The sequence below is a fragment of the Phocoena sinus genome, chromosome 10, assembly GCF_008692025.1.
Source record: "Phocoena sinus isolate mPhoSin1 chromosome 10, mPhoSin1.pri, whole genome shotgun sequence".
Taxonomy (NCBI): domain Eukaryota; kingdom Metazoa; phylum Chordata; class Mammalia; order Artiodactyla; family Phocoenidae; genus Phocoena; species Phocoena sinus.
Window position 1 is genome coordinate 31,233,786 of NC_045772.1, and position 72,089 is coordinate 31,305,874.

A 72,089-nucleotide genomic window follows, 5' to 3' on the forward strand; every position below is an offset into this window, starting at 1 on the left:
GTGTTCATTTTTCCTTTTCAGGAATGGTGTGTAACAGAAGTCAAAGGATGAGGGATGTTGGAGATTCAGTTTAACAAGGTTTTGTCGAGTGGATACTGAATGCAGGTTCCTGCTTGGCGCTGGGCAAAACGCACAGAAAGTCCCTGCCCTCACCCTTTGTCTCTTGTAGGCAACTTGGCCTTCTGTACGGACACATTAACATCTTTCTGAACTTGCTGGAAAGATGTTTCTTAAGCTTCAGTCATTTCCATGCCATTTTTACAATTTTGGCTGTGAGCCACCTTATTATTTACAATTTCTTTCTTTACTTTATTTCTTTTTTTTTTTTTTTTTTTTTTTTTTTTTTTTTTTTTTTTTGCGTTACGTGGGCCTCTCACTGTTGTGGCCTCTCCCGTTGCGGAGCACAGGCTCCGGACGCGCAGGCTCAGGGGCCATGGCTCACGGGCCCAGCTGCTCCGCGGCATGTGAGATCTTCCCGGACCGGGGCACGAACCCGTGTCCCCTGCATCGGCAGGCGGACTCTCAACCACTGCGCCACCAGGGAAGCCCCTACTTTATTTCTTTATTTAAATAATTCAGCTCACAGTTTACTTAAATTCAGCCTCATCTTAAGCAATAAGATATCTGTGAAATCACAGGTATGGGGTGCTGGTTAAACCTTTTCAAATGTACCCTCAAATAAATAAAGCTTAACAATATCTTATCTGGAACCACTGGATCCAGAAGTGTTTAGAAATTTAGAACACTTTGAGGTTTTACAAAGGTAATAAGGTGCATGTACTGTATGTTCTTTAACACCACAATGGGGGTGTGGGTGACATCCTATAATCAAACAGCATGGCCACAGAGGGGCACGTGAATATTTGCAGTAGGTAGAATGTGGAATGAATAAAGATGTAAATAGCTTCACATCAGTTCAAATCAGTTGGAAAACTTTGTTTTTCATAGCTTTTTGCATTTCATCACTGCAGGTAAGGACTTACGGAGTGTAAGTAGTACTAAAAAAAGTTTGTGTACCACAGAAAACAGAATTATCAGTAATGTTCAAGGCATGAATTATATAACCTTTCTTTCATCTATATGGCTGGGCTAAACTTAAAAAAATTTTTTTTAATCGAAGAATAAATATAACATACATTGAGTAAGAACTTAAAGAACACTGATCTTAAGCACATAGCCCAGTGATTTTTCACATGTACATATGTACCCACATAACCACGGCCCAGATTGAACACAGAACACTTCTGGCACCTAGCAGGTATTTTCTGTCCCTTCCCAGTTAATACTCCTCCCACATAACTATGATAACCACTGTTTTGAGTTCCATGCATGCGTTCCTATAAATGGAATCATATAACGTATACTCTTTTGTCTCTGGCTTCTTTCACTTAGCAAAATGGCTGTGTGATTCTTGCATGTTATTGTTTTATCAATAGTTTGTTCCTTTTAATTGTTGTATACTGTTCCTTTGTTAACTTTTATAACCTCTTAGAATGTTACATGCAAATATTTTAAGTTAACGCCTTCTTGGGATTGAATTGTTCTCTTTCTCTTCAAAAGACAATCACATACAGAAAACTTTTATTGGAGAATTTGAAAGCAGCTGCAGTTTACCAAGAAAGACTGCACCCCTTTCAGATGACCTAGAAGACACAACTCATGTTGCGCTGCTACACATCCGTTGCGGTTAGATTCATTTCCTGTCATGTTTTCGCCGCTTTGGTGAGTGGATGCAAGCTGCTGCCTTCATCAAATAGAAAAAGAGGACAGGAGATTCTGAGGAAACATTCTGATTTAATTTTTGGTTAACGTCACACTTTAAAAAGGAAATTAGAGCCCATGTTATGTAGCTAGATTATAAGACCTGGAAATACTCTTTAAGATGAATTTTATACTAAGTTTTGGGATAGTACTTCATGTTCAGGCTAGCTCTTTGTGAGATGGAGTGACAAGGATGAGTTGGGAGCGATCATGGGCAGTTTTTATTGAGTTGGTGTGAATTACTAGAACATGAGAAGCGCTCATTCTCAAAATATACATTCCAGAAGTGAATAGGAAGAATTGTCAGACTTCTGCCACTTTAGACTAATATGGAGAATTAAGAGCCGAATGACCCAGGACAAGTTAGAAACTAGTTTGCTTGGGTTCTTCTAAAGAGCAATCTTGACTAAAACACTGAGCACTGGCTATAGAAATACTAATCTTTTTTTTTTTTTTTTTTTTGCAGTACGCGGGCCTCTCACTGCTGTGGCCTCTCCCGTTGCGGAGCACAGGCTCCGGACGCGCAGGCTCAGTGGCCATGGCTCACGGGGCCCAGCCGCTCCGCCGCATGTGGGATCTTCCCGGACCGGGGCACGAACCTGTGTCCTCTGCATCGGCAGGCGGACTCTCAACCACTGCGCCACCAGGGAAGCCCCAGAAATACTAATCTTTAAAAAAATGTATCAGAGGGGCTAAAAAAATTTAGAAATCGCGTATATGCATTTCATTCACATTACCTCGTGAGAAGTAAAATAGTAAAGTAACCTGTGGGTTTAAAATCCAATCTTTGTCATTGACTAGCTGTGCAATCTTAGTTGAGTACTTTTTACTTATTTATTTATTTATTTGGCTGCCCGGGGTCTCAGTTTTGGCACGCGGGATCTTCGTTGCAGCATGTGGGATTTTCAGTGGTGGCATGTGGGATCTTTTTTAGTTGAGGCATGCGAACTCTTAGTTGTGGCACGTGGGATCTAGTTCCCTGACCAGGCATCGAACCCGCGCCCCCTGCATTCGGAGCGTGGAGTCTTAGCCACTGGACCACCAGGGAAGTCCCCTTAATTAAGTATATTAACATCTCTGATTCTCAACTTTGATCTTGCTTGTTTTTTCTTTACAAGCACCATTGTCAGAAGTGAACCATCTCAGAAAGAGAACCGTGCCAGTGAATTTTACAGTAAGAGCTAACGATGATTAAAGAGTCTCTCATTTCATACGGCAAGAAAGCCCAATCCTCAGTAAACTGGCTGACACAGCATGTTTCTGCAACATCTTTATTTAGGGGCTCAAGGTATGTTGTGAACCGTAAAATTTCTCTGGATCTCTCTTTGGCTGGCAGTTTCCAGGGCAATTTCAATAAAAGTATCTATCATACTTGGTGGGAATGACTTTCCCAGAAACTCAGCAAAAGACCAACAGAGCTGGTCCTGTGATTGTGTTTCCTGGTCATTATTCTATTGGTGGAGTACTAAGCGTAGTTCATAGAGAGTTAATTGTCTGAGAGGTTGAGTATTTTTTTCCCAAAGAGAGAAAGGGGTAGGGGCAAAGAAACCCGAGAGAGTATTCATTACTTGTAATTGAAAGCTAATCATCTTTTCATGGATAACTACTCCCCAGAAAAAAAACCAGCCAAACAGCTTAAAACCATCCACAGAGCTCACTGGCCAGTTAGGATAATGATGCTGAAAAATATTGGTATGCTGAATTTATCTTATTACACTTTGCTTTATAGACTGCCTGATGATTAGTTCAGGTTCAAATTCAGGGCCAGGATTTATTTTTTTCCCAACAAATTCTCTTGCACAAATCTAAGAATATTTATCACAAGAGGAATGTACCAAGGCTTTGAAAGAACATCGTTGAGTCGGAAACAAAATGAGCTTGACCTTGGTCTTTGTCAAGAATTGCTTGATTCTATCAGCTCTGGTCTGGGAGAGGCAGGTAATAAAATACTAATTTGATTTTAAGAACACTGCTTGGAGACGAGGGAGAAAGGCACCCCCATAAAGTATTTTCTATTTGTCCTAGGACAGAAATCTTTTTCTTTCTTTCTGCAAAGGTGATCAAAAATCCAGGTTTTCATGAAAAATTCTGAAAAATTTCAGATCTAGCAAATTGTTTTCTGATTTGGACAATAGTGACTCAAAATGAAAGATTGACCAGGGTTAAGATTATTCCACCCTTATTAATGGAGGAATTATGAGAGAGTGCATATTAAGTAGGACCCTTTGCAAACAAGTAACAGAAATGCAACCTGAACTAACTTAGGCAAAAGGGAAGGGCAAGGATATAACTGGGTCTCCAGAATCATTGGAAACAGGGACTCAGGTTTCTTCAAGTCTCTCTGTCTTCTAGCTTTCATTTCTACTCCTTTCAACATGTTTTCCTACAGCCCTCCTCCAAGAGGTCACCACCTCTCAGGTTCAGCTCCTAGGCCTTGATACCAGAGAGGGATTGTCCCTTTTGGTTAAATCTCAATTTGTAGAGGTTTAGGGAAGGTCCAGTTCAGGTCACACGCAGCCTCTCTGACCAGTGGATGTGATGCTGTAACTGGCATTTCTCACCTGGACCATGTGGTGGAGTGGGGGAGGAGTATTTCCTGAAAGAAGGTGGAAATAGGAGTGAAGGTGGAGCTCACCAAAAAGGAAAAGGTGCTGGGGAGATAAAAGAATATATCCTCATTGCAGAATATAAAGTGGAATATAAAAAATAAAAGGAGAAATTTTAGTTGAGGCTGGGTCTGAAAAATTCATCAACTTACATAATTAAACATTGATTAACTTAGAGTTGATGATATACATTTATAACTAAGTCTCTGGTTAAACTTTTAGCCTTTATTGTGTGAGGGAATACATAGCGCCGAATGTTCATTTCATGACAAGATGAAAAACAAAAGAGGAAGACTTGTATCCCTTACATTCATACCCCACACCGGAGTTTCAAAGTAAAAATAATTTGTCTGATTTCTTTTGAAAGAAAGTGCAGTTCTCTGATGACTCAGTGCGAGCTTTGGGTTAAATCCAGTGGTATTCTAGTGCCCAGAAAAGGAGGATCTCTCAGTTTCATGGTTCTGGATTTTTCTGAAGAATGGCTTTACTCCTGGAGGTGTGAAACACTCAGGACTTTTTATAAAACTTTACCAAATGTAATTACTTTGTGGGCTGCCTAAAACTATACCTACAAATGGTAACATAGTATTTCATTTCACTGTTTGCTCTAAATGTTTACGGTTTGCCATCCATACACTCTTTATATGTTTTAATGGATATATTTTTAAAATTGAGGTATAGTTGATTTATAAGATTATATCAGTTTCAGGTATACAAGCTTAGTGATTCAGTATTTTTGCAGATTATGCTCCATTATAAGTTTTTACAAGATAATGGCTACAATTACCTGTGCTATACGATACATCCTTGTTGATCATCTATTTTATATTGGATAGGTTTTGCCTAAAAATATTCCCTAGCTCCACTAGGGAAAAAAGGTGGTCAATCCAGGTTTTGAAGTGGGAGTAGAAGGCTATGTCAAAGGACAGAGGAAGATTATTTGAAGCGTTAAACTGATTATTGAAAATGTCCAGGTCCAAGAGTGAGAGCAATCTTGAGGCTATTTGGAAAAGATTTCTGGGCTTTGATAAAAAAAGTGGAATGCAGAGCATGTCGATGTTCAAAATGCACCAGTAACGCAGCAACCCCAGGGAGCACTGCAGAGTCCAGGCGATGAGTCTTCGTGCTGCTCATAATAGGGAACCTGTATGTCCCTGAACCTTGCATCAGGTCTCCGTGGTCCTGCCAATGGCTCCACATGAGATGTACAATTGAGAAGCATGTGGTCTTCTGTTGTGTTGTTCGTCTTTGTTTGTTTGTTCTTTAAATCTTCTATCTCTTTGTTAAACATTTCTTGTAAATATCCACCCAGTCTATGCCTCCATTTTTTTCTGAGATTTTGGATCGTCTTTACTATTATTACCCTGAATTCTTTTTCAGGTAGATAGCATTTATATGTGAAATCTTAAAAAAATGGTACAAATGGATTTATTTACAAAACAGAAATAGAGTCACAGATGTAGAAAACAAATTTATGATTACCATGGGGGAAGGTGTGGGAGGGACAAATTGGGAGATTGGGATTGACATATACACACTACTACATATAAAATAGATAACTAATAAGAACCTACTGTATAGCACAGGGAACTCTACTCAGTACTCTGTAATGACCTATATGGGAAAAGAATCTAAAAAAGAGTGGATAGATGTATATGCATAACTGATTCACTTTGCTGTACGGCAGAAACTAACACAACATTGTAAATCAAATATACTCCAATAAAAATTAAAAAAAAAAAAGCATGCGGTCAACAGGGAAGGGCAAGTTAATCCTAATCCCATTCCCATAACCTAAGGAAAAATGGGTCTGGTTGTCTGAGCCGTCTCGTCTTCAGCGCACAGCAAATAGCTGGCAAGCTGGGAGGTATCCCTTATAGTTATAGGACCTGAGGGCTTAAAGGAGAAATATCCATAAAGTTGTGCATATCTTAGATGTGATTTATCTCTTTATTAGGAGCTTGTTTAATTGGTCCATTCAACAGTTTACTTTGAATGCAGCCATCAGTTGCATTTTTATGGTTCAAGCACCTTTAATGATAACCAAAGTGTTTTTAATGCAATACTACTGATTAAAAAAGGATTAGTTGGGAAGAACTAAATGCACACTAAGAAATTAACATTAACAATCTCTTATCAGTTAATTTAAGCATAGACACAGAGTAAATACAAAGAATTATAGGTAGGACTAAAGCACGATCCTGGGGCATCTCCCCATTGCTCTTCCCTTGAACGGGAGTTGAATCATTAGTCAGTTTTGCTTAGAATACTGTCTCTTTCCTGTCTTGGGTATACTTTTTCTTTGATATCACTAGATCTGAACTGCTCAGTGCTATAGTAAATATGCAATACTTTGCTGTAACTCCTTAGTCTGTCTGCAAATACTCAGGCTTTAAAGCACAGAATCATTCTATTTCACCTATTAAAAACTCAACAACTACATTTCCACGGCCATGGCTTTGTCTTTGTTTTTCGTTCTGTTCTCAGTTGCTGTTACACAAATTCATGCAAAATAAGTTGAATTTCTTAGCACCTCATACAAGGTCTTCCAAATCTGACGCAGCCTACTCTCCCAGCTTCATCTGCAGTCATTCTATTTCATCTATGGAAGGTTCTGGTCACACGGGGTTACCTACTATTACACTTCGAAGTTTCATGTTTACATTCCTGCTTTTCTTCTTAGCTTCTGAGCTCATATATATCCATCTAAGCCCAGTTTAAATGTCGTTTTCTCTGTGAAATCTCCCTGACAGCTCCCAACATCCTCCTGGCTAAATTCTGTACAAACCTTAGAATATCACACTATACGTTGCTGATAATAAAGTAGTGGAATAAAATTTCGGTCCAAAGATTTTGACCCAAAAACTTGTTGTGTTAAAAGCACATTTATTGCTCCCTCCCCTTCTTTTCCCCTCCCGCCCTGCCTTCCTTTTCAAAGTTAACTTAAACCATTGCATTACCATGGAAGGAGGTAGGTGTCAACACTCTACTTGGGTGTTAAAAAGAAAACTGATATGTGGTATGTTAAGAAAAAGAGATCTGGATCTCTTCAAATCTGCCTCCCAATCTGCTCTACCCAGATCAGTCTTTCCCAAACCAGCTGATGGCAGTTCCATCTTTGCAGTTGCTCCAAGGGAAAAATCTGGAGTCATTCTTGACTACTCTTTTTGCCTCACACCCCACATCCAGTCTGTCAGGAAGTCATGTTGGCCTTACCTTCAAAATATATCTGGAATCTGACCACTTATCACCTCTGCAGCTACTACCATGTTTTCTTGACTAGATTACAATAGCCTCTAACCCATCTTCTTCATTCTTTATTCCACAGCATTTTTGCAACTTCTAACATACTATATAATTGACTTTCTTATTAATTGTTTATTGCTATCTCCTCAACCTAGAATGTAAGCTCCTGAGTGCTAGATGTGTCTGTTTGTCCCTGCTGTATCTCTAGCACCTGGTACATAATAAATATTTGTAAGTAAATAAATGATTTTGACTCACTGGAATGAATGTGTCTCTTGTGGATCTTGCTTTCCCACTACAGCCCTGGGGGAAGTGTTGCAACAACTCTTCAGGCAATGATGGTGCATTGGAGGACAGTCCTCTTTTGTCCTCAATCTACCTTAGAACTTCCGAGTGTCCCAGCTGTCATGGCTTCTTCACGTGCTGCTTTTGTTTCACTTTTCATGCACAGGAGACCTGGGTTTGGTTAGAGCCCCTTGCTGACGGCCCAGCTCCCTTCATGTTGCCTACAACCCTAATCTGCTGTCTCCCTGGGGAACCACACTGGCGGTCCACTGGTCCCCACTGCCTCTGACTGTTTGACACCTACCTCCTTCCATGGTAATGCAGTCAATGTCCCCCTTCTCCTTCTGTCCTCAAGGACACTTCTCCCTCTCTGAGAAGTCCATCATCTTTGCCTCAGTGAACTTGGGCTTTCCCCAAAACCAAGAAGCAGCTTTGTCTTCAAGGAGCTTCTGTCTTCCCCTCTGAAGAAAACTTTGGAAATGAGTCACTGAGGCCCTAACTGCTTCTTTGAAACAGGGCAGGAAGGGACCTTATGATCCCACTCTTCACACATGGTACTAGAGTTTTAATTTTACTGCTCTTTGCCAATCACTGGGTATTAGCATTACATCAGTCCTTGTGTGCCTGGCGTAAATCCTACTTTTTCATTCTGGATTATGCCTTTAATACATATTTGAATTTTATTGAGGAGTTTTGCATTCACTCTTATTCTGATGATTGTCAGTAACCATCAGTATCAGCAGTAGTGTGTGTGTGTGTGTGTGTGTGTGTGTGTGTATGTGTGTGTGTGTGGTTTTAGTGTCAGGATTATGCCCGCTTTGTAAAGTAAATGAGGAGGATTTGTGTCTTTTTATGTATCCTGGAATTGTTTTATATTATTTCTTAAAAGAATGCAACCATAAAATAGGTTAAGTCTGAAGAATTTTTCTTAGGACTAGTTTTTAAAATAAAGATTTCATTTTATTTCGGGTAAATTAAGTCTATTTAGGCTTGTTTGTAAGTTTTATACTGCCATTTGATTGAAATTGTGGTCTCACTGTTATTTAAAAATTTAGAATATTGACACATAGAATTATTTCTAGAGAATGCTCTTTGGAGTCTTCCAGATGACGTTCCTTTTTCCTATTTCTGCACTAATTTATAGACTTAAGTTTCTTTCTTTATTCATCCTGGAATAGAGACAAATCTCTTTTTCAACTCAGTGTTTGTGATCATTCAGGGTTTGTAGATTGTCTTTGTCTTTCCTCACTGACACCGTCAGTGCTGGATGAATTCTCTCCTAGGATCAAAACTGGAGAATAATTTGATTACATTAGGTAATTGATGGGCAAGTCTTCTTGTCCCCTTTTCCCGATCAGCCAGACATTCATCTAGGGCATCCCTGTGTACAGAAAAGGGATCTGGTTTTACTTCTACTTTCTGCTTCTCCGATGTGAACAAGCTTTCCTCAATGTTTTCTGCAAAATACTTGTTATGTAGAATATTAAGAGTTATGTTAGTAAGTTTGTATCTAGGCAAAAGAAGTTAGCCAATGATGGATACACATTTAAACATCGTTTTTTCCTGCAGGATATCTCAAAGGGGTACTGTGACTACCCACGGAGGGGTTATGCATCCTTGCCTCAAATTCTTTGTTCACAAACCTTCTGGAAAGGCATTTCATGGTGCTACTCTTCTGTGAACCTTATTTTGAGAATTTTTTGTGTTGGAACAGAGTACTTGGAAATCTACAATGCCAAGAACAATGGCTAGAATGCTTTCTGTATGTACCCATTAACTTTAGAGTCTTCACCCTATTATTCTCTTGGAATTAGTTTCCAAATGGCTTTAGGATGCTGCTGAGTGAAGAGCTGATGGATTCTGGCTGCCCCTAAGTGCCATCCAGTAGCAGGACTGCAGTCTCTGTATCTCTAAGTCAGGGTGAAGAGGTTGGAAGAAGAACAAAGAGGACTTCTAAGGACTCCTCCTATATTTTTCTTCATAGTTTTAGGTGGCTGAGATGTTCTCTTTCAACAGATGAAGGATGGATAGGATCTTGAATTTCTTAAAATTCAGCTCCATTGTTAGACTTGATAGGAATCCCCAACAGATTCTTATGATAGGCTACCAGATTTAGTTTTGGAGATACAGTAACTTTTTTTTTTTTTAACATCTTTATTGGAGTATAACTGCTTTACAATGGTGTATTAGTTTCTGCTTTAAAACAGTAACTTTTGTCTTTGGTCATTTTCTATATCATCCTAGGTATTTTAGCAGGGAGTTAGGATAGGCTGAAAAACCCATGTTAAGTCTATTTTCTCCATAGTATTCCTTCAAATGCTGGGAATCCGTAATTATTATCTGTAGCATTTGAATTCAGGAGCCTGAAGGCTCAGAGAGGGAGGAAGATAAACAATGCAGAGAGAGGCAAACTTCCTGCCACCTCTGACATCACCCCTGTCGCCTTCACACATCCTGGTAAAGATGCTTTCTCAGTTGGACTTGTATTTTTTTGTTTTGTCCTCCTTAATAACTCTCTATCTAGATAACATCCTTAAAAAAGGGCCATAGCTGCGGCAAACAAGCAGGTCTGCTTCCCTGCTCATTTGGGAGTTCTAAGCAGTCCATTTTTAAAGTCAATCCCTTGTTGAATATCTTTTGCTCTCAGCATCCATTAGACTAAATTCCATAAGCTGACCATTGCCAGCAAACAATCAACAAGTCACCACCATTCACCTTCAACCACCTTGCTTGGTCCTTGCCAGTGAACCTAAAAGGCAGAGAGGAAAACTCAAGAGTTTCAGACAAATGCTACCAAAAGTGTAGCCTTCAGACTGACTATTAGACTGGCATGGGACTATTCATTATCTGTCTGGAATAAAGCAAGTATGGAAACTGAGAGCAAGCATTCAGAAAAGCAATTTGACATTGTCCTGATTCTAGGTGTGTGATCAGTGGGCTCGTCCATTGAACATAGACCAGTTTAGTTGGATGTTGTTGGCCTCTGGCGGTAAGTGGCATGCGCCATGACCTGTGTCCTAGTCACGTCCTAATCTTTTGGTACATAGACTAAGAAGCCCGGGTTTAAAGAGCCCATCGCCTTTCTCCACCTGCCAATCTCTGCTGGAGGCTTTGTGATCTTTGGACTCTTCCCTCCTTGCTTTCAATTGTGGAGAGGCACGCTCTCAATCTCCTTTACCCCTTTCATGGTAATGGCCCATGATCCAAATCCAAAAAGCTGGGAGTCTTCAGAGGGCGCATTAAGATGGTGAAGCAGAGTTTTCTTCTCCCAGTTGCTCCACTGCAAGTGACAGAATGTTACATGTCTTCTCTAGCTCACTTCTGGTTCAGGTTGTGTAACAGCAACTTGAGCATGCATTAAAGCCTTTCATTCAATGTCACAGAGATGCCAAATATATCCCTGGGTTGAATTTAAATCAGGAGGCCAGGCTGTTTAGCTATGGTCCAACATGATGTGGCATAAGCCAGGCCCCAGAGATGTGATAAGTTATTTAGCACCATCTGCTAAAATTTCACACTTGTGGAACTATAAAAATGGATTTTTTTTCCTGAAATTAAAGGATTTATTTATTAATTCCCGGTAGAATATCTGTCACGTGACACCTTGTGTGTGCTGTGCCCCAACTGGTAAGCTGATGAATTCACCTTAAGGAGACTTGTACTGTGTGTGTGTGTGTGCGTGTGCGTGTGTGTGTGTGTATGTGTGTATGTCTGTTTGTACTTGCCATGTGTGTTAGATTAATCAGTATCAAAGCATACTGACTATAGTCACAGACTTTGGTTAAATTGAAGTGCTGAATTGGTGTAGGGCAGGCTGTAATATCTGTAAGAGATTCTGGTATTAAATAGAATCTGTTCCCAATCTCTTAAGACAATATAAGATGATTAGTCCTTTCTTCCTGTTCACATGTCAAAATCTTTTTGATTTTGACTAAAACTATTGTTTTCAATGTCCAAGATCATTTCCTTTCTTAGCCCATCTGCCACCCCTGCTTCTTAGTAGTTCATTTATTTATTCATTTAAGAAACATTTACAGGGCACCCACTGTGTATCAAGTATCATGTTAGATCTAGGCCCCCATCTTTATAGGGGAGACCCACAATAAATCAGCAAAGATAGCAGATTATGCATTATAATGAATGCTTTGATAAGTATGTGAACAGGATATATGGGAGCACAGGGGGTAGGATATTTAAATCAAGAAAGAAACGGAAATTAGGAACAAACTTCCTGGTGTAGGTGATATTTGAAGTTGGAGGAGTAAGAGAGAGCTACACGAAGAATGTGTGCTTGTGTGGGTGCCCTCACACGTGTGTATATGTGGTTTGTGTGTTGGGAACATCCTCCGTGGAGGAGTGACAGTGTAGCAGAAGGCACGGAGGCATGAATGCAGATGACACACTGAAGCAATTGTATGTAAGGGGTCCTCCCTAGGTCATAAGTGCCACAAAGAGGAATTCTTTCATTCGGCAATATACATCCAGAGCGTGGCACATAATAGGAGCTCAATAAATATTTGTGGAAGAGACAAATGGCCTCAAGTACTAAGCTAATAAGTTTGAACTTTTCCCCCCAAAATATGATAGCAAGATATAAGCAGTTGTATTTGGCCTTTCTTAACACTTTTAAGATTTTTTTTGTGCTGTGCCTAGAGGGAAAGACTCTGCCATAGAACAGCTGTTCCCATCCATTTTCTGTCATTCCCATTAGAGTCACCTGTCCTTTCTTTGCCAGTAATTATTGATTGATTTGACGCTTCTCTGGTCATGCTGGTGACACATAACATTTGTGTCAAACAAGGTCAGGGCTCTAAAACTCTCATATGCTTTTTCAGATAATCCATTGTGACAGTCTCCTAATAAGAGGTGCTTAGAGTTTTTTGAGACTAAAGCAAATGTTGGAATTTAAAGCAAATAATACAGATACCTTTTTATGTCAAAGGGTCTTAACACTTACAAATGTTAGAATTGATGATTAATAGCAAGTTGTTAAGTCATAGCATTAAAACCTGTTGAACACTTAGCCTAAGAAAAGTTCTTCCCTTTCATAATCAAGCCAAGAACTAGGAGATTTCTGTAAGTCTCATAAACAGAACTTGAGACTTAATTCACTGAAAATTGATAGTTAGCAGCTGACCACAAACTAAAGACACACATGATTTTGGACTTAAAAACAGCAAAACTAATAAAATAGTACTTCTATTGAATTGAAGAAAATGTGAGTTTCAAAGCAATCTAATAATTTTAAAATGTTCATTAGAAGATATCAATATATTCAAAATGAAATTAATTTTTTAAAATATTATTTCTTTGAAAGAGCAGCCTATTGTATTAGCTTGCTTTCGAACTCACCTTCAGTGGTTTGCTGTTTATGTCTCTTTGCAGATATTTTCCTAGATAAATGCCTGTCTCACTGCAAGCACAGCATCTCCCTACTTTCCATACTTGGTTAAGTTCATGTCTTTAGGGAGGGTTCTCTGTAACCTCACCCAGCTCTGATTGCACATTCACTCTGGTTTTTCCCAGCCCTCACCTGTGTGGCTCTTTCGTTGTGCTTTAGCATTTTCACATGGATTTGTATTAAATTAATTTGTATCAAATTAATCTGTCTGATGGATGGATTGATTGTATTTATTATGTTTAAGGCTTTTTGGTTGCAAGAGACAGAAAGCCATTCAGACTATTTCTGGTAAAAAGAGAATTTAGTGAAAGGATACCAAGGAATCTCGGAAATACTTGGAGTCTGGAAAAAAGTACGACCAGGCTGTAGGAGGCCCCGTGATTGCGAAATCGGTGCCTGAGTCTATTATCTTCTCTCATTGAATGACTGACCTCCTGATTCTACTTTTCTTTGCCCAGCTGCTCAGATCTGCCTTCCAGATTTGCCACCTTCCTCATGGCTGCTCTGCTCCTTCTTCGCTTCTGTTTGGACATAGTAGCTTTTGCTTAAATGGGTCCAGGCCTGACTTTGGTTCTATACCTGTCAATGTGTCTCTCGACCCTCTCCCCAACCAACTGTTATCTCACTATTTCAACTGTTAAGCCTAATGCTTCATTCCCTGGTTGGAGAATCTGATTTGCTCACCTGAATTATGGGTGGTTTCTCCTCCTGGCAGCTAAGGTGGTGGGTGTCATTTGGTACAAACAGGATGGACTCTCTGAAAATAGGTTGTGGGCAGCCAGTCATGATTGGGATCCCAAGTACAGCATTTTCTCCTAGCATCCTCATCTATGTTCTCGATTGTTTCAGAAAGTCTACCTGACAGATTGTGACTAACGTTAGTGACCCAGGGGCTCTGGGCATCAGTGGTCTCCACTATTTTGTGCTCCTACTTAATTAACAGTACTGCGGGCTTCCCTGGTGGTGCAGTGGTTGAGAGTCCACTGGCCGATGCAGGGGACACGGGTTCGTGCCCCGGTCCGGGAAGATCCCACATGCTGCGGAGCGGCTGGGCCCGTGAGCCATGGCCGCTGAGCCTGCGCGTCCAGAGCCTGTGCTCTGCAACAGGAGAGGCCACAACAGTGAGAGGCCCCCATACCGCAAATAATAATAATAATAAATAAATTAACAGTACTGCTTCTTTCTTTCTAAATGCCTTATTTTTCTAGTCCGCTTTGATACTAGGGTGGGAATCATGTACTATGGACTGAATGATTGTTTTCCCCAAAAGTGTATGTTGAAGTCCTAACCCCCAGTGTGATGGCATTAGAAGGTGGGGCGTTTGGAAGGTAAGTAGGTTTAGATGAAGTCATGAGGGTGAGGTCGCGTGATAAGACTAGTGCCCTTGTAAGAAGGGACACCAGAGAGTTCACTTCCTTCCTGTCTCTGTGCACACATGCCCAGAAAAGGTCATGTGAGCACACAACCAGAAGGTGACCATCTACAAGCCAGGAAGAGGGTCCTCACCAAGAACCAACCTCACTGGCACCTTGATCTTCGACTTCCCAGCCTCCAGAACTGTGAGAAAACAACTGTGTGCTGTTCAGGCCATTAACTCTGGGGTATTCTGTCATAGCATGGCCCTGGCTGACTAAGCCACCAAACAATAATAGTTTTGCTTCCATTTTATAGATAAAGCCCTCAGTAGTTAAATAGACTGGTCAGGTCACTTAGCTGGAGCCAGGATTCAAAGGCCAGCCTCCTTGGTCACCAAAGCATTGCCCTTCTACCATAGTTCTCTGTCTAACGCTGTCTCAAGTTTGTTAGAAAGAAAGAAAGAAAGAGAGAGAGAAAGAAAGAAAGAAGACCCAACTCCAGGTACAAAAGTCAGTTTCAAGTATTTTCACCGTCAAATCAGTGTTTAATTCACTTGAGAGAGAACCTTAGAAAACCTTTTAAAGTTTATAAATTAGTCAGGGAACTTTTCTTTTTTTCAACTGGCAGAACTTCTGATGCAGTAGTTTCAGCCTTTGATATCACTATTATGAAGTTCAAAAATAAAGTTTATTTTAGTTTTGTTTGACCTCAAAATGTACCTTGGATTCTTGCCATTGTCACAGGGAACATACATAAAGCAGTTTGTAAGTCTGCTTTCTTCCAATTCTGGCCTATTTTTTTCAAGCTATTGGGTAACCAGTGGCCTTTTAGAATTTCCCCAGTTAACTATAACTAGATACGATAATCTGGAATTATAGCTTACTACCTTTACAGAGCAAGAGCTGCGAAGTGGGAGTCTGGAGACCAACATTTCAGTTTGGGCTTTGCTTCTTAATAACTATGTGACCTTGAGGAAATCCTGTCTGCTCACCGAGCCTCAATTTCCTAACCCACGAAAGAATAATCATAACTCAATACCTCACAAGAATGTTGTGAAGATAAAATAAAGTATGGGAAAGCACTTTGTAAATTGAAAGGTAATATAGAACTGTAAGTGGATATTATTATTTATTTTATGAGCCAGTAGAAATCAAAGCCCTGGTTTCATTGCCAGGAGGATTTTCCTCACAGATCTAATTCTTAAAGCTTTGCTTTGCTGAGTTAATGAGTCCTTTCCAAATAAAGATCCCTTTTACTGCTTTGATTTCGTGAACTTCCCTTTACTCTGATTCAAAGTCACATGGGAAGGTGCTCTTGTAAAGCCATTGTTTAATTTAGGCTTTTCATACTGCGTGTATGTCCGGCTATTCTCTGGTTTCAGTCTCCAGGGAGCCTCTGAGGGCAGACCGTGCTTCTTTCCCTTACATATAGCTTGGCAGCAAATGAGATGTTTTCAATAGGGTTGAAAAAAACTTGCAGTATGTAACCTGTCACCTCAAGGAAGAAGCACATCCTGTTCTAGAGAAGTTGCCTCAGAGCTGGCCTGAGGACCATACTCTGTTTTTACTTATGACTCAGGCAGTAGCCTGGAATGAAGTTTCAAGGAAAGAGTTGTTAGACGACGTCGTTGTGTTAATAGTGTGAGAAGCCACCATACAAAGCTCTTTATTTTAGTAACTTAGACTTCTAGTCAGGGCTCAGTTCTGTTCAGTATGCCTGAAACTTTTTGTGCTAATACACAGGGAAAGTGTAAAATTGACTTTTAAAAGATCCTTAGGGCTTCCCTGGTGGCGCAGTGGTTGGGCGTCTGCCTGCCGGTGCAGGGGACGCGGGTTCGTGCCCTGGTCCGGGAGGATCCCACGTGCCGCGGAGCGGCTGGGCCCGTGGGCCATGGCCCCTGAGCCTGCGCGTCCGGAGCCTGTGCTCCGCAACGGGAGAGGCCACAGCAGTGAGAGGCCCATGTACGGCAAAAAAAAAAAAAAAAAAGATCCTTAGGTGTAAGCAGATATGCTTTAATTTTAACTTCATATGTGCAGGAATTAAGGCAATGAGTAGTAGACTTGGGTTTTCTAAAGTCACTTGTGCGGCTAGAATGGAGGCAATTGTTCCAAGTTTTTGTGTTAAACTTCGCCAGTTAATTATGCTCTAATCCTGTTCTTCCAAAGTTTTTGGCATTCAGGCATTGGAGCCAGGGAATGGAACAAGATGGAATTTTAAAGAAATGAGGGGGCTTTTATAACCATAAGTCCACTGTCACTATCTGAAGCACTATAAAAAGCGGAAGAGCCGGGGCTTCCCTGGTGGCGCAGTGGTTGAGACTCTGCCTGCCAATGCAGGGGACACGGGTTCGAGCCCTGGTCTGGGAAGGTCCCACATGCCGCGGAGCAACTAGGCCCGTGAGCCACAACTACTGAGCCTGCGCGTCTGGAGCCTGTGCTCCGCAACGAGAGGCCTCGACAGTGAGAGGCCCACGCACTGCGATGAAGAGTGGCCCCCGCTCGCCACAACTAGAGAAAGCCCTTGCACAGAAACGAAGACCCAACACAGCCAAAAATAAATAAATAAAAATAAAAATTAAAAAAAAAAAAAAAAAAAAAAAAAAAAAAAAAAAAAAAGCGGAAGAGCCGAAAACAGTCTCGTCATATCTCCTGACTCTTACCCCGTGTGTTGTGTTTTTACCAAACTCTGAGATAATGGTTTTAATAGCTGAGGGTTTGTTTATCTCCATCCAGGCACCCACAGTGCCAGGTCAACAGGCAGACTTCTCAAAGTGTCCTATCTACTGTGATTTTCTTTTCTCCTCCATCCTAGTCCATTGCCTGGGGTTGAATTTAAAGTGTCAGGCCACAGAATAGACAGATTGTCCACAGCAATAAGATGGTTATTATTATTAATAATAATTATTATATATATTAAATTAATAATAATAATAATTATTATTTAAAGTGTCATGCCATAGAATAGACAGATTGTCCACAGCAATAAGATGGTTATTATTATTAACATATTATTATTGTTATCTGGGTGGTAGTGAATGCAGGACTGAGACTCTAATAGTATAACTCATGGTTCTATTTTCTGTCCCTCAAACAGTGACTTCCTTTATGAGTTACAGACAAAAAGTGAAAATTAACACTTAAATATCAAATTTGGGACCTCAAGCCAACAAATCCTAGCATTCTAATATCAAGAGAAGCAGGATTTTGGTTTCTTTTTTACCCTAAGTCCCAGTTTTCTTTTTTCTTTTCTTCTCTGTTTTTTTAAAAAAGAAATAAATTTATTTATTTATTTATAGCTGCGTTGGGTCTTCATTGCTGGGCGTGGGCTTTCTCTAGTTGCGGTGAGCGGGGGCTACTCTTGGTTGCGGTGCGCAGGCTTCTCACTGTGGTGACTTCTCTCGTCGTGGAGCACGGGCTCTAGGGCACGCGGGCTTCAGTAGTTGTGGCGCATGGGCCTAGTTGCTCCGCGGCATGTGGAATCTGCCCAGACCAGGGCTTGAACCCTTGTCTCCTGCATTGGCAGGTGGATTCTTAACCACTGAGCCACCGGGAAGCCCTAGTTTTCTTTAGCGCCGTGTGGTTTTGCTTTGTTTTGTTTTGTTTTTATAATAAGGGGCCTGGCTGATGAGAAATGTTCTATAATATGAATGCTATAACCAAACTTTTAATGTGGCCAACTCTTTGCAAGATCGATTGCAAGAACCTCTGGGATTCCCCAGGTGCTGTCTGACATGAGTACATGAACAGATACAGCCAGCAATGAACACCTTATCTGTCACCTGGAAATATTCAGAGAACAGACCTAATTATCAGACTTGCTGTAGACAGAGCTTCTATTTTGAGTGTCAGGTTGGCTAAGTTTTCTTCAAATTCTAAATTTTTAAGATTGGGAAAGTTCAAGAAATATGTGGGAGATAAGTCAGTTGGTTTGGCTGGTGTAGGGGGTTCCCAGCACAGAGAAACTGAGGACAGAGCTGGAAGGATGGGTTGGTTTCTTCTTATTAATATCACCTCACCCCTAATGTGGGTATTCTCATAATCTCTGGATATACTAATGCTAATTATTACTAAGCCTTTGATAAATATGTATGAGAACTTAGGGTGGCACTGCAGTGGGGTCATTAACAGACAGACTTATGTTTGGATCCTACATCTGCCACCTGCTCGCTGGGTGATTTTGGGCAAGTCAAACATTGTTAGCCTCAGTTTTCTGATCCAAAAAATGGCAAAATAATAACTCACCTCAGAAGTTTGTGGGGATTAGGTGATAGAAGATGTAAATATTAAACCCATAAAGCAGTTCTCACACCACCTGGCACATGATGAACAACAAATTCAAGCACCCTCACCTCGCCAGATTGCTGACATAGCCTCCTCCCCGTTCGCCCTGCTTCTGCTCCAGCTCTGCCTCATTCTGTTCCCAACACGGCAGCCAGATTGATCCTGTTGTCATGTAAGTTGGATAGTTTCACTTCTCTGCTCAACACTTGCCAATGGCTCCTCATCTCACTCAGAGTAAAAGCTTCCTAAGGGAAGGCATGTTTTACCTCCCCACCCGCCTCTGATTCTATCTGCTGCAGCCTCCCTGGCCTCCCCTTGCTGTGCCTTAAACATTCCAGAAAGTTCTCCCTGCCACTTGATACCCTTTGTCTGCCTTCCCTGTTTAGTTTTCTACTAAATACGTATCACTAACTAACCCGCTATGTATTTTACTTAGTTATAGCATTGATCGGTTGTCTCCTCCTGCTAGAAGGTAAGCACCATGGGACAAGGATTTCTTTTTGTCTGCTTTGTTCATAGCTGTGTCCCTAGTGCCTAGAACAGACACTGGTACATAGAAGCCCTCAACAAATATTTGTTAAGTTGGGCTTCCCTGGTGGCGCAGTGGTTGAGAGTCTGCCTGCTGGTGCAGGGGACGCGGGTTCGTGCCCCGGTCGGGGAGGATCCCGCGTGCCGCGGAGCGTATGGGCCCGTGAGCCATGGCCGCTGAGCCTGCGCGTCCGGAGCCTGTGCTCCGCAACTGGAGAGGCCCACGTACCGCAAAACAACGAAACAAATATTTGTTAAGTTCGTTTTGAATGACTGAACAAATGGGACTGAACAAATTACAAATTTATTAGTAAATTAATAGGATCTGTTTGTAGTAGTACATGTACACAATTACGGTATTCATCCATTCAACAAATACTGGTTAAGTATATTAAATGAGCCAGCATTACACTCTTTGTTGGGGACAGAGCCAGAAACAAAATAGACATGGCTCTGTCCTCTTGGAGCTTATGGTCTTAGGGCTACAAGAATTGCACCGAGTACGTATTTCGAATTGTGGAAAAGTCAAAAAGGTTTTTTTCATAACAGCTTAAGTATGAACTTTAATTGAAGTTTACAGAATCTCTAAATATCATATCCTAAAACTTCAAAAAATTATTTTATGTATTTATCATTGTTATTTTCAGAAAGTATTTAAGGTAGAACTAGAAAATTATATTCAAGCTTTGCCTAAACCTGTGAAAGAAAAGAGTTCTAAACATCCCCCCCAGTTACTGAACTTCGTGTTTTAAATGTTTCTTCTGCTTCTAATGATCAAACAAACATCACATTTAAAATCACATATGATAACTTTTAGATATACTACAATGCATGAGGACTTAGCAAAATGATACTCAAGCTTCTACCTGATTTTAATTTCAGGATAGTTTGATGTAGGTCTCTTCACAAAGCCACATTATCTTAGAGTTCGCAATTTTGTTCACCTCTTGTGATTAGAAAACATATTTCAAACTTCCCATTTCATTACTCTGAGCTCTAGCTCAGATTTAGAAAGTTATTACCAGGTTTAATTTTAATATTTTTCATTCTCTGATTTTAAGGAAGTAAGCTATTAATGTTTATTCAATCAGGTAAGTCAGCATTTTGTAGGTTTTTAAATGATTCTTCATTCATTCTTTGATTTGAATTTGGTCAAAACTGTCTCTCAGTTATTTAGTAGTTTTGATTTTAAAAATTACAATTCTGCCAGTCTGATGCAGAGTATGATTTCAATAAAACTCCTTCATGGTATATTTTCTGTGAAGACTTTGCATCAGGTTGCTTTGGTCACACTGAATTTGCCGTGTTAAATGTAAGACAAGCTTAACCCATGCAAAGGAAACCGTCACAGCTCAGAGTAATCAAGTGGGAGTTTTGAAATACTCCCTTTTCTAATCACAAGAGGTTAACGAAATTGTAAGCTCGAAGATAATGTTACTTTGTGAAGAGACCTGGGCCAAATTATCATGGGTAAATCCTCAAATGGAATTAAAATTAGGTAGAAGGAAGTTCCAGTTGATTGTGATCTGGCCAATCTCAAAGCTATGATGATCAGATGTTTCACATTTACTAGGGTTTTATTTTTGTCCTTGCGTGGGTACAACTGAAATTAAGGCCTATGTTTGGGAAACATATGATAGTTCAATAGCATCTTCTGCCCATTTTCTTAACAAGTGGGAAGCCAGATGCACCAAAGGGTAGTAAATAGGAAAAGGATAAAAGGTCTATTCTGTTAAAAATAAATAATAATGATGAAAATTGATAACATAAACTTTTGAGTATAAGAACATTTTTTTCCCTATGAGTGAATTGCAAAGGTAAAAGACTGAATCCGAAAATTTTTGTTTAATTCCAAGATCTAGCCTGCATTTTTTTAAAAAAATTATTTATTTAATTTATTTTTGGTGGTGTTGGGTCTTCGTTGCTGCGCACGGGCTTTCTCTAGTTGCAGCGAGCGAGGGCTACACTTCGTTGCAGTACACGGGCTTCTCATTGCAGTGGAGCACTGGCTCTAGAGTGCAGGCTCAGTAGTTGTGGTCCATGGGCTTAGTTGCTCTGCGACATGTGGGATCTTACCGGACCAGGGGTTGAACCCGTGTTCCCTGCATTGGCAGATGGATTCTTAACCACTGTGCCACCAGGGAAGTCCCTTAGTCTGCATTTAAATTTGATTTTATTCTATTCCTATGGAATGCAAAACAGATCATTCTCTCTCAAAGGATACAGAAATTGCCACTTCTAAATAAAACTTCCATAAAGAGCAGTAACTTTTACTTAGAAAACTGTCAGATAGAAAATAAATTTGAAAAGCCCAAGAAAAGGAAAAACTTTTCTCTGTAATATCTTCTTGAAAAATTACAGACAGCCTTAAAATAAGTTTCCTTTAGATGTGATGGGAAGGAAATCAGAAAGCTCTTCAAAATCCTTTAGTGACTAGTATTTTAGTTCTTAATAGCCCTCATACCTATTTCACCTGTACTCAACAAATACTTACTGAGGGCTTAGTATGTGGCAGGTACTAAAAACACAAAAATAAATGTGTCCTAATCCTGGATTCAAGGAATTCACAGTTTAGTGAGAGAGTCATAAGTATATACAGGAGGAAGCTAAAATTTATTGACCACCAAACTATCTGCTAGCCCTTTTGCTAGGGCATTTGTATGCTTTACTACTTTAATCCTTATGGAAAAATTACTAGGTAGACGTAATATTGCAGAGCCATTTTATGACTTAAGAACGGGGTGGGGGGGGTCAGCCAGTGTGTGAGGAAGCTGGAACTCAGTGCTGGATCTGTCTGCCTCCATAGCTCTGATTCTTTTCACCTCAGGATGGTGAAAAGAGATGTATGTATACATATACACAAAAAACCACACATATATTTATGTACACATACATAAGTGCATATATATTTATATATACATGTATATAAGCACAAATATGTATATGAGTCATACATACACATATATGGAATCCTTTGTTATCTAAATTGTATGCTTTTTTATATTTAAAAAGCTTTTTTATTCAGATTTCTAGCAGTTTTAGATTCACTGCAAAATTGAGGAGAAGGTACAGAGATTTCTCATATATCCCCTGCCTACCCCCATGCATAACCTCCCCCATTATCAACATCCCCCATCAGAGTGGTACAATTTATTACAATTGATGAGCCTACACTGACACATCATAATCACTCAAAGACCATAGTTTACATTAAGGTTCACTCTTTGTGTTGTACATTCTATGGGTTTGGACAAATGTATCAATCATTATGGAATCATATAGAGTATTTTCACTGTCATAAAAATCTTCTGTGCTCTGCCCATTTATCACCCACCTCCTCAACCCCTGGCAACCACTGATTTTTTTTACTGTCTCCATAGTTTTGCCTTTTCCAGAATGTTATATCGTTGGAATCATACGGTATGTAGCTTTTCCAGATTGGTTTCTTTCACTTAAGTTTCCTTCATGTGTTTTCATGGCTCTCTTTTTAGAGTTGGCTAATATTCCATAGTCTGGATGTACCACAGTTTAGTCATTCACCTACTGAAGGTCATCATGGTTTCCTCCAAGTTTTGACAATTATGAATAAGCCGCCATAAACATCCATGTGCAGGTTTTCATTTGGACATAGGTTTTCAACCCCCTCTGGATAAATATGAAGGAGTGCAATTGCTGGATCATATGGTAATCAAATACATTTTTGGTGTGTTGCATAAGGTTTTGGTAAATAGAGCTTATATTTTATTTCATTGTTTTAAATGTTAAAAGTAATACATTACCAGTGCATCCTATTTCTTCAAATACCCTATCACAGTTTTAAATACAAACTCTAAGAGATTTCTTGCATGATATAAAGCATTTAAAAAACCACCAATCTAATTATCTAAAAATTACTCAGTCATTAGTGTATAGGTTTGAATCCACAATTCAATAATAATGTGCAGTATCAGATATGGCTTATAATTTCCTTCTGAAATGACATGCAGTACAATGTAGAGAAACAACTTTGTTAAAGTTACACAATGAATTCAAATAACAATTAGCAAAATCAAACGAGTCCATTTTAAAGTAATTACTTACTGATTGAAGAATTGTGAGGTTGGTGGTGTGAGGAGCAGAGAGAAATGGAGGTGTGGTCACCATTGCTATTTGGTGGTGAGTGAAGGTGAAGGAATGTGCTGGGGGAGGAGTGGTGGAACAGATTATGACAGGTTTATCTATGTCCAGGGCCAGGGAATTGTGGACAGACTATGTCCTTCTTGACATTGGGGACACTGGAAGCATGCAACTATGAACCACTGTCTGAAGTCTTAGATGAAACAGTGGCACAAAACAACCAACTCAAAATTGACAGCTATTGATATGGATGGCTCCTGAAACCCTGTGACTGTGCCGATGACTGCGTTTTTGTTTTTTGGGTTTTTTTTTTTTTTGCGGTACGCGGGCCTCTCACTGTTGTGGCCTCTCCCGTTGCGGAGCACAGGCTCCGGACGCGCAGGCTCAACGGCCATTGGCTCACGGGCCCAGCGGCCCCGCGGCATGTGGGATCTTCCCGGACTGGGGCGCGAACCCATGTGCCCTGCATCGGCAGGCGGACTCTCAACCGCTGCGCCACCAGGGAAGTCCCAATGACTGCGTTTTCGCGTAGGATGCTTCTACACACGTGCTGGCCACATTCACTTGCAATGGCAATTGTTCTGTTCTTTTAAAGTTTGGGCTTTGAATATTCATGGCTCCTCCTCTTCCTCTTTCCCCAGTAGACAACCAATGATGAGCACTGACTTGAATGAGTTCTTTAGGTAGAAGTTCTGTCCCTGTGATGCTAACAATATCTTTATCGTTTTCAGTATCTTCACGGTCCACTAAACCCAACTTCTTTAGCATGGTCTAAGATTTTTGCTTTGCACCATTTCTTCAAAACCTTGCAAGTCAGCAAGAAATGGCCAAACCAGCTTCCTGTAATGTTCACTCCTTATTCTGATTCTTATCTTCCACCCTGCCTGATGAACCTGAGTCTTTTTGATGTTGTGTAGGACACATCTCACGTGCCTCCTCATTTTCACTCAGCACTTCCTGCCACTCATGGGCTACATCATTCTTCTCCTTGATGTCAACCAATCACATGTCTTAATAAAAAGTTAACGCTTGATAAAGATATAAGACATATGATTAGGACAGGTGATGAAACTCAGAGCCCACTGGGAGACAAGGGATGGGAAGGACGTAGAAAAATAAATTTTAGCTCCCTTCCTCTTTCCAGGGGATGACTCCCAGACAAGTTTTCTCTGTAGAGCCTAAAGTCCTGTCTTATCATGTTACATAATGTGTCCTAAAGGATCCTACCTAGCAACTGCATGTGTCTTCTTGTAACACAGTTTACATCAGTGGCTAGCACGGTAATACTTTACCTGTATTCCTTTAGATTGTTCACTGTCTCACTTCCCTTTTCCCTGACTCATGCTGCCCTGGTATTGCATAACCATTAAAAATATTAGCACTTAATCTGTGCCTCAACTTTGTTTTCTAAGAATCCAGGCCAATGAAGATACCAAATATCTCTCATAAATTCTCCATCAAAGCTGTGTTACCTGCATCAGACCTCTGCACAAGATATTGCATGTTGAGATGGTACATTGATCCATAGGTTATAAAAGTGACATGTTATGGAAGGCAAAAAAAACACTAAGATATTAGTACTGTAATCACAGCACTAAAAGAATGTCTAAGAACTTGGTCTACTATCAATATAATCTTGTTTGCAAGATTTTTCTTCTTTGTATACTTCTTTTGTATACTTTGATCGACTTTAATAGCTCCACCTCAAGTAGTTAAATATTTTCTTTATCACTTTATGATTTGTATGTAATGTAATTCACTCTTCACCGTTTCTCTAAGGGCCTTGTGGTTTTCAAAGGTATTAGTTTAATGTCTTCACAATATCCATCTGAAATCCTATCTTTGAACATATTTGAATGTCCTTGAAATTTTTCCTCTTCTTTTGAAATGAATGTGACACTTTTATTACCGTTGAAAAAAATTTTTTTTGCATTTTTTAACATAGTTATTGGAGTATAATTGCTTTACAATGGTGTGTTAGTTTCTGCTTTATAACAAAGTGAATCAGCTATACGTGTACATATATCCCCATATCTCCTCCCTCTTGCGTCTCCCTCCAACCCTCCCTATCCCAACCCTCTAGGGGGTCACAAAGCACCGAGCTGATCTCCCTGTGCTATGCGGCTGCTTCCCACTAGCTATCTATTTTACATTTGGTAGTGTATATATGTCCATGCCACTCTCTCACTTCGTCCCAGTTTACCCTTCCCCCTCCCCGTGTCCTCAAGTCCATTCTCTACGTTTGCATCATTATTCCTGTTTACCATTGAAATTTATCTGTAGAATAAACCGTTTAATTGCAACCTCACTATAAGTGGAAATTGTTTCACCTATGATTGTCAAATTATGCGGTGTTACATACACTTAAATCTTTTGGCCTATAGTGGACTTGTGAATTCCATTCCTTCACTGAATCAATTCCCTTCTTCCTTAATTCTTTTCTAGTCCTTGAGGATATTCAGTGCCTTCTATTTTAACATGCTGTTCAAAGGTAACACACCAAAACTATTAATCTATTACACCAAGAAATCTCTAGTTGTCAAAAGATAATGTGTAGTGCTTGGGTAACATGATGAAACTTTCTAAAGCCAACAATACTTAGAAAAATTCTTATGTGGTAATGGTGACACATGCATGGCCAAGATTTTGTTTTGATATACACGTTCACATTTCTATCTTCCTTCAGATATATGGCTGTTCTTGAGCTCTTAGATTCATCTCATTTCTCTACAGCCTTTTCCACTTTCTAAGAAAACATTTTCCCTTAAAATGTGGGGAAGATGATTATAAGAGGTTTAAACAAAGGGAAGGTGGAGAGCCAGGTAAGACACGTCCTCTTGCTTACAATACTGTGTACTTTTAACATTTTCACTAGTGTGTCAGGCATATTTAATAAAGTAGATTTGTAATATATACAGTAAACTTTGTGTAAAAAAATGTTTGTCCTTCATCTGGGCAAACATACGGGTGGTGAGAATTCAGATAGCAAGAGATACCTATATGTGTGAAATGTTCCATCAGTTCTATGAACAAAAAATATAAGAATATAAAGAAGTGATAAATATGGTTTGGATGGGACATGGGAAGTAATGTCAAGAGGGGGCTTAGGAGGTGGGCTGATGAGCTTGGGGAATCAGAATACAGTGATTTCCCAGAGGGGCTGACATTTGAGTCATCATGAAGAAGGAGTAAGGGGTAATCTTTGAAGCAATCCCTGATTTCTAGCCACAGAGATTACCTACCTTCCTCTGTCCTTTAAGAATCCACCTCTAGTTTGCCTCTGCTATGACATGCGTCACACTACACAGTAATTTTTACATACTTGTCTTAACCACAATCTTATTTATCTTTTTCCTATCCTTGGAGAATGCTTGGGACAATACAAAGCGCAATATATTTGCTGAGTTACTTATTTAGCTTTTATTAAATGCTTACTATACGCCAGGAGTCATTCTAGGCATTAAGAAAGAGCAGTGAACCAAATCAAAAAGTCTGTGTCCTCATGACACTTACATTTCATTGGATTTGTTTTCATAGTAAGAGATTATAACATTAAAATAGTTAATATATATGAATATATACGAACTATAATAATATATATGAACTATAAGAACGAAGGCAGAAGATAGACAAAATTTCTAGTAATGGCAAGTGCCATGCAGAAAAATAAATCAGAATAAGAGGCTAGAGAGGGACCGGGGGTGCTATCTTGGATGGGTTGATCAGGGAAGGTCCCTTTGAGGGGCAAACATTTGAGAAGAGGTGTGAATGATGTGAGAGAGTGAGTTACGTCATACTCTAGGGAAGAAAGTTCTAAGCAGAAAACTTGGCAAGTCCGAAGGTCACGAGATGGAAGCATGCATGACGTGCCATAGAATAGAGAGGAAGAACAATGAGTTTGGAAAGGTAGCTAGACACAGATCATGGAGAGCTCAGCAGCCATGAATGAATGAACGAATGAATGAATGAATGAATCATAGGAAAATGAAGTAGCACAAACAAAGCCCTGAGAAAAGAAAGTATGATGCTTTCTTGGAATGGTTTGGCTATAGGAAAAGTACATTTTCTCCCCTAGGGAATAGACTTCCAAGCATAAGATTCATGACCCTCTTCAATTTCACCTCAACTAAGTGGAAGGAGATAACATTTTTCAAAAATTAGGCTGGGGTGAAACTGGAGAGGGCCATGAACCTTATCCTAAAGATTTTGAACTCTATTTTGTAGAAATTGGGTAACCTTTGAATATTTTTTGAGCCACATTATCAGATTTGTGTTTCAAAAAGGTATCAGTAGGAGACTTTCATATATTTCTGGTGGAATTGTTATTATACACGGCTCTCATACATTATTGGTGGGACTGTAAATTGGCACAATAATTATGAAGGGCAATTTTGCAATAATCTATCAAAATTTAAAATGCATTTAAAGGCAGTGAACTCACTTGTAGAAATTTACCTTAAAATATACATATGTAAAAATGCACAGATATTTATATAGCACTGCCATTGCTTTGCTATTGTAACAGAGAGAATTAGAAATAAATGAAATGTCCCTGAATAAAGGACTAGTTAAATAATCATGGCACTTCAAACAAGGGAATATCATACTGCCATCAAAAGGAGTGAGGCAGCTCTAAGTCTACTAATATGGAATGATGATCAGGAAGTATTATTAAAGGGAAAAATAAAATTATACAAGCATATATACACTAAGACTCCATTCAAGTAGAAAAAAATAATAGACATATCTGTGTTTATATTTGTATAGGTAATAAATCTAAGAATATAATATAGCCTCGGCTACTTTTATGGAGTTGTTTTTAAGCTGCAATCATGGGATGGGGCTGGAGAGAGGGATGCATTTTACTCTATACTCTATGCTTTTTGGCCATATCTACAGTTTTTATACTGAGCATTTATTAACTTTTAAAATGATCTTTCTTCAAAATAATTAAAAGATGTTTTTATCCAAAGGAAAACTATTGATAAAAGTCTACTTGGAATATTAAAGTTTTTTTTTCTGAAAAAGTTACTTTAATAAAGAATAATAAATTTAAAACTTATTTATATAATGCCATTTGAAATACTCATTGAAATTAGTCTGTCTAATTATATGTTCCTGGATCTCAGACAATGAAAAACATTGCTACAGGAGACTCTCTAAAAGTTCAAGTAACCTGAAATATAATTAACTTAGCTTTTTGAATATTATCATCCTCTGTGAACTTCAATACTGATAGCCTGTGTTACAGTCTTTGCTGATTTGACTTTGTTTTTCCTCTTAGAGCCATTTTGATGCCAGGGGTGCTAACCAATAGTGAAAAATGCTTCTGATGAATTTTTCTCAGATATAATCTGGAAGAGAATGTGTCATAGTATTACCAAATAAATATTTGGGGGGTTTTCGGGGCAATAAAATTTTCATGACACCATTAAAAAACTTAGAATTTTAATAATTAAGGAATAGCAAATTCACTTAGTGTCTTTGCATATTTTCATTTAGCATTCTGGTATCTGCTGTCTTCTTGGTCCATATTTGTGTATCTTTTTTTCACCAACTATATCTGAAGTATCTTGATGGTAAGGAGTACAGTATTCTTCATCACAGCTGCTAGTGTGAGATGTACCCAGTAAGTTGATGTGGCCCTCACAGAGACAGAAACGAAGCTCTCAGAAGTTCCTTTGTTCACTAGTATGTTAAAACTGAGGTATATTTAAAAATTGCAGTCCCCTCGGTGTGTCCCTATGTCTCACAATAAACCCCACATAGATATTTGTTGAGTGACCATAAGCCAATGCAGATTTTTAGATTTTTCTCTGTGTAATAAAGGGAAGACTGATTGGCTTCACCTTCACCATGTGATTGGTCCTTTTGAGGGACAATCGGTTTCTCTCTGTTTCTTGCATCCTCAGTTCGTCTTCCCTTCCTGTCCTCAACCAATGGGTCACTAAGTTCTGTCTTTTGTACCTCTTAAACATCTCATAGGGCATGACCCCTCTCTCATGACCTACACCCTCTGTTCATGGTGAAGCCCACTGTGAGTACAGAGCCCTGGGCAAATGGTTCTCTCACTGCCTTGGATGGGGAGTACTTCCATCTGCCCACCTCCATGATAGGTCCTGGTGCATTATAGACATTTAATAAGCACCTGAGTAATGTTTGCACTCTTATGAAAAGTAAGATACTAGCTTCAAACCATAGCAACACATATTTATTGAACATTCATGCTGGGTGGAGCTCTGGGCAAGATGCTATGGAGACTATGAGGAAGTCTAAGATGCTAGAGATTCTTAAAATGTAAATGATGAAGCAAGTAACAATAAAATAGAGTTACCTAATAACCAGATATACAAAAATCCAAGCAATGCCACAAAGTGGTCTATTATTAATTACTAAATTTGTTATATGGGACACGAGTGCTAACAGTTCAGAGGACAATCTGACTTTCAGTGATCTACAAAAACTACATAGAGGAAGAGAGATTGGAGCCTGGTATTGGGAGAAAGTTAACTTTGTATAAGTGGAAATATCCAAGGCAAAAAAGAAGAAGCATAGAAGGAGCAGAGTGGGGAGAAAGTAGTCCGATCTCCTAGAGCTGGGTCTTCCTGCAAAGTAGTATTCTTCCTTTTTTCAAAGGTATGGATACTTTTAAAAATTTGATAAATACTTTGAATTCCCCTCCAAAAAAATGACCATATAAAAATGAAAAGTTTTATATACATTTTTAGGGGTTTATATACATGTAGCCTACCCATGGATACCAGGAGGGGTTCCAGCGCAGTTCATAAATCCCTCCACTTAAGAACCACATTTCCAGCGAGATTAATGGAAGACAGATTTGGAGTGTGCAGTTTTTAAAGGCCCTTTGATAACAACCTGAATAGAAGTAGGGGGGAAAAGTGGAAAGCTATTCAATTTTGATTGAGAAATTGCTTTTTCCCCTTTGCTCTTTTTATCTACATAACAGGGACAATAATTCAACTTTCTAAATTGTTGAGATAATTAGTGGGGATAAGATGTGGAAAGTACACTACACAGCATGCATGTATTTATTTCACAGGGAGGGAAAAAGCCTGAAGAGTTTTGATTAGTGAATAATACAAGTTAATGGGGATTGTAGAAGAGAAACGTGGCAGCATGAACGACGGAATGAAAGGAGAAGAAGCTGTAACTGCTGAGAGCAGAAGAGGAGGAGATACTGACGTACAGACACAGATGATTAGGCCATAAACAGCACTCTCAGTATGGGTTAGAGCAAGAGTTTTTTATAGAGAAGAAATGGCGCATGAGGAGGAGTTAGCATTTAAAACTACTCCTTCCTTTGAGGTCACTTTTCACAGGAACTTACTCCCACTTAGTAATTTAGAAATGTGTGATTGCATTCATCATAAATGTTCACTTAAAATATTCAAGAAGTAACTGTGACTGCAGTGGGTAGACTGCACGATAGATTTGTTGCGGTAATAGAAACCTCTCTTGGAGAGTTTCACGGTAGATTATGTAGAAAGGGGAGTTAGGATGACATTCCCAAGAGTAATGCCATATGTTTGATTTCTATGTGGAGCAACTGGCTTCATTCTGTTCCTCTCCCTTATGGCTCATAGGGGAGGTGGGTCCCAATTGGTCTACAGATCCTGCACAACGGATGGAAATATCTTCTCCCCGTTTCCACTATACTTAATTCAGACCTTTATCTTTCTACGTGACTATTCCATCAGCTTTTTTTTTTTTTTTTCCCATCAGCTTCTCAAAGGGACTCTCTGCCTCTAGGACTTTCTTCATTTAATGTATCCCTTGCAGTACAGCCATTGTGCTCTTTCTAAAATGCAAGTTTCATATTTCTTTCCTGCTAACTCTTCACTAACTCCTCAAGTCCTGCAGGATCTATTTCAGAGTCTTGAGCATGGCTTATAATTACCTTCGACCTACATCCCCAGACTCATCTCCAATCATTTCCAGCCACACCCTCAATCTCTACAAATTCGGCTCTTCTGGAGGCTCTGCTGAGAGGCCATTGCTCTTTTTCTTTGCATATAAGATTTTCACTCAGTCTACATTAAACTTAATTAGTTTATAATACGTGAACATAGGTTAATCATGCAAACCATACTACAAGTTTGTTCCTGCTTTGCCCCTCATGGAAAACTCCAGGGACCACGAGATTCAACTATTAGTATTTCTGGTGCTCCTCTTTCCTTATTTATCTATTTAGCTAGCTAGCGAGGTATCTCTTTTCTGATTTAAAAATGTAGATATTGTCTCGAAGTACTACCATCGAAAGTTAGAAATTAGCTCCCTTGACCGTCCTTTCTCCAATGTTGGTTTACCCTCTGTATTGGGTACTGGTCTTATTTGATTCCTCAGTTTCCCCTGGTGCTTTTCACCCCCCAGATTTTGGTGCTGCTCCCAGGAGATAACCAGTCATTTGCCCTGGGAAACTTGGGCCCTTTCTCTCAGCTACCAGCAGCACAGCTGGGCCAACTAACTAATGCCCAACATTTCTAGCTCTTGTTACCACGTATGGACTTAGATGAAGCTCCAATTCTCAGAATGTGAGATTCAGTACCCCTAGCGGCTGCCGGAGGGGCCAGATTACCCAACTCAGAAATGAAGGAGAATAATATCTGGGGGTGAATTTTGACCAATGAGAAGACAGCACATAACATATGGCCTTTACAGTTTCCCATTCTTATTGCTTTGCTTTATTTATTTCTGTCTCTCACTGACCTGGATTTGTACCTCCCCAATAAAGCCTCATCATCTTTATCCCTTTATCAGACCCTATTTTTCTAGAGTGCTTAAGGCTAAGATACTTTCCCTCTCCAGTGTATGTGTGACAATTTTTGGTTAATTCAATAAAGAGAATTTAAATGATCGTGACTACAAATGCTACATATCCCAGCAAAACTGGTAAGAATGATTTTATCTTTTTTTCCCCCTAAAGATTTTTGATTTTCCTGGAGTTTAAAATTGCATGGATTTGTTTTTGTTTCTGTTCACTTAATTTCCTATGCCAAAATAGAAATCGTCTCAAAGTATGAAAAGTTCCCTTAATATGAGAAAAAAATGTTAGGTAATCTAACAATTCTCTTTTTGCCTTTTAGATGCTTACTGTAACCTTGTGTTCTCTTGTTCCAATATGAACCGGTTGTCACTTAGACCTGATATTCAACACTATTCCCTAAATTCTCTTTGTGTGCTTCCTATTTATATTCTCCATTTCCTGGAACCAATTCCTTCCTTTTCCTTGGTGTACAACCTCATGTTGGTAAAGCACATTCTCCAGTAGCTTCCTGAGAAAAGATACAGGGAATGTAATTTATTTTAAAACCTTAAATGCCTGAGAAGGCTTTTATTTAACCTTCATGTTTAAATGATAATTTATTTAGACATGAAATTTTTGATTGGAAATAAAATTTTATCAGAATTTTAAAAGCATTCCACCTTTTTTCTAGTATATTGCATTGCTACTGAGAAGATTAATGGCAATATTATTCCCAGTTCTTTGTACAGATCTTCTTGAATTACAGTGGAGTCACATCATCATGTACATTGAAAATATCCTCAGAAATGCATTTAATACACCTAACCTACCAAACATCACAGCTTAGCCTAGCCTACCTTAAACATACGCAGAATACTTACATTACCTTATGGTTAGGAAACATCATCTGACACAAAGCCTATTTTATAACAAAGTGAATATCATGTAACTTATTGAAAACTATACTGAAAGTGACAAACAGAATATTTGTATGGGTAGAGTATGGTTATAAGTGTATTGGTTGTTTACCTTGATGATCAAGTGGCTGACTGGGAGCTGTGGCTCACTGCCATTGCCCAGCATCAGGAGAGAGGATTGTACCACACATCACTAGTCCAGGAAAATATCAAAATTCAAAATTTGAAGTATGATTTTTACTGAATGTGTATTGCTTTTGCACCATTGTAATGTCAAAAATTTACATCATCATAAGACAGGGACAGTCTGTATAAAACCAGTTATTTTCTCACAGGAAGTTTTAATATCTTTTTCTGAATCCCTAACATTTTGGAATTCATAATGTATCTTGGTGTGGGTCTTATTTTATTTATCAGCAAGATATCAATTGTATCAAGGTGTCAATTATAAATTGGGGATCTTAAGTTCTAAGAAATTTTCTTGAATTATTTCTTTGATCATTTCATGCTCCCTATTTTCTTCATTATTTTTTTTTTTTTTTTTTTTTTTTTTTTTTTTTTATGCGTTACGCGGGCCTCTCACTGTTGTGGCCTCTCCCGTTGCGGAGGACAGGCTCCGGACGCGCAGGCCCAGCGGCCATGGCTCACGGGCCCAGCCGCTCCGCGGCATGTGGGATCTTCCCAGACCGGGGCACGAACCCGTGTCCCCTGCATCGGCAGGCGGACTCTCAACCACTGCGCCACCAGGGAAGCCCTTTCTTCATTATTTTATCCATCAATAAATATCTTCATTATGCTTGTGAGTTCTTCTAAGTTTGGGGGATATAGCAGTGTACACAATGACCAAAAATCCTGCCCTCAGGGAGTAGACCTACTAAGTGTGTGTATGTGTGTGTGTGTGTGTGTGTGTGTGTGTGTGTGTGTGTGTGTGTGTGTGTGTAAGAGAGACAGAGAGATTTTTAATCTTAGATGTAGTGGCCAGAAAAGGCTTTACTGAGAGTGAGCTTTGAGGTCTGAGTAAAGACTATAGGAAGTAAGAAAATTAACCAGGTAGATCTCTGCCGGGAAAGCCTTTCAGGTAGAAGAAATATCGAGTTCAAGGTTCAGATGCATTGAAGGAACAGCGAGAAAGCCAGGGTGACTATAGCGAAGGAAACAAACAGGAAAGTGGGAGGGGATGATGTTAAAGGCAATTGGGACTCGGATTATGTCAAAACCTTGTGGGTAGGAAGAGGGCCATTGGAGGGGTTTGAGCAGAGGAGTAATATGATCTGAGGTATGTCTTCACACGATCACTTTGATTGGCATATTGAGATAATCAGAAGGAGAGCAAGGGTAGAAGCGAGAGTACCATTCAGGAAGCTGATGCAACAAATCAGGAGAGAAGTAATAGCAGCTTCTACTGGAATAGTGGCAGTGAAGATGTGAGATGTGGTTGCCTTCTTTATATGTTTTGCAGGTAGAGGTGTTATGATTTGCTGACAGACCATATCTGAGGTGTGAGATAAAAAGGAAGGAAGAGGACTCAGAGTTTTGGCATGAGCCTAACAAAAGAAGTTGCCAAGAACTGAAAAGGGGAAAAGTACAGGAGGAGAAGTTTGATTTTATCTTTGTTTTTTGGGAGAAAGAGGAGAGTGTAAGTTAGAAGTTTGGACTGAGCATTGGAAGTATGAGATGCCTGTTACACATCCGAGTCGAGATGTAAACTGGCAGTTTGACATTTAGGTCTGTATGTTGAGGTGAGGTCCGTGGGCTAGAGATACAGATGTGGAAGCCAGCAGCATCTAGATGGTCCGTGTGACCATGAGACTGGACAAGGTAGCCTAGGGGGTGAGTGTAGATTATAAAGAAAAGAGATATAAGGACTGAGTCTGGAGACACTGCCCACATTTAGAGATCAGGGAGATAAGTGAAAAATAGCAGGAGAGACTAAGAAGAAGTGACAAGAAATGTTGGAAGAAAAGCAGGTGTATGTGGAGTTCCACAAGCCAAGCAGACAGTTTTCTAAGGAGGGAATGCTCTCTTGTCATCGGCTGCTGAGAAGGAAGTACTATGAGGGCTGGTGATCTTGTTAAGAACTGTCTTTAGTCAGTGGTTGGAGTGAAATGAGATCGGAGTGGGTTAAGATAGAGGAGAAGGAAATGATAGTACAGGATTCCCACACTTTTTGAAAGTTTCACTTTATGCCACCTTGCTTTTATGAAAGACATACATTAGTACCTGTTTTCACTAGTGGAAAGAAATCAGAAGGGAGTTTTTGCTTTTACCAGAAAAAAGGTGAAAAGTAAAAATAGCGCTCAGCGTCTGTTTTGCAGTGAGCCGTTATAGAGGCAGCTCGCCCCAAGCAGCCAGTGGCACCGCCAAGCTCCTTCCCAGAAGCTAACTCAGTATCTCAGCACCAAGCCACCATAGCCTTGACCTGGGTCTGTGAGCATCTGTGCTATATATCGATTTATTTTGTGCATCAGTTAGCAAGACATAGCCTAAGGTAATTGCTTCTTCATTTTACACAATTTTGACTCACAAAAGCCTTGGTAGGAACGCTCTACTTTAAGGAGTTTTGCTTAAAAGGAAAGAGGAAACATAAGTTGGTAGCTGGAGCTCTATCCTGTATTTTGGAAACTCATTCAGATGTTGAATATTCTTGATTCTCTTATTTTCTTTCTTTTCTTTTCCATTTTCCAGTTCTTCATCTTCCTGTTCTACCTGTTGGGAGAGTCTTTGATTTTGTCTTAAAACCCTTCTGTTGATTTCTTTCTGCTATCGTTTCAAGAGCTCTTTATTTTCTGATTGTTCATTTTTCATATGAATTGTGAGCTCTGTTTATCCTTGTTCTTAATTTATCATAATTCTGTTGAAGTCTATAAAATTAATATATATATATTTACTAATAATGAAGTTCAATTTAGTCTAGTTAGCTTTCCTTTCTCTTTTTTTTTAAATTAAAGGGTATTTATTTATTTCTTTAATAAATTTATTTATTTTATTTATTTATTTTTGGCTGCGTTGGGTCTTTGTTGCTGGGCATGAGTTTTCTCTAGTTGCGCTGAGTGGGGGCTACACTACATTGCGGAGCACAGGCTCTAGGTGCACAGGCTTCAGTAGTTGTAGCTCGCAGGTTCTAGAGCACAGGCTCAGTAGTTGTGGCGCATGGGCTTAGTTGCTCTGCGGCGTGTGGCATCTTCCCGGACCAGGGCTCGAACCTATGTCCACCGCATTGGCAGGCGGATTCTTAACCACTGCGCCACCAGGGAAGTCCTTAAAGGGTATTTAGAATACAAAAAGATAAAAAGGATAATACAACAAAATCCTTGTGCTTAAAGTATGCATTTTTTTAGTTTCCCAGTTTTGTTTCATAAATATATTCTCATTCCATTTTCCTAAATTTATTAAAGTTTTTTTTTTCCCTGAAGTTTTTTTTTCCTGCTCACTGCATTGATCTCTATTTCTTCTAAGTCCAACCTAGTCTCCCACATTTTTTCTGTTTGCTTTGTTCTGTTTTTCACGTTAGAAGTCTTCCTCAAATACTTGGAGATCCCTGACTGGGCGTGTGTAGTTAAGAGTGGGGTCCTAGAAGCTCATTAGAAGCTTGGTGTGCCAGGGCAGCACTGGCCTTCCTTAGGCTGGAACCCAGCTCTTCCCTGTAGACCTCCAGTGTCAATAACCATAGATCTCGTCTCTTGGACCATTCTGTTTTCCGCCAGAAGAATCTTCCAGTTTCCTGCCTCGGATGGGTAACTCCAGACTTGGGAAAAGGGCTCAAAAGCCTCACTAACTATCCAGTATGTAGGTTTTCACTTAATCTCCCATTTCCCATATGGTACCTTGTCCTTGCTGTGCTTGGGGTTTGAGTTAAGAGCCAATCAGGTTCAACTTTTTCTGGGAGTAAACTTCCTGTCTTCTGCTCAGAGTTGAGAAGGGATAGTTCACTGGCTGTACAGCCTGGTAAAAGGGGTAGGAGGGGTCTAAAAGCTCCATATAGATTTCTTTTTTCATTTTTAAAGATTTGGTTTTCCTCCATATATATTTTAATACAATTTTTAAAGATTGCACTCCATTTACAGTTATTATAAAATATTAGCTATATTCTCCATGTGACCTATCTGACACCCAATAGTTTGTACCTCCCTCTTATAAGTATTTAACCAGTCCTGTTCTCAGCTGCAGTCTGTACATTGGCTCCTAGAGGTGCCCAGTAGTCCCAGTGTCTGAGTCTTTCCAGTGTTTTATGGAGCAAATCCCCTCACCTCACACTGGTGTGCCCCTGCTGTAGACAGTAGATTTCAGCCTTCTCTCTGCTCAGTCACTGGTCACCTCGGAAGCTTCCTTCTACCTCTCACCCATTCTCTTTGTTCTTTCGGTTTTAAATTTGGGGCTTAAATATTTACTTTATGTAATGTTAAAGGGGTTCTCAGTGGTGAGTATGTATGTTCAATAAATGTTCCATATTTACCTGTGATATCACTTACTAATCACTACATTACTCACCATTCAGATGTGACTTTCCCTGAAAAGATGTCCCCAGACTGAAAGCCAGCTCCTACTTGGAGCTCTGATACCATTCAGAGTAAGTCTGCTGTGCTATTTATTGCTTTATTTTCTTTTTTTCTTTCTTTTTTTTTTTTTTTTTTTTTTTGTGGTACGCGGGCCTCTCCCGTTGCGGAGCACAGGCTCCGGACGCGCAGCCTCAGTGACCATGGCTCACAGGCCCAGCCGCTCCGCAGCATGTGGGATCCTCCCGGACTGGGGCACGAACCCGTGTCCACTGCATTGGCAGGCAGACTCTCAACCACTGCGCCACCAGGGAAGCCCTATTGCTTTGTTTTCTTATTGGACTATATATGCTCTAGGAAGGCAAGGGCAATGATTTACTCATCCTTGAACTTCCAAAGTCCAGCACAGTGTTGAATAAATGAAAATTTGCAAAATTTACCCAGTTAGTCTTCTTGCAAATATCTGGTGTGGGTAACAAGGGCAACATGGTACAAGATTTTTATCACAGAAAAATGGCTTTATTGCTAGATACTTTTGTGAGGGTAAGCAAGTTATTATTATTATTTTTACATCTTCATTGGAGTAAAATTGCTTTACAATGGTGTGTTAGTTTCTGGTTTATAACAACGTGAATCAGTTATACATACACATATGTTCCCATATCTCCTACCTCTTGTGTCCCTCCCTCCCACCCTCCCTATCCCACCCCTCTAGGTGGTCACAAAGCACAGAGCTGATCTCCCTGTGCTATGTGGCTGCTTCCCACTAGCTATCTGTTTTACGTTTGGTAGTGTATATATGTCCATGCCATTCTCTCACTTTGTCACAGCTTACCCTTCCCCCTCCCCATATCCTCAAGTCCATTCTCTAGTAGGTCTGTGTCTTTATTCCCATCTTTCCCCTAGGTTCTTCATGACATTTCTTTTTTCTTAGATTCCATATATATGTGTTAGGATACGGTATTTGTCTTTCTCTTTCTGACTTACTTCGCTCTGTATGACAGACTCTAGGTCCATCCACCTTACTACAAATAACTCAATTTCATTTCTTTTTATGGCTGAGTAATATTCCATTGTATATATGTGCCACATCTTCTTTATCCATTCATCTGATGACGGACACTTAGGTTGTTTCCATCTCCTGCCTGTTGTAAATAGAGCTGCAAGTTATTTACCCTCTTTGGGCTTCATTTCCTCAGACTCATGAGAGTAATGACTAGTACTTAGGGTTTATGGGGAAGAACTGAATGCTTTAATATATGTTAAGCACTTAGCAAAGTGACTAGTTCATTTTAAGCACTCAATTCACTATTATTATCTTAATTAAAAAATAAACCTGGGGTACATTTTTAGAGAGGGTGCAAGGTTTTTCTTGCTTTTTTCCCCATGGAATTGTTGTAACCTATGAATGTTTTTGATAAAATATTGAATTAGGCCAGGGGAGGGAAGAGCCTATGTTTGAAGCCCTGTGAATAGGAATCCTGCCTGGGGTTCAGTCTGGCCTCCAGAGTGAGCTATGCTTCCTCCATTCTCCCCCTAATTCTAGAGAGAAAAGGTTCTTTTCTTTCTCTTCCCATCTGAGGATTCTAAAGGGTTTCATTCTTCTTTCTTCTGGAGATCCATCTTAAAAGAACAGATATTTCCTCGTTGTGATTTGGCTTTGCCTGTTTGGAAAAAAATTTAGAAGCAAAACCAGAAAGAATAATTTTTTTCTAGAAAGACATTGAATAAGTAAAGGTGTGGAATAAAGTGCTTTTTAAGCTACATGAAGCATGGGATTTTAATTTTCCTTTAACTCCTCAGATTTGAGAGGGAAGGAAGGGCAGAACTTGTGGCACTGACTAATATGGAAATATACATAATCCCTGGATACTGAAAACTTGTAGAACTTTTTTAAGCACGATATTTGCTTTGTCACTTACAGCAAACTGGATCAGTGTTGGTGGCAAAGAATGGAAACTAACACGAGTATTGAAATTGAGTAACATATTTATTCATTTAATTTTTGGTGGGGAGCAAGAACCCAGGAACACAGTGGTGAAAAAAATACACATGGTTCCTGCTATCATTTAACCTAGCGGCTAATGGGGAAACAGTCTTTAATAAAACTAAATACAGTTGGCCCTCTGTAGCCGCAGGTTCTGCATCTGCAGATTCAACCAACTGCAGATCAAAAATATGAAAAAAATTCCAGAAAGTTTTAAAAAGCAAAATGTGAATTTGTCACCTACCAGCAACTACTTACATAGTATTTACATTTTATTTACAACTGTCTACATAGCATTTACATTGTAATAGGTATTATAAGTAATCGTGAGATGATTTAAGGTATACTGGAGGATGTATGCAGATACTATGCCATTTATTAGGAGACTTCTGCATCCTTGGATTTTGGTATCTCAGGAGATCCTGGAACCAATCCCCCATGGATACCAAGGGACAATTCTATGTAATTGTAGAGTATAGGACATTTGAGAGATATTCAGGAACCGAGGGGGAGAGGGTAATTTAAATTGACGTCCAAGAAGACTTTTCTTATGAAAGGGTATTTAAACTGAGATATAATGGTTGGATAGAAGTCATCCATTCTGTTCCATTGTACGAGGGGAAGAATATTCCAGAACACTTTGGTCAGGAAATACTTCTTGCGTTTTGCAGCAATCGAGTTCTGTTGGGTTGGTGTTTGTTCCCAGGAGAGTACAGTAGATTATGAGGCTGTAGAAGCCAAAGAGGACCAGAAACATGCACAGCCTTAAGGAGCATATTAAGGACATTTTATGTTATTCTAAGGGCTATGAGGAGCCACTGAATGATCTTATTCAAGAAATAACCTATTTAAGTTTAATAAAAGATTACGTGGCTACCACGAGAAGTGTTTGGAGAGAGGTAAGAGTAGTCTTGAGGACAGGTAGGGGACTAATACAGTGGTCTTGCAGGCTAGGGTGTTAGCAGTGGAGATAGAGAAAAGCGGTTGCATTTGAGATTCATTTGTGGCGGAAATCAACAAGACTCCTTGACGGAGTAGATGTGGGGAGGTCAGGAGAAGGAAGTGTTATAGATGACTTCTAGGTTTCAGGGGGCAACTGAGAGGAACAGAGATTTGAGAAAAGCATCAGGAGAAGGGAAGAAACACAGCATAGTATGTGTTAAGAGAAGTTAATACATAATTACCATTTTTTTCCTGTTAACCAGTCCTTCAAGTTCTAGATCATATCTTGTTTTCATGAAAACATCTCTGATCACCTGAGGCAAAAATCAGCTGGCTCTCCCCTCTCATTTCTGTAGCATGTTACTTATCTGAAGTTTGCACATGCAGCCCGTTTTCTTGCTTACCTCGATAGATGATGCTTCTTTTTCCTACATCTAGATTTTCAACTCAGTGGCAGCTGCCTTTTTCTTATACTCCTTTGAATTCCCAGTATCATTAAGCAGAGTTTGGTACACAGCAAGTTCTCAATAAAGAATCTTTCACTACTTAATTGGAAATACTATCATTTTGAGAGAAAGTTTGAAAAGAACATGTTATAGGTAGTGATTTCCTCTCCCAAATTCTGTTCATAGAGAAAAAACCCCAGCTCATATGCGTAATTTAATTTCTGTAATTTAATTGTCTTCACGGGGACAGCTTATAAAGAACTATAGAATGACTTATGGTGGCTATAATTTATTGTAGTAGACAGTTTTAATAAAGAGAGATGGAGAACATTCAATGCATTTGTTTCTAAGTCTCTGAATTCACTGCCCCTCAAACGAATTAGTGATGCTGGTTGCCTTTGGAAGAACACGGTGATGGTGAAGATGGGAGGGAGGGGCTGAGATAGAACTTATGAAAATACATACACAATGTGTTTCCAGGGAAGATATGAAAAGTGCTGCAACCTCAGGGGCCAAAAACACCTCTCTAAAATGATGCCCATAATAGTACAACCCATACTCTCCACCTTCTATGCCACATGGTTAATGGTGAAAGTAGGACAGGGCATGCTAAACCTGTTGCTCTTTGACGGATTCTTTCTCTGACTGTTCCTTCATTTTGGACCACTCTCACAGTAGCCTCTTACAGCTTCATTCGCCCACCACTCTTTGGAAATGCTTAAGTGAGGGAGGGGGCAGGGGATCTTACTGCTGTCACTTATCTATCAGCTCCTGCTGCTATTATTAATCACAGTTAGCTCCTTGCTGATGTGAGCATCTATATAGAAATAAAAGACATTTGTTGAGCACCTAATGTATGGCAGGATTGGGGCTAGGCTGCTTTGAAGACATAGATATGAAAACAAACAAACAAAATCTATGTTTCCGAGGAGCATGCAGTGTCAAAGTCAGGTGTATATACAGGCATACGACTTTTCACTGTGAAAACAGAGATTTTTTTTTCCTAAGGGAGTCTTAAATACCTTTGTTTAAGCTTTTAGAATCAGGAAGATCTGGATTAGCAGCTTGACTTCTCCATGTTATAACTATGCGATCTTGGGCAAGATAATTTCTCCAAGCCTTATTTGCATTAGTCTTAAAGAGAATGATACCTTCATTCTAGGGTTGTTGTAAGAACTAAATGAGATAATATATTCAAAGCTCCTAGTATACGTATTACACACGATAAGTGCTCAATAAATCATATGCCTATACATAAATACGAAGATCTATTCCACTTGTCCAACAAGTACTTGCATGTTCATTTATGGCTCCAATCTTTCCTTTGAAAGACAAAGTTGATGATAATGATCTGTTTCCTGGGGCTGAGTCAGACCAGTTGGCCCAAGGACCCACTGTTTCTTCATAGCCCATGAAGCATCCTTCCAGGGTTTAGCCTCCCACCCACTCCACCCTTCCCTCTCCCACCCACCCTCACAGGACTTTCCCTTTCTCCTACTCCAGATGATTATGCAAGAGTCAGGTTGCTCTTGAGAATATATACTTATAAGAGCAAACTTGAGAATAAATACTTGGTTATTTCAACGCGTGAAATGAGGCAACTTGTTTCTCACTTTATCCATGAGTCAAGAAAGGTATGAGCAATGACTTTCGATATCATCTTCTTTACTGATTTGAAATAAACCTGAGGAGTTGTTCACTGTTTCTTGGCTTCAGCTTTCTTGTTTGTAAAACAGATGATTGTGCAATGAGAATGCTGGGTTGCCTTAGGTGACTGGAGCTGTGTTATGGTGAAGAGCCACCGGGAAAGTGTTTGGTGGAAACATCACCGTCAGAGAAATCAAGACATCTGGACTCTTGACCTCTCCAACAGAGTGATTTTAGATTGAAGATTAAAGTGTGAGAAGAGGAAGAAAGAACAGATTCTTCCAAAATATCCTGACCCAATTCCATCTTATACTGGTGATGTTTTCTTTTCTCTCTCATTTGGTCTGAAGATGAGAAAGAAAGAGTAAAAGGATGACCTGAGAGAGGGAAGGGAAGAACGAATATCAGAATATCAGGGTGTCCACGCTGGGGGTGGAGTGGTCAGAGCAATCAGCGATGCCACCTAAGGACTGTTCTCATAGGGGCACCAAGGCACATTGTCCTCCTGGTTTGTCTCCAAGGAGGACAATTTTCCAAAGGGATAAACATTATGTTTAATGATTCACTACATCTATTGTGCAAGAGCTTAACTAACACATTCTCAAACAGACTTATGTTTTCCACTAGTATAATTTTTGGTGATGATTTTCATAAAGTAGTAATTTCATAAATTTCAAGGCAGGATAGAGAAGAATAATGGTCTCTGAGAGGAGACTGGACTGTCACTCCCAAGACTCCCTTCTTCTCCATACATCCTTCCCACACAAATTTAGTATACATTGCTCAATGTAAGTATCTTAGATTTGAAAATAATAATTACGACTCTTCCTAGTACCTTCTTAGTCACTACCTCCAGGGGACAGTGCCGCCTTGACATGCCCAAAGGAGAAGAGCACGTTATAGATGATTTCCTTACACTGGCCTCTTTTCCCATAAACAACAAACCACAGGGCTCTAATACCACTTACACTGTCTTTCCACTTATTTTAAAATAAGTGCTGACTTTTCGCTCCTATCACTGTGACAGGTTTAATATATTTTCTACCTGTAGAAACTAGAGAAAGCTTTTCTGTCTATTAAAAACAAAGCCATCCATTCCGAGTTTAGCTTTTCTGTAAAATGCTACTCATTAGGCAACCCTCACGTGCATGGAGGAAAATAAAAGGGTGATGTGACAGAGATGATCATTTGGAGAAGGGAGGAAGGAGAAACTGTACATTCAACGTTCAGAGGAAACCTGTCTGTGTGGGGGAAGTAATCCTTGAGCTGAGAACAGAAGGGTAGCAACGACAGCCCAAACAATAAGGATCTCTAGTGATTGAGCACTTAATTAAATTCTAGTCATTTACATACATTAATTCCCTGTGTCCTGGGATTCCCGCTCCCAACTCCCCACTTTAAAAAGTCCCTGCTGTTGTGGTTAAGTCTTATGAAGAACTGGGGAAAACCATTTCCAAAGAAGGACTGGTAGGTAGAGAGTCTCTAAGCAGGCACAAAGCCAGGTATGTTGAAGAAAAGGAAGTCCAGAGTGGCTTGTGTGGAATGAGAGAGGGAGAAAAGGTCACAAGTGTGCGGAAGTGTGTTGGAGGCCACAGGAAAGAGTTTTGATTTTATTCTTGCCTTAGGACTTGTTATCCCATTCACTATTATATTTTACACATTTAAAGGTAAACTTGCTTCTAATTTGCGCTCATCTATGCAATGAACCTGAGCGTACCAGGTGAACAGACACAGGATAATTTTTTCTAAAAATATGCACAGTGTTTTATCCTCAATACTATACAGATAATTATTGAATGTGACAGAACTTAGCTATCAAATATTTCCATTCCTTGAAACATCCAAGTCTAAATAACTCACCAGATTTAATAATATCATCCGCCATAGTCCAAACCAGGCCTATTGACCACTCTAGCAGATTGCTCCTATTAGCTGCATTTTCCTCTTAGGACTTCTGAGAAAGTATAAATATTTAACATCTTTGAGCAATTTGAGCAATTGTAGTTTGCTCTGATATTAAAAATGCAGTAGCAATGGAAAAAACATCTGTCTAACAGAATACAGACATAGATCTAGATAAATAAAGTTTTCTTGTCCGTAAACTTCTTTCAGGAAACCATGTCTATCTTCCACAACGTTGTTTTAGCTTAGGTTTGTCTTTTTAATACATTGAGTCATTGTTTGGTCATCAGAATTATCTCCCCTAGCATTTCATCTCCCTAGGAAATGGGCTCCAGGGTTTGATCTCTGTTAAGAAGTAATGGACACTTTGTAAGCAAGGACAAAGCTCTTTGTTGGTACAAAGGAAGTTAGCCTCCTAAAATACCACAATGGGTAGAAATGACAGAATGACTTTTCTACTCCTGTGTAGAATTAGAGACTGAGTTCTCTCAGGATGATGGAGCAGATATTTTGGAAGTTCCAAATGTTATGAAAATCTTTCCTACAGAAAAAAACAAAAGTAAAAATTAAAAATAGGGAGTAACTTGCAACTAGAGATTATTGTACTAAGTGAAGTAAGTCGGAAAGAGAAAGACAAATATCATATGATATCGCTTATACGTGGACTCTAAGATACGACACAAATGAACCTATCTATGAAAACAGAAAGAGACTCACAGATATAAAGAACAGACTGGTGGCTGCCAAGGGGGAAGGGGTTGGGGGAGGGATGGAATGGGAGGTTGGGGTTAGCAGATGTAAGCTTTTATATATAGAATGGATAAACAAGGTCCTACTGTGTAGCACAAAGAACTATATTCAATATCCTATGATAAACCATAATGGAAAAGAATATTAGAAAAGAATGTATAATGTAAAACTGAATCACTTTGCTGTACAGCAGACATTAACACAATATTGTAAATCAACTACACTTCAAAAAATATTGATTATAAAAAAATAGAGAGTAACTTAATACTTAAGGTATTAAGAACACATGAAAAAAAAAGACCTATGAAGTTGGTGAGGATTGTTTTAGGGGAGTTACTAAGGAAAAGGACAGAAAAAGTTAAATTCAGATGTAAGTATCAATACTAAATGTTTATCATTTGAGTCCAGAAATGGATGGGAGTGAGTAAAAGGGGATGTTCCTTCAGTAGGTTGATGTTTTTGGCACAAGTACAACCAGTGTTGCAAGAAGGGAAACAGTCTCAAGATGAAAATCTCTTACAGGTTGGCATTTGCTCAAAACTGTAATGTTGACAGGGAAATGCGGGCACACCCCAAAACACCCTGGTTAAATTACAGGTGTTGTGCAAAAGCAAGTGGGAAGAGCAAATATTTTATAACTAGTAAGCAGATTCTGGCAGTTGCCTTACATATGATGTATATAGTGTGTGATATTATAAACTCTTAGGACACAAGGTAATTGCTTTATATTTCTGTTGTAAAATAGAGCTTTGCTCTAAGAACCATACACTATTTGATATGGAAAAGACTTCTCAGATCATCTCTTCTAATGGATATTTTTTTTAGCAGAAAGAATTCCTTTTAAATAAAATCTTAAATGGAACTCTACTATATAAAAACAGATGGTGTTTTATTAGTAAAAATAACTTTATAAGTTCAAACCGAACATGTTTACTCTTTATATAGTGAATAAATGAAACTCATGGAGTTGTTTTGATTAATACAAACACTTGGAATCACAGCTACTGTGTGACACTTGTGATTTCATGTAATCCTTACCATCTCATTTAACTTAGTATTTTTATATGTTTGCACGCTATCAAAAAACCCTGATTTACACCAAAAAGTAGTTGCAAACGGGAGGTTTTTAGCAGCTCACCTTGTAATGTCAGGATATTCTTGTAGAAGAAGCCTTTATTCTGAGGCCCATTTGAAAATGAGTCAAACCGGAAGGAGGAGTTCATGTATTGGTGGTTTCCAATGTGTTAACATCTGGCATGTAACTCTTTGGAGTGTTTTAAACATTAAGCTATTTTAAATGTTTCAAAAACCTTGAAAGTGCAAACTGAGTCTATTATCTGTTGAACATTTTTCACAGAAGCTCTTCCACAGAAATCTAGTTTTTTAGTGGTGGTGTAATAACTGTTTCAGGCTTCTCTAGAACTGAAGTGTGCAATCCAGCGAAATAAACAAGCTTAACACTGTTAAATAAAATAATTTACATTCTAGCTGGAAACGTCACAGTTGGGACTGAATTCTGGGTCACTTGACTTCTTTCCTGTTTGATTTTCATGAGGAATGAATTCAACACAATATGGTAATAGTTCACTTAACTGTCAGTTTTTTTTCTTTTAGCACTTTATTAAAACGCGCCGTGTGGGCTCTCATTCTATCTTTTAAACATGTGCTTCTCCAGCTAGATTTAAAGTTTCTTGCCTAAAGGGACTGAGCCATACATTCTTCTATAGCCACCAGCACGGCATGCACATCGTAGGATATTAATAATGTATTGATTATACATTAAAAAAATGTATGAACTTATTCTCATGTAAACATCTTTTACTGATAATTTACTTGGTGTGAAGTACTCTGTTGATGCCTTCAACTGCATCATTTCAGTGTGTAGATGAGTTTACATCTTTGTTTAAATTTCATGAAAAAATTTTAATTAAAGGGATGTGTATTGACTATATACTATGTCCCCAGCACTGGTATAATTCCATGGATACAATGGTAAGTCTTTTGTGTGACTATTTCACGTATTATAAATACAGGCAGCTATTCAGTAGAAACCATCATGTCAAAATGGGTAGCCATCATTGCTGAGTTTGTCATTAAATTGGGCTTTTAATTGGGATGGTTGGCATTTTCTCCTTCTTTCACTTGGAATGGTAGTATTCTAAAACTAAAATATTGTTAGGTCTGCTTTTATGTTGTGGGGAGATTAAAATTCCTTCTTCAGAAATAGCCTGGCTTTGCTTAACAATATTTCATATCCTACTCCTCCATGCAAGAGTTATTACCCGTCCAAGTAAAAGACTTGTTTAGCTCTTTCATTTTTGTAACAAGATTTTTTTTTTTTTTTTTTTTTTTTTTGCGGTACGCGGGCCTCTCACTGTTGTGGCCTCTCCCGTTGCAGAGCACAGGCTCCGGACACGCAGGCTCAGCGGCCATGGCTCACGGGCCCAGCCGCTCCGTGGCATGTGGGATCCTCCCGGACCGGGGCACGAACCCGCGTCCCCTGCATCGGCAGGCGGACTCTCAACCACTGCGCCACCAGGGAAGCCCTGTAACAAGATTTTAATCTTTTTTCCTAAAGTGTTAGATTGAACACCTATAAAAAATTTATGTTTTATAGATCAAAAAGATCGAAAATTAGTGGTTTCATATGGTTCTGCCTAGTGTATGAATCCAACTCAAATCAACAATTTGTTTACTAACTCTTGTCAAAAGCTCCATGGATAAAAGTGGTAATAATGGAGATTTCGTTTAAAGCAGAGGTCAATAAACTTTTTATGATAGTAAATATTTTAGGCCCTGTGGGCCGTACCATCTGTAGCAACTACTCAACTCTATTGTAGCATTAAAGCAGCCATAGACACTAAGAAAATGAATGGCCATGTCTGTGTTCCATTAAAACTTTATTTACAAGAATAGTCAATGGGCTGAATTTAGTCTTGGACCCACAGTTTGCTCACCTCTGGCCTGAAGGATAGAGAAATATTTTCTTGAACCACATTGTCTTTGTATGAATTTTTAATGAATTGCCTTTGCCATTACCTTGTGAATACCTTGTTGTGTTTAGCTCTGGGCTTTCACGGGGGCAGAAGTTGAGAAATAACCTCATGAAATTTTTTTATTACATTTGCTCTGGGGATGCTACACAGGAATATTATTCATATGATTAATCAGTATTCTATTTAAAGTATTTCTTCCAGAGCTAATATCTAGGTAATGATTTGTTTCTTTTCCTGCCTAATTGATTTTTATGATAATTAAAACTATAACTTGACTGTGCCTTTTTTTTTGCTTTTGCTACTGAGACTATCAACACCAAATCTGAGCTTCAACTACAGCAACTATGTTGCTGTGACTTATGTTCTCTAGAGCAGGGGTCCCCAACCCCCAGGCCACAGACCAGTACCTGTTAGGTTCCGGGCCACACAGCCCGGCTCCTAGGTACCATTGGTGGCCACTGTCTGGACACCTCCTCTCTACTATCACTCCTACTCATTAACTGAGTCCTTGATTACTTCCTTACTATAGAAGGAAATCTTGAGAGTATCAATTATCTGTTGCTATGAGTTACCTAATCAGTGGCTTGAAACAATAAACATTTATTTAACTCTTGAGTTCATGGGCCAGTCATTTAATATGGATAATTATTCTGGTCTCTGTTAAATGTGCTCACCTCTGTCAGTTGGTTGGCTATTAGCTGGGGCTGATTGGGCATCTGGACCACTTTCATTTTCTAGCAGGCTATCCTAGGTCTGTTTTCATTGTATGGAAAAAGTATAGAAAGTAAGTGGAACTTCACAAGAATTTTGGTGGCTGGGATAGTTCTAACCTGGCAGTGAGGCCTTTGTATGGTTGATAAACAATTGTCTACTTTTTAAGGGAACCCTTTAGTGTGATCATTAAAAGGCAAGAATGTGGCACCAGTCCCTGGATTCAAATCACAGCTATACTAGCTGCTAACTGTATGTCCTTGGCCAAGTTATTTAATCCCTCTGTCCTTTAGTTTTCCAATCTGTAATGTGGGGATAATAATAGACTCTCCCACTGGGTTGTTGTGAAGATTAAATTAATGCATATATGTAATATGTTCAGAACAGTGCTTGGCACATAAAAAAAGCTAAGAGAAATATTATATGAAAAGTATTTTAGAAATAATATTTCTCTTGTGAGTCTCTTTGATTGGTTTCTTCAGTGACCTACTGCTGGGAAACTCAACTCCATTTCTGCTGATTTAGGCAAGGCTCTTCAACTGGCTGTTTTTAACTTAGCCTCAGGCCTCTTGCTTCCATTTCAGACATTTGATCCTGTTCAAAATGTCCATAAGACATTTGGTCCATGCCAAAAAGTCCTTGATATTTGGTTTTGTCCAAAACTATTTGGCATGGACCAAATATGCTCATGGATGCTATGGACAAGACCAAATTCCAGGGACATTTTGGTGTGGACCAGATGTATTGTGGACCAAATATACTATGGACCAAGTATCTTATGGATGTTTTGGACAGTATTAAATGTCTGCTGACCCCTCAGCTTCTTGCAGGTCAGCACTTCCTGTATATAGGTTGTGTCTAAATAAATAAATGCTACTTACATTTTTATAGTTTTAAAAACTATTCATAGCATATTGAACGGTATGCTAATATCCATTCTTAAATAGAGCTTTTTTTTTTCTCTTCTTAGTTTTTAATTTACATTGTCTCTCTTTATTAAATCCTTAAGGTCTTTCATCTTACTAAGGAAAATGCCAACTTTAAGACGCTCTTATTTTTCCTGGGTGTCTTCTCTATGTTTAACCTGATTGCTCCTTTGAACCTCTGGAGTTTTCGTCCAGGGACTGTTTTTTTTTTGGCGGGGGCATGGATCCCCCATTTCTTGGCTTGAAGTTCTCCTTTCTTTCCTCCCTTGTTTTCCTGGAAAACATCCTTAAGTAAGTTCCTAAGAGAGGATGTGTAGGAAATAAACATTCTGAGTCTTTGTATATCTGAAATGCATTTATTCTCCATTATATCCGACTACTAATTTGGCTAGATATAGAACTATATAGGCTTAAAATTGTTTTCCCTAACATTAAAGCCATTTTTATCTATTGTGACTGCTGTTTTTTAAAGTCTCTTATTAACTGTTGGCTTTTTAATAGATTTTTATGTATAACTTTGCAATGTTTTTATTATTTAAATAGGAAAATAAAAGTTAATATTTATATCAATGTTAGGAGGAAAATAAAAGCCGATCTAAGGAGAACAGAATGAGGGAAATAATAAGATTATGTGAAATCTGATACCAGTCCTAGTCCCATTTGTATTTTTCTCTGTCTAGAAACTTTTAGGATTTTTCTTTATGTTCTAAAATTTTATAATGCTGAGTCTAAGTTGGAGTGTTTTTTCTTCATGTCCAAGGCACTTAGTAGTACCTTTTAATCAAAATATCAATGTTCTTTAGTCCCAGAACGTTACTTTTGAGTCTTTTTTTTAAAAATCATTTTATCCTCTCTTTTTTTTCTGGTTTCATCTTCTAGTATTAATGGAAGCTGCAATTTGAATGTCAGCTAGAGTATTCAACTTTTAAAAACTGAGTCTAGGAAAACACTCAGATTTACTTTTTCACAATTGTTTTCTTCTTTTAACTTTATTTTTTCATTCTGTGCAAGTTATACATGTAAATAGATTTAAAAGCAAACAGTTAATAAAACTTACTTTTAAAAAGAGCAGTCACTTTCCCAACTCTTCCCAACTCTTCTCTGTCCTCAATTTTTATTTCTATTTTTAATTCTTCTACTTGCTTCTTCTAGTGTTTGCTTCCCACATTTCTAAATAACATGCTTACACTGACATTTTTGTTTTCTATATTAGATACTATCTATTAATTTCTTACTCTGAAGCCAAGGATTTAATTTTGTAATATGTGCCTCTCCCTCCTCTTCACTGAAACACTTTTGCTTCCCTATTTTCCAGATATAATCTTATTATTCTGTTTAATTAATCAAAATTCAGTATATATAACTATACAGACTTTATTCATAGATGAACTATATAGTATACTCTAATTTCATTTCCTTTCCTATATAAATTTTATTTTTCTTGGAGTATCCTTATCTAGCTCTTTTTCTTTTGTTTAATTTTCTAAGTACCTATCACAGCTCAACTCCAAACTTTTTGCCAGAATCTCCTCTGATGCACTCAAACATATCAAATAATTTCTTAAATTGTCACTTTGCTGTACACCTGAAACTAACACAATATAGTAAATAAACTATACTTCAATTTTTAAAAAAAAGTATTGGAGTTATCCCTCCTGGATGTGTAGACTTGATGTTCTCTAGTCTAACTACACTGTTGTTTCTTTGGGATCTCCCTTCATCGTCATGATGGAAATTCCCTTCAACTCTCTCCTGTGTCAGAGACTCTGTTTTCTGGTTCCCATCTCCTGGTTCCTCTTTCTTGGTTTACCCTCTCTACTAGTTCCAGAGAAAAGGAGCATGGGAGCACATTTTTTGAGGCTTTTCCTGTCCGAAATATTTTTAGTCTATTCCCATTCTTGAGGGATAATTTGTCCAGATACAGACTTTAATACTGGATGTCATTTTCCTTAGAATTTTCAAAGCATTATTTCACCACCGGGACTGCCATTGGAAAATCAAGTATGATGTAATTTTGATTCTTGGCTTCTGATCTACTTTTCTTTCTGATCTGGGAAGATCTAAGATATTTCCATTCTTGGTATTTTGAAAGTTCATGATCTTACACCTTGATGTGTAATTTTCTTCATTCATTATATCAGGAATCTGGTGGGCGCTTTCAAGTTCAGTTCGTGGAAACTTGTCTTGAATTATTTCTTTGACAAAATCTTGCTCTTCGTTTTTTCTATTCTTTTTATCTAGAACTTCTGTTGGTTAAACGTTGGACATTCTGGCTTGTTTTCCTTTGTCTTTTGTTTTACTTTGTAGATTGTGATCTCCACTTTACTCTCCATCTTCCTATTGCATTTAAAATTTCTGATGTCACATTTTAATTTCAAGAACTTTCTTGTATTCTTAATGTTCCGTTAAAAATAACATCTTGGCTTTTGTTCCATAGCTGGATTATCTTCTCTTATCTCTCTCTGGGAATATTAATTTATTTGGAGAAGAACGTTTTTGTTTCTACCCTGTCTTTTCCTTCCCAGTTTCTTTCACTGTTTAATTGTTGTCCCTCTTGAGGTTTTCCTCAAATGTCTTCTGTCCTCTGGGTGTCCACTCGTACTTAAATCTGATGCACTAAAAGGCTGTCTGGGCACACCAATGGGCTTTATTCCAGCATGATTGGATTGGGATGTTTCACTTGGAGATCCACAACCATCAGTATCTGTAGATCTTTTCTCACAGGCTGGTGTGAGAAATTTCCTTCCCAGGGATCTAGCCTGGCTGCTGGTGCGTTCTGGGAGCTGAGTGAGGATAAAGGGAGGGATCTCACTATTCAGCATGTCTATTGTGACTCCAATGTTTTATTTCCAGTACATCACTTTTGACTTCAGCTGTTCACAATATAAGATCCTCCTGTTTCAATCCCTCCAAAGAGCATTTTTTTGTTGGGTGAGGAAGAGAAAGTTCTCTGGCTGAGTAGGCTGGGAGAGTTGAATCTAGGCAAGGAGTGGGTCTAATTGTTTTTGATCCCAGCGTTGCTTTCAAATATGAATCTGTTAGCCACATCTTTTCCTCTCTTTTAGAGGTAAAAGATGTCTTCAATTTTGAAACATTCCAGGGTTCTTTTATGTACATAACCTTATTCCTAATCTTACTACATTGTTGGTGTATGTTTAACTTTTCCCCTTTTTAATAAGTTAGACATCCTCATATGTTGGCTTTATAGATTTCAAAATTTTGATGCTGTCAGTTCCATCTCTGTTCTCATTTTCCTTGTAGATTTATATGTTTTTTTCATATCTTCAGTGTCATTTTCGTCAAGTGTGGGAAATGAATGAAGATCAAGATATATGTTCAAATTGCCATGTTTAAACAGAAGTCTCTGTTTTATTTTCAATTCAATGTTTACTTAATAGGATATTAATATTTGGGAGGATTTTAAAATAGCAAAATCACACAAAATTCCATTACTTTAGTACAACTAATTTGAAAACTGTCATAATTTTATTTATATTATACATACTTGTATTTTCTTTGTGATTTCATTTAATATTTTATCATAAATATTTTATATTTTCCTATAGGATATTTGTAGTTATGGCTTTGTAATGTTTCATTTTGTTGATGTCACATTATCTATTCAATCAGTCTATGTTGGATTCTAATTTTTTCCTGCCATTCATAATATCAAAATAAACATTTCTTTATCTTTTTTGCCTTTCTTGATATTTTTCCTAAAAAAATACATTCCTTGCAGTGCAATAACTGAATCGAAGATGAAGAACACCTTTATGGGTCCTGGTACACATTTCCATATTGGTTTTCCAAAAATTTTACATCAAATTTTAAAACCTCTCAACGACTGAAGATTATTTTGCCAAAATTACTTTTATTAACAACTTGTCCCTTCAGAGCTCTTCCCTAAAACAGAGATCTTGTCCAAGAGGAGTGTTCTTTAAACATCTTTGCTGTACATATGTTTCTGAGAACCTGATTAAAAGGCTACGGACCTTTTCCTCATTAAAGTGAATTCCTTCAGCCACGTGAAGTGATATGTGCATGTGCCCAGTCCCCGTAATTTCAGGCACTTGATGAGCACCTCTGAAGCCCATTCTGTGGACTCTGGTGTAAGACCCCAATATCCAGAGAAAGTACCTTTCAGAGCTGTGAGCATTAAATTCCTTTGCAGTTGAGAAATTCGAACAGATAAAATGGAATCACAGAATCACTGAGGACACCGTAGTTTGGGATTTATGTTGCTCTTTCCCTTACCATCATAATTATGGCACTAAAATCTAGGGCTAAAATCTAGAGTGATGAGAAGCAGATTTTTCTAATCTTCTCCCAATTCCTGTCCCTTAAATTCACTCCATTGTTTTGAATTTATTGGCTAGAAAGATGATCGCCATATAGGTTGGATACATAAACTTTAGTCAAAAAATGAGCAAAACAGGAAGCTTAAATGGGGATTGGGTGTGAGAAACTTGGAGAAAATAATAGAGCATGTGGAACTAAGTATGGCCTATTCTGAAGGATTGTACAATCTTACATGATAAAATGCATATTGAGGAACTGAAATTGGAACTCCTGGTAACCATGGGAACAGCAGTGTTATGACTCAATTGTTAGAAAAAACAGTCCTGGGATTTCTGTGAAATGGAAATGAGTGTTTAGATAATGATACATCTCCAGTGTATCCAGGATGGATAGTGAAGTTCCAGCATAATTGGAAATAGTAGGCTAAAATATGAGGAACTTCTAAAATCCAGCTTTCCAAGGTATTTCTCCTTGAAACAAATACAATTAAGCTTTATAGGAAATTCCAGCATCTGGCATTTTGCAATGTGACATTGAAATTTTATGGCTGTAATTTCCTATATGTCCATAATTTTCCATATTCCTCCTCTTTGTATATTCTATATTTAGCAGTTTTTCAGTAGCTTGCTCCTGGAAAAATGTCATGTGAGATTTCTATTATTCTAGTCTCCAGATCCCAGAGTTAATTTTAGAAAGAGAATTTAGAAGTTAAATGCAGAGTAATCTTAGAAGAAGAAATTTATCTACATATAAGGAAGTACTTAGGTCTGTGGTATCTTTGCTATGGCGAAACTTTATAATTAACATTTAATTCAAATGTAACATTCTCTCAGGAGATATGCTTCTTGCTTACAAATACAAACAACGCTGCCAACTTGTTTTTCTTGCTCTGGATGTTTATAGAATGTTAAAGTGAAGCTCAGGAAGGTTAAGTGATATCTCTAAGGTAATAAAATTGTAAGTGACCATGTGGTGACTGGACCTCAGTACTCAGTCCCCTTGTCTTTTTATGCCCAAAGCTTGTGCTCTTCCCATTACTCGATGTGGTCGTTAAGATCTGTAACTGCTAACTTTGCTACAAATAGAGGCAGGTGTGTTGCTTCTGATTCTCTGCAAAACTGAGAAATCATATTGCTGATCTTGATGACTGGTATACCCTTTCCCTCAATCATCACAGCCTCCTGACTGTTCATGGCTAAGGTCAAGTGCCACATCCTTGCATTAAACTTTCCTATATCTACCCAGTTGGACCATCTCTCCATCCCTGACATTTCCACAACGTTTAATTTTACGTTTCGTATATTCCTTTATAATCTTCCTCTTTTATTGTGTCCATGCTTAGTTTAGCTACTTAAAGGTATTTTATATATGATAAAAGTCCACACACTCATTCATTGTAGGTGGCTAGTTTTGTCAAATGACCAGATTGTATTGTTTTCTGTATGCCTTCAGGTGACCAGACAAAGAGAAGATGAAAAGTTGCTGAAATGTGGGTTAGAATTAAGAAGTGTAATGTGTTAGCCCTTTCCCTCCATCTGAGGGAAGTTTCTATAGAATGAGTAGTTTCTGTAGAATGGATGAAACCTTGCCTGGAAAGAAAGCTTTGGAAGAAGACTGAAGAGAATTCCTTTTAGTGCTCAGAAAGGCATGAAACCGAGGCCTTCATGCAACTGCATTATGCTAAATATTTTCTAATTTAAAAGATGGGCTTGTTTTCAGTGGCTGTAAGATCTCAAAAAGTGCAACTCTATCGATGTACATGACATCCATGATAACCACAACTATCGTAAACCCCAAACATTTAATTTCTCCAAAAGAATTCCTAGACATGTTCAACTGCCAGATGTGGTCATTTCTGTTTGTATATCTGGAACATTGTTTTGTGGAACTGGTCTAACTTCTGGTAAACCCTATATTTAAAAACTTATTTGAGGGCTTCCCTGGTGGTGCAGTGGTTGAGAATCTGCCTGCCAATGCAGGGGACACGGATTTAAGCCCTGGTCTGGGAAGATCCCACATGCCGCGGAGCAACTAGGCCCGTGAGCCACAATTACTGAGCCTGCGCATCTGGAGCCTGTGCTCTGCAACAAGAGAGGCCACGACAGTGAGAGGCCCGCGCACTGTGATGAAGACTGGCCCCCACTAGCCGCAACTAGAGAAAGCCCTCGCACAGAAACGAAGACCCAACACACCCAAAAATAAATAAATAAATTTTAAAAAAACAAAAACTTACTTGAGATAAGGCAATCATATACAACATGGATGTGTTTTCTTTGAATTGTAATTGATTATTGAGCATCTCTTCTAAAAATTCTAGTAATAGTAGATAGCTAAAAAGAATAACAATGATTCTTTTTTTTTTTTTTTTTTTGGCGGTACGCGGGCCTCTCACTGTTGTGCCTCTCCCTTTGCAGAGCACAGGCTCCGGACACCCAGGCTCAGTGGCCATGGCCCACAGGCCCAGCCACTCTGTGGCATGTGGGATCCTCCCGGACCGGGGCATGAACCCGTGTCCCCTGCATCGGCAGGCGGACTCCCAACCACTGTGCCACCAGGGAAGCCCACCACATGGGCTTTTTCGTGGGGCTGATCCACCTGAAGCTGGCTTACCCTAGATCACCCCAGGTGATCCAACAGTGAGAGAGAAACAGAGAGACCGAGAGACAGAGAGAGGGAGGAATCACAGGATGGAATCAGCAGTCTTCTTTAACTAAATCTTGAAAGCGATATATCACTTCTACAGTGTTCAATTTGTTAGAAGCAAGCTCTAAAGGCAAAGGACACTGGAAAACATCTTGGAGGCTGGCTATTACATTTAGTAACCCTCCACATTTTCACTCTTTTAAATCATTGCGCTATGTATGGATTTCTATCAATGTAGCTCTGGAATTTAGGACTGTGAAAGCCAAGATAAGCCAGGTAGTGAAGTGTTGAAGCCGTGGTAATGAATGGTCTAATCCCAAGACAACCATAAAAATTGCTGGTCTGGTTGATGCCTGTGGGCCAAATCCAGGCTATAAAACTCCAAAGGCTGGAAATACACGGGAGCCTAAAATGAAACAAATGGCAAAGATTCAAAGTATAGAGACTGGTGGTAACAGCAAGACTGATTTGCAGCAAGGTAGTCAGTTAAGAGGACACTTTACCAACAATGAGACCTTTTGATTTGTTAATTCATTCAATATTCAGCAAATATTTAGTGAATTCCTACTAAGCTCCAGGTGCTATTGAAAGCTTTGTGCATATAGCAGCAAACCTGGAAGCAAAGACTGCCACGGGCGGGCAGGAAACATCTTATAGCAGGTGCTTCCTTTGTGTGTTGACAGAGACAACAAGTGACTTCTCAGGATTTGACCCTTTCAGGATTTGTGGGCAGGAGAAGATATTTATATAAAAAGATAATAGGTAGAGTAGAGCTTGCATTCAGGGACATGAGGCAGGTCCTAGAAACCTTTTCATGCATTTACAGTCCTTCCTAGTTTAACTGGATGCTTTAAAAATGCTTGTTGCCCCCAAGTTTATGAGTCCAGGCACAGGTGCGGAGTGGCAGGGGCTATAAAAGCTACAGACTGTTGAAAGCATCAACACACTACCTGCTTTTCCTTATCTGCCTTAGTTAGGCATCGTAGCACAGTCATCTCTTTATTTACGCTCAAACCGTATATATTTATTTAACAGTTAGATCTGGAATTCTGCTCCAGAAACCTCGGTCAAAACCCAAACTATTTTTCTTCCTGTTGGGATGGAGGCAGAGGAGAGAAATTGGGAAAGGAGGAAACAAAGTTTTCTTGGCTGATCCAAGGAAAGTTAGGTCGACTTGGGGATAAACTGTAAAGACTCCATATCTGTGTTAGCTGGGTGGAGCCAGTAACCATGGTGACCCTACCTCTAGGACACTTGTAAAGCTTTTGACCTACAAATGAATTTAATTTCCTCTGTCTCTGTGATTGAAAGCCCCTTTTCAATTCCATTAGACCCAAATATTCCATTGCCTGTACTCACATCAACAGTTTATTGGTGTGAAAATTTTTTATGGGTCTCTGGGGAGACTGACACTAGTTCTGTGGAGCACATACGGTTTACTTCCGTCATGCACATTTCAAAAGGGAGGGACTTGGAGGAAAAGACAGCCACGAAAATTTATTATTTTGAAAGTGAATCTGTGAGAAAAATAGAATTGAACTTTTAAAATGAAATAACGGCAAAGCAAAACATTAAGGCATGATAGGTAGCCACGGCCATCTCTGTGACTGTGAGTCATTTTTCTTGGAGATTGTCATATCTGATGCCAGATACACAAACGTTTTGTACTTACTCAGCAATTAAAGGTAAGAGGTTGTGAAACTCTAAATGAGATAGGAAAAAAAAAAAAAAAAAGAAGAGGCAAAGGGCTGAGTTTGAGTGAGTAAAGGAAGATAAATCGGATGAGATTGCATGTTGATGACACTCACCAGGGTTGCCCAACAGTAATATCTGACAAACAGCAAGAGAAAAAGGAAACATTTTCGCAGAGTCAGCCACCCTCAGCATCTCTCTTCAAAACCCTACTAAGAAATCCCCACCGCTGGATGAGTTATTTCCTCTTTCTGCTGTATGAATACAATGGGGAAAAAATAGACCCTAGAGCTGAAATATTGAAGTTAGGAAATAGTGCCATGAGTAATAACACAATAATGAACTGGACAGAAAGGCCTGGAGGTATGGATCTTCCATCTAGAGGCTTGGATTTAGTCGAGTCCCTTCTGGTACAGTGGATATTTCTCCTGTCTCTTTAGGCTGTTATGTATGGTCTTTTGTTTATGACTGTCCTTGGTTTTGTTCATTCCTTCTTCCTGCCTGGATTCCAGTGGAACTCTACACCCTCCTCCCCCTCCTTTGTCCTTGTCATATCTGCCTTCAAATTCCTATGCTTTCTTTAAAATCCAACTTAAATTCATTTTTCTACCAAAGAAACTCAGCTCTCCCAGTCCAACTTTCACCTTTTTCTCTTTTTTCCTCCTAATATCTTTAGCCCTTTATTAAATTGGTCACAGTGTCCTTTTTACACAAGTTACTTATACCTTTTCTGTTGTCTCTATTGAGTTGAAGTCTCCAGAGGGCAAAAGGCTTGTTATGAGCATCTTTATATTTCCTATAACATTTACTCAGTGATATGAGAGATATAAAAAGCCAGTATAATACATCAATGTTTATTGACTTAAAGTATACACTAACTCTTAATCATTTTAACAGAGATTAGCAAGATTCTAGGCAAAAGTTCTTTAAACTTTCTTGCAGTTAAAACTAATTAACCTCTATCTTTTTTTTTTTTTTTGGCCACGCAGCTTGTGGGATCTTAGTTCCCCGATTAGGGCTTGAACCAGGGCCCTCGGCAGTGAAAGTGTGGAGTCCTAACCACTGGACCACCAGGGAATTCCCAACCTTTACCTTCTTTTGCTTTGCTTTGCAGAATGCTGATGAAACGAACAAGATTATTTAATTTTTGGAAAAAATTTGGAAAAGTTGTTTTATGTTTATTTTAGAATGTTTTGATTAAAAAGAAAGAAAAAGAAATTGAGTCTACCTACTTTGAGTTCTTTGGAGGCACAAGATCACGTGGTTGTCTTGTTGGCTTTCTATTAGAGCTGGGGAAGATTCTAGAATCTTTTAGTTTTTTCCCTTTTTGTAGAGGAAACTTTTAAACAGAGCTTTGTGTTGTAAAAAAGAAACAGAATGCCCATCACTAGATCTTATGGTTTTTCTCTCTTCCTTTTCCCACTCAAGCCTCTCAAAGGTGTAGTTTATGCCTGTTGGCTACACTTTTGAGATATGCCTTCATTTCTTAATGGTTTGCAATTAACTGACTTTGATCTTCATCACACTCTAAAAACAGTCCTCTAAAGGGTCAGTTGTGACTTCCTTTTTGTCAAGATCTCTCAGCAGCATTTGCTGTTGATAACCTCCTCCTTGTGACCCCCTGCTGCCTTGGCTTTAACATTATTCTCTCCTAGATTTTCTTCTAGGGGTAGAGAAAAATTAAAGTGTTAAACACACATGTTCCTGCTAGGAGCTTTTGTGCATCACTGTATTTGAGCTTCAGGACAACTCTCTGGGGCAGCAGACACTCTCGTATACTGTCACTTGAGGATAGATATTTTTGTTTTGTCCCATTGGCCAGTTACTTCACGGGGGTTTGGGTGGGGGTAGGTCTCGTGTGCCTTAGCTGGTTGCAAGTTCCTTGAGAGTGAAATCCACACCTTTCACCCCTTCTCTATCACTCACAATGCCTGACACAGCAAATATTCTCAGGGCTTAGTAAATATTTGTTGACTCATTATAGATGAAAGTGCTCAGATCTTGAAGACGAAGACTAACATGCACCAGTTTTTGTTGAATATCTCTATTTTTCCAAGGGCTAGAAGAGATCTCCTTTCATAAGCTATCTTAAAAAACAAAACCAAACCAAGAAAACCACATTCATGAAAAGATCATGTTTGACACTGAGATTAGAAAACGATTAGCAACTGTCACATGTTGGCCAGAGTGGGTTTCCTTCCAATGACAGGAAAACCTCTCAGCTGGGAGTGACTGAACCCTGAGGCCTCTGACTTAGATCAGGGTGATTATATTTATTACCTGCTCTGGGCAGCTTGGCCCAGTTTCTGAGTCAGATGCACTGAATTTGTACTTTCTGTCTGACACACAGGTGTCTTATCCCTCATTTCCATGTGAGATTAGGACCAGGCTGGGGTGAGGTGGGAAGAGTTGGGGTGGTGCTGGTGAAGTTGGTCTGTGTCACCCTCTCCATTTCCTCTTACACTCCCTCTATCGCCTTTCAGTTCCTCATTTCCCACCAGGTGCCAGCGGGGTTATACTTCCCCGTGATCTTCCTTGTCATGGGGGAAGTGGTGGGAACCAACATGTTTTTGAAAGTGTGCCTACTATAAAGCATAACTGGGCATTCAGCACCATTGTGTCATTTGCAGTCTCTTGGCAACTCCATGAGGTAGATTTTATTACTTTTATAGCAGAGAGGTTGAAACTGAGGCTTTGAAAAGATAGGAAACTTGTCCATATTATACAGCTCGTATATACAAATGTGGAATTTAAAGTTCAGCTTGTCTGACTCCAAAACATCTGGGCTTCTTATATTGTACAAGGTTACCTCCTCAGAAGGAGAGGGATGTTATAAAATTGTTTCCCATTGAGGGCTTTGTAGCTTATGGTAGAGAGAGAGCAGTGCTTTTCCAATAGAGCTCCAGCAAATTTCCGATGGTCAGAGGATCAGGGCTTTTGGGGTGGAGGAGGCTATATTTTCTCTCAGGACAGTATCTTCTAATCTTTATATGTGCTTCATAGCATTGCTCCTGACCTCTTCAACTAAGCATCGTTGGGCACCTAAGGTAAATAACCTAGAATTGAACACTTGGAGACCTTTTTCTTTGATGAATGTTCTTTTATTAGTCCTGGGAAAATGAATTTAGGGTGCTAGGTCCTTCCTTTTAATCAAAGAAAATGCTTAGGTTAAAATAAGGAGCAAAGCCCTCCCATCGGCACTAAGTTAACTGACCATGGGAATGTGTGTGCAACATTCAGGTGAATCCCTCTGCACAGGTTGATGCTATAAGTGCTTACTTGTGACTTGACAGCTGATGCAGCCTCATGGGATTTTAGAAGCTTCTTTAGGGTAAAGATCATGGCTGGAACAGTGACTGGGTCTTCATTATCCAAGGAGTGGACATCCAAGGAATGAATATATATATATATATATATATATATATATATATATATAATGCTCCTAAAAATGAATCTACTTACACTTTTTTTTTTTTTTCATAATTAAAAGAACCATGAATTGGGTCTGTATCTTCAAAAGGAAATTAAATGTCATGGTGATAATTTGTTTATTCTTACTTACATTTAAATAAATGTAAGTTAAATTATATTTAGCACATTAAGAAAACAAAGATGAATGAAATACTGATAATTCTTTTCGGCCTAACTTTTCTAATAAAATTGTATGGTAGCAATATTGAAATCTTCACTTAATGTATATATGCCTTTTGCAATGTCATCTCAATGGAGTTTTTGCCTTAAGTGATGGCTTTATCAATTTTCCTAAAGTGCTCTTAATCCTTTTTATCAAATCATTCTTTTTTTCTTTTTTACCATGCCTATCATATCAGTATCCTTGTTGATTTCCTCTTCATTAATTTTTAATAGATCCACCATTGCCAATTCCTTTGTGTGGGTGTGTGTGATCCAAGAATTTTCCGACGTAACTTTCACCAATCTTATGAAATCCTACAACTTTTGCAATGTTTGTCATTTTGCTTGGCAATCTATTGCATTGCATTTGCGTTGTTTGATTAAATGTCTATAACATCTACACCATCAGAGTTGGTATTGATATGATGGTTGGAGATACAAGCTAGGGGTTAAGTAGAGTGGGATAAGTGGTGACTAGCATTTCAAGAGGTCAATCAGCCCCTTTACGAATATTTTCGTGTTCTGGTGCTTCTTTGCTTCCCTAAGCAACCATGTAATTGTGGGAGGGGTATAATGCATGTTCAAATAATAAGGACTCCCTGGGCTCAAATAATTGTTGAATGGAGTGGAACTGTCCTTGCCTGGATCTGCTCTCAACCTATAAATACAGCAGATGTTAGGAGCCTTCAGGCTCAGGTTGCACAGAGATGAACTAAATCCTCTTCTAACTCTTTTGGTGTGCTTGAATAGAGATGAATGCATTCCAGAACTACTGGAATGTTAAATCTCAAATCTAGAGACCTGCTTGAAGGCCCATAATTATTTCTATTGTGATGCCTTTCAACAGATCTAAGAATTTGAGTAGTTTTGATTCAAGGTGGGCCAAGGGGATGGTAAAACTGAATGAGACTGAGGTTCCAGTCCTGTCCTATCATTGCTATAGTGTGCTTTTCGAGGTGCAGGGAAATGGGGGAGGCTCGTTAGCTTCAATAGACTTCCATACTGCGCTCTTTGTTTCTTTTAACCTCATTTATCTGTTATATTCCGTGTTGGTATAACTTAATAAATAAGAATCGATTTTCCCTTTCTAAAGTACTTAGATATAATAGGTCAGTGGGAGAGGATGAACACACTTGCTATCCACCCTCCTTTAACGACATATGTATGACCACATATTTGAATAGTATTATTTGCAAAATATAAAAGCACTTAAAAGTGATAAATTTTTTTTCATAGGTAGGGAGAGTAATGATGACTTGTTTGCCTCTTCCTTTTTGCTTCTTTAACATGCTGTTTAGATGACTTTTTTCTTTTTGCTCCTATTATAGTTGGATGTGGAAGTTTTTATCAATTCTGTATTTTTCTTCCTGCTAAATTGCAAACTTCTTGAGGGCAAAACTCCCATCTTACTCTGTTTCATGTGCCCAGGATCTGACATAGGACTCCATAAATGTCTGCCACATTGCTCTTTAATTAAGTTAGAAATTGAGAACCTGGCTTAGAAAGGACAGACATGGTAAATGGTTACAGTGGAAGTGCAGTGGGTTGTACTAACTTTGCAAGGACAGGGAATGAAACAAGGTTAACTGGTGGCAGGTAGGACAGAGGATAGGTCATCTGTGGTGTATTATGAAAGGGGCAGAGGCCAAAGTACAATGACTATTTTACTGAAAAAAACAAATAAACAAGCTGGAACATCCTTGCCTGAGCACTTATAAACTTGGCGCCAGTGAGCAGTTAGATGCTCTATGCTAGTGACGAGGTATAAAACCATCTGTGTAGTCTCTTAGGCTTTCTAATTTGCACTCTTTCAAAAGTGCTTCCCTATAGGAAATGACACTTGTTAATAAAGTGTCCATGACGTTTAGCCAGTGCTTAATACAAGGTGATGGAATCACCATAAAATGGAGATTTTAATCTCCAAACATCTCCATTTTAAGGAGATTCCATTACATCAGAAATTTCCAATGAGCAACAGAAAAAGGGCACAAAGGTTTTCTGGAAGCTATATGTCTGCTGACTGTATCCATAGACCTATGAAGAAAGAAGAGCTTAATTAGACAGATGAGCAATTTCCTGAAAAGGCCTCTGCAGGCGTTGGATTACATCTCATTTCCTCTAAAGGAGGCATGAAAACCATGATGATTAACAACTCACTGTTCTGGAGCTTAGCCACTCTCCAGTTTGTCTTCACCAGGTGGGAATAAAGGAAAGTGATGCTACTGCTTTTGAGTTGGGTTCTCTTAGTCATGAATGTTGGATTTCTTTGCAGAATGTGTGTTAAATTGAGTTCCAGATTATCAGAGTGTGGGATTCCACTTTGCGGCTTGCCCTTGGTAAAGCTGCAATCATTTTAGCCAGAAGAATGTTCTAATCCATCTGTCCCCACTTTCAGTGGCTCAGGAAACAGAAACTAATTTTGATTTCAACTAATCCAAACTTGATGAAGAAAGGAAATATAATGCTGCTACATGAAAGCACGGAGTTCCTGCCAAAGCCAACATGTACTTCAAAAAATATTTTACTAATATCTGACTTATTCATATCACCTCGATCTTTCTGTTTCAGGGCATATGACTGAGAGCTGGCTGTACCAGAAATTAAATGATTTCATCAGTATCAAAACGCTAACACTGACTTAGAAGATCAGAGTCAGGAGAAAGCCCTCTCTGGATAGTATGGACCTTAGCTTCCATTTCTCAGTGCTTCTGCTTCTTTGAAATAAAGGAAGTTTAAGTCTTACTTAGTTTCCTTGTGCTCACTTGTCTTTTTTTTTTTTTTTTTTTCCTTTTGTGTTTTACAAAACTCAGTCATTGAAACCCCTCCCATTTCACCATGATACAGACACAGTGTAATTATCAAGAAAAGAAAACTTCTTATTCTTTGTAAACTGTCAGAAATCCTAGTTAGTGAATCTCATTACAGATCATTGATTTGAGATACTTGGAACTTTTTTTAAACGGTTGGCCAGATATTTGGGATGGCTATTCTTGCTAGCATTACTCTTTCAGTAGTCAAGTTTAGGTAACTATTGAACCAACTGAAATGTAAAGAAAGATAGGTTGAGTGCCAGGTTTCGTTTAAATATATTTGTATACAGAAGAATTGTAAACATGGTCCTTTTAAAACAGAAATTAATTAAGGATTTAAAAAATAGTATGGTGGGAGGGAAACACTGATGAAGATGAGATTTTGATATCCACTACATGAGGCAAGCTGGAAGACAGGAAATCTTCCTGGGTTGGCCAGTTAGTTTGATCAGCAACATTTTTACTTTAGTTCAGAAAAAGACTTGTATCAGTGTATTAGTCAGGGTCCTCCAGAGAAACAGAACCAACAGAATATTTATTTGTTTACTTATTTATTTATTGTGAGGAATTGGCTCATGTGATTATGGAGGCTGAGAAACCCCACGATCTACCTTCTGTAAGCTGGAGACCCAGGAAAGCTAGTGACAAAATTCAGTCTGGATCAGAAGGCCTGAGAACCAGGTAAGCCAATGGTAGATATGAGAGTCCAAGGTCAGAAGATAAGATGAGATGTCCCAGCTCAATGGATGAAGCAGGAAAAAAAGGGATGTATTCCTGCTTCTTCCTCCTTTTGTTCTGTTTGGGCCCTGAATGAATTGGATCACGTCCACTCATATTGAGGAGGGCTATTTACTTTACTGAGTGCACCAAATTCAAATGCTAATCTCATCAAAATACCAAAATGTGTATTAGTCAGGGTTTTCCAGAGAAACAGAACCAATAGGAGATTTGTTTATTTAGTTGTTTGTTTGTTTTAGGTATTGGCTCATGAGGTTACCTACCCATATTAGTGAAGGTGATCTTTATTCCATCTTTTGATTCAAATGCTAATCTCTTCCCGATACACACTCACAGACAAAACAGAAATAATATTTCACCAGCTATCTGAGCAACCCTCAGCCTGGTCAAGTAGGAACATTAAAATTAGCCATCACAGGGCCCCTTTTACCAAATAAGCAGTTAAGCTTGGCATCAGAATTGGAGTACCTGGAAGTGATCTGGGAATGTCCTTCTGGTGTTTTTGAGAAGTTTAAAACCACCAAAACCATTTTAGATAACATTTAATAAATTAATAGAATTCACAGAGTAGATTTCATAAACAGAAGTTACTATAAGAGTTCCAAAGATCCCATTTAATTTATAATTAGAGGTTCATGAAAAGAAGCAAGGCAGAGTGTGAACTCAAACTGTAGTACAACAAATTTTAACATTCTTCCCTTTTCTACTTTTTCTCCACTCCACGTGACATTATGGCATTGATTTGCTCACCACAACTGCCAACTCCCACACATAGATATGCACAAAGTTGTTTCAGTGTAGATGTTTAACAAAGGTTCAAGCAGGAGTACGCAGGCCAAGTCTGGCCATCAGATATGTTTTGTTTACCTCTGCCGAGTGTTTAAAACTTTAAAAAATTTATCTTCAACACTAAGGCATAAATACAAATTTCTGGGCTGTTTTGAAAAGTGGAGAGATTTGGTATTGCTGGACCTGTAATATCCATGTGGCCCCGAGAGCCTGGAGCTGAGTTCCAAGGGCCATTGACACAATCCCTGCCATGCTCTCATTTCTCTTTGACATTGGGCGTGAGTTGCCACTTATGATCAAGGTTGGACTGCTGTTTTTCTTACAATAAAGTTAGGATAAAAGTGAAATATTTCTAAAATCTGTATTTTTTTTTCAAAAGCAGGCCAATGACAGGTAGATTGAGAAGAGTGTGAGTTTCAAAAAAAGAGGAGTCAGCATAGTACTTATAGATACAAAGGCAATCCTTAAATATTTAAATTTCAGTTGAATGTATCTGGCCCACCTCACTAATGTTACCTGCCTGATCTACTTTGGGTTAATATATTTGCAAGTCTCTTTTAGGAACTTGAGAATGATGTAAAGTAATACTTTGCCTAATGAAAAAAAATTATTTCAGGGACCTGTTTTGTGGCACTGAACTTTGTCACCAAGAGGTAACAGTGATGTAGGATGCCCTAAGCAGTGTTCTTTCACTTTTTCTCTTCTTGAAGAGCCTCTATATGGGGCTTCCTGGCTCTTTGTGTGCATGTTTCCATCTTTATCTGGATAATTCTGTACCCACTGACACAAAGGACTCCTGCGTCTGGGACTTGGGTTCTGCTTTTCTAATTTTTGGTTGTTTGTGTGCATTTCTATGTATGTGTGTATGGGGGAAATGTTGAGTGGGGAGCAGGTAGGGTGGGTGTTGGTGATGGGAGTTGGTCTATTCTTCAGCGGGATTTCAGTTCAGACCGATCTGTCAAAGATGTGAAACAATTTACACTATGATTACTTTCTCAGATGCCACTACTGCTCTTGGCACTGAGAAGACTGATAAACACTTAGCCAGACTCATCAGTAAAAAAAGGTAGAGGGCCCAAGTTAATAAAATCAGAAATGAAAAAGGAGAAGTTACAACTGACACCACAGAAATACAAAGGATCATAAGATACTACTATGAACAACAATATGCTGACAAAATGGACAACCTAGAAGAAATGGACAAATTCTTAGAAAGGTACCATCTCCCAAGACTGAACCAGGAAGAAATAGAAAATATGAACAGACCAATTACCAGTTATGAAATTGAATCAGGAATTATAAAACTCCCAAAAATCAAGAGTCCAGAACCAGATGGCTTCACAGGTGAATTATACCGAACATTTAGAGAAGAGTTAACACCTATCCTTCTCAAACTACTCCAAAAATTGCAGAAGGAGGAACACTTCTGAATTCATTCCATGAGGCCACCATCACCCCGATACTAAAGCCAGACAAAGATATCCTTCCTCAACCTTTTTTCTTTCTTTCTTTTTTTCTGTGCACCAGAGGACTCTGCGGGCATTTTTTTTCACTCTCAAGGTGAGTTTGTGGTAAAGAAGTTCTTATGAGTAGTTTAATAAACAAAACATAAAAGGAGAAATCTGAACACATAGGTAATATATCTGGTATTATAAATTCAGTACCCCAAAAATGTGGATTATGATACCTGTTCACTGATTTGGCAGGATATCAAAAGAATGAATTATATCGTAAATATGTAAACGTCTTGACCTTTCTCATGTCTTCCTGGGAATCACCTATTGTTTGCAGGAGAAAGGGGAGTAGTTGACAGGAGCTAACCTATGTTAGAGTCTACCACTGGTTAGTTACTGTATGTGCACTGCCACATTTCATCCTTCTAGTAACCTATTGAGAAATGGGTTAAACAGTCCCAAATTTTTACAGGTGAGAAAGGGGAGGCTTTGGGACCTTAAATAATTTGTACAAAGTCTTATAAAGTGGTAAAAATGAGACTTGAACAAAGGGCTGAAAGAAACATGCCCCCAAACAAATGTAAGATTGACAAAGGCTGCGTTTTGCTTTGTTTTTTAAATTTATTTTATTTCTTATTTTTGACACAGTGCCTGACATAGGTTCTCAAAAGATATTTGTTGAACAACTAGGAGTGAAATTAATGTCCACGTTCTTTCCATTATACCATGTTGGATCTGGGGAAGGGTTGTCATAAAGACTCTTTTTTTTTTCTTTTTCCTCTCAAACAAATTAAAGAGAGAACTCTTTAGTCTTTATTTTCATAATTTAAAATTTACTGAATGGAATGTTGAAGCTCATGCCAGCTGCTGAAGAGAAAGAGTATGAGGGATTCTATTGCTTTGTTTTTAGATTCATTTGACTACAGAGTTTTAACCTGCCTAAACTGGAAACTTTATATGCCAGTATTTAAAAAGGAAGAGTATACCCTACTTTTCAAATTAAACCTTCAAAATGAAGTAAATTGTCGGCCACAAAAAAGTTTCATTGCTTATTCAACAAACATTTGGGTGTTGACTAAGTCCTATCCACTGTGCTAGTAAGTACTAGGGATATGATAGTGAATACAATATTGCATACAAATGTAAAATGCATTTAAATAGAAGAGAATATTTCAATATATTGTGAAATAGAATTGAGTAAAACTTTGTCAGAAATGTTTGTTATAAATCTAGCAGCAGTTAACAATTTAGGAAAACTGCCCCATGCACACACCTCTGATAAAGAGTATATATGGTAACACACTTAGGCAATTCTACTTCTCTGTTTCTTGAAGACGTTAAGGCAATGGCCAGTTGAAGCAACTGTACTGCCTGAACTTGTTATTCATTTCAGCTGAACAATTGGTTTTATTTTCATCTGATTGGCAACTGGTTACCTGTTTATACATAACATTTCAAACAAGTTATTTTTCCTTTGTATGCTGCATTTAGTGCTCCCTGGTAAATTTGATAATCACTACAAAAAAGAGAGTAAAAAGCGAAATAAACAAAGAGCCCCAGGAAGATGTATGCCTTTGAACGCTTTCTTTGCTGTTAGTGCAATTATGCATTTCGAATAGTTTTACATTCATGTGTATTCTCTGTAGTTATACACTTTAAAAGTATTTTGTGGCTAGGTCTTGGAAATTTTTTTCTCACAAAAGAGAAAAGAAGTAGAAAATGGATGTATATTATGGAATTTGAGAAAAAATGAAAAGTTTCATTTAAGTTTATGTCTGCCAAAATTAGCAGTTTAAAATGTGCTTTGTTAAAATATTTTCCAGCTTTTGCTGAAAAGATTTTCTTTTTGATTTGTAATAGAAAGACAATGAAAACAGGTAGACTAGGACAATAAACCAAATGATCTAAGAGGATTAAAAGATTAATGCCAGGCAGAGGGAGGCTCCCTGCTCTGCACACCCAAGATTATGCAGAGCAGGCCACCTTTCTGCCAAATAGAGACTCTTTCAGAAAATGCTCTTTACTACTGGGAGTGTAGCTTGCCCTTCACCATTTGGGGTATGTGAGAGATATAGTTAATGAATGCCTCTATAAGAAACATAATAGCATATTACTCATACTCTGAAATTCTAAGGCTCTTTCAGTTAGAAGAGAGAATCCTAGTGTTACCCTAAATATCAATGTCTGTAATTCCACTCAGAAAATAGACCAGTTCAATAAGCTACTATCATAATGCCCTGCATTGATGGATCTTAAGTCTTCAATTTCTGTACCAAACAGGCTTCTTTTTGTGGCAGAAAGAGCTCAAGTTCCATCTTTTACCCTGTACAACCTCACCATGATTGGCTTAAGGATTAGATATAGGCTGAGATTTTAAAATGTTGCTTTATAATATTAAGCAGTAGATTTAACACAATTCCATCTTTTGCAGGCTGTTTCAATGACTGATAAGAATTGAAGCAGAGTTGATAATGATACTTTTATAATCACATAGGTGAAATCATTCCAGATTGACTGGAAAATGGTCAAGCTACTTGCTGCATGTGAATGTGGTGAACAAAAAAAAAATTCCAGTTAGTAAGATGTTGATTATTAAATTAAGAAATGGTAGAGGCCAGTAGACATAGAAAAAGGTGCTTAACCTCATTAGCAATTAGAAAAATAAAAATTGGGGACTTCCCTGGTGGTCCAGTGGTTAAGAATCTGCCTTCCAATGCAAGGGACATGGGTTCGATCCCTGGTCGGGGAACTAAGATCCCACATGCCGCAGGGCAACTAAACTCACACACCGCCACCAAAACTAGAGAGAAGCCCACAATGAAAAGCCCACGCGCTGCAAAGAAGACACAGCACAGCCAATAATAATAATAATAATAATAATAAAAATTGAAATGGTGATGACCTATTGACCAGATTGGCTAAAATTAGGATGTTAAATCACATTGAAAGGAAGCTTGACATTATTAAGGAAAGCTGAACATATATATACCATATGGCTTAGCAATTCCAGGAATATACCTTTAAGAAATGCTTGCATATGGGCCCCAGAATCTATGCATGATGGGAAAATAAACTGGAATACTAAACAGTAATGTAAATGAACAAACGATAGTTACAGGCAACACCTAGAGACTGTGGAAGCTGTTACAACTGTAAGGTTAAACAAAAAAATTTATGGCATAAAAATGCCTACATTATGATTCTGTTCCTATAAAATTCAAAAACGGACAAAACCGGGGTGGAGGGAGGGCTTAATTGGGAGATTGGGATTGACATATACACACTACTACATATAAAATAGATAATCAATAAGAACCTACTGTATAGCACAGGAAACTCTACTCAATACTCTGTAATGACCTATATGGGAAAAGAATCTAAAAAAGAGTGGATATATTTATATGTATAACAGATTCACTTTGCTGTACAGCAGAAACTAACACAACATTGTAAATCAACTATACTCCAATAAAAATTAAAAACAAAAACAAAAACCGACAAAACCAAACTCCATTTTTCAGGTATGTATACTAAATAGTAGCTCTGTAAAGAAAATGATTAACACCAATAAGGATAGTGTTTATCTTTGGGGGAGAGTGATACATAGGGGTTTTCTGGGGTGCCGACGCTCTTCTATTTCTCGACCTGGATTGGATTGTTTAAATAATTGTCAAAGAGTATATGTATATTTTAAGTACTTTTCTATGTGAATGTTATATGCTGCGATAAAAAGTAAAACACATACACATCCACATACTCCAAAACCACTGTCCATGGCATGCGACTGTATAATGCCTAATATGCTAAAATGGGCCTGACCAGAGGGACAGTTCAGGGCTGGCAGCTATGAGCCAAAAGCACACTAGATTCAAGATGGCCCTCCTTCATGTAATGTCATTGATTGTCTGTCGTCCGGGATTGGGTTGTTATCACATAAAAAGACAGTTCAGTAAAATCCTGTTTGATTCAAC